We start from the raw sequence: 72089 nt of genomic DNA, 5'->3' as shown, positions 1-72089 counted from the left end.
TGAACGTAGGTTGCTCGGGCTCCTGTGCACTGAGAGCAGAAATAAATAAAGTGGTACCGCTTTTCTCTTTACCATTCTAAGTGGTGGGGGGGGGGGGGGGAGGAACCCACTTCGGTAATTAAAAAATAATAAATATTGAAAAAACCAAACACCTAAACGTATTTTTGTCCTTCCTTGGCAAACTTCTTGCTGAGTCAGCTAATTTTCTGGGGTATGATAAACATAAGCAAAAAATGTAAAATTAAAAGGAAAGTTCTAGTATCTACTTATGGATTGACATGTCTACCTTTCTACTAATTTTCTTTGTTCTATTCCGCTATCCGTATTCTCTGCCTTTCCTAAATTATTCGGTCTGCCCTGTTGTCAGTCCCCCAATTTGTGCCTTTTTCCCCCTCAGGAGGTTTATTTTTCAAAAGCCATGAGATAACAAGAGTAGAATGGCAGATAACAAGAATTCAGTAGCAAAAATAACCAGATCAGTAGAAGAAATGTATCAAAGTACAGCTTTAGAATTTTGACATCATCTGAAAAAACTGTCTTGTCTATGTTCAGCTTCCACGTAGAAAAGATTCAGTAGCTCTGTTTTCCTAGCAAAATGATAACAAGCAAAGGGTTTGCCATATAATTCTGATGTATTTTGTCACAATGAAGAATTTTTTAACATGGCCTCATGTCACATTTTGCTGATATGAGTGTTTATTGGCATAGTTGGTGCATTTTATTATGATACAAGGAAAATTTTCTAAAAAGCGAACCCAACTTTTTTTTTTTACGTTAAAAAAAAAAACAATGACTAAAAAGCTTAAAAATTAAACCAAAAATTAGAAACACATGGCTTTGGGTCTTTAGATTTGATTGGGCAAATACGTATATAAATTATACTTAGACTCGAACGTACTCATTGCCCATTTTTGCTTTATGATTACCTTAAGTCAATGTAGTGCCTTGTAAAAACGTACCGATGCTGCAGTCATTCCATAAACTCTCTGGCTCAGTGAAGTTCAGAAGATCTGGGTCTTCGCTCCTATAAATGTATCATATTGCATTTACTGCCTAATAAAGTCTCAAAGAACAAGATTGCCTTTCTTTTCACAACTTGATCCTTTACAAATTTACAAATGTAATGCTTTAACCTACTTGAACTCACCTCTGGCTCCCTGAGGGGAGATGTGAGGCAAGTAAAAGTGTCTGTTCTGGGTTAACCTGGGCCTTGGCTAGCCGCGGTGGGTATCAGGAGGGGCGGGCGCCTGCTGGTGGGGTACAGCTGGCCTCTTGGCCTCCACTAGAGGTCTGTGTAGCCCGAGTCAGTGAGGTGAAAATAAGACAAAGGGAGTAGGCACTGAGAAGACAAAAACAAGGGCCTGGTACCAGAAGGTGAAGGTCACAAGGAAGGGCAAGAGCCATTATCAAGATGGAAGCCAACTCCCGGAAAACCAAACAGAGATAAAACCAAATAGGTGACATTCTTCAGAACTGAGGTATGTGTTCCTCCCCAGCTGTCAAGTGCTTAGAGCAAAATTTCTCTGCAGAGCTTCTGTATTTGGGCCGTCTCAGCCTGAAAAGAAGTTGGGACGTTCAGGTGGCTTTGTGGAGGGTCTCGTAACAATAACGAGCTCTCCCTCGAAGCCCACCCCGAACAAGAGATTGCAGTTTATCTTTTGTTAAAAGGTTATGGTTTAACACAAGAAGCTCCAGGGGCAGTAAATATGTAAGGAAGGAACTCTAATAATGCTGCAGGCAGGAACTTGAACGTGACCTTGCATAAAAATGGACATTTCTTTATCAAACAATGAAATGTTTTGTCTAAAGGACTTAAAACGTGCTGAACTCGGAACAGTAAAGCAGTGAGTTTGTGTAAGAAGTAGAGGCAGACGGAGAAAGTAAAGACCAAGGAAGAGAGAAGAAGGAAGAGATAGCCAGACTATAGAGGAAAGCATTCCCTCTGGGGTAGTGGGGGCAGGGGGGTGCATTTCACCCGCCAGATAAGAGGAGCCACGCTCTGCTGCCACCTCAAAGCTTTGAAAATCATCCTCACGTGACCCTGGACATTTTCTCAACTCCCTGGATGTTTGACATCGAAACCACTCACTTAGGAAAATGGAAATTAAAGTTGTTCCCTAAATCATTCAAAGAATCGCTCCAGTGTCACCACAAAAATTCAACACATATATCATCCAGACAATTTCAAATCAAAGCATTTGTATCTAAAATAATTACCTAGCTTTCCATTCTCCTCTGCTAGTTGATGCACACTAGGAAAAGTACAAATGGTTTTTTAGAGTGTGAAATGCACATACTCGATTCGTTTTGAAGTTTTAACTGGGCAGATGCGCCCATCCATGGTGGTGACAAGCCATCTCTAACTACTTCTCTACCTCCTCAGAGAAAAAACAGTCCATGATCACCATCCAAATGCTGACAATAGAATCTGTCTGTTTCACTCAGCTTCAAAACAAACCACCAAAAGCACTCAATGACCACTGGCCACTCTGTGCATGTTTCCTCCATCTTTTAACAATTCAAAATCTTACGGAAAGCACATAATTTTCATCAAAATGGTTGTAGTTCTGGCTGTCTCTGGATGAATGAGGGGCCCTCAGGAAATAACTTTTTCATAAGGTCTCCAATGACTAACATTTTAATCCAGGTGAAAAATCAAGTTACACGAGTCTTTGTGGCAACCCTAAAGAATGAAACGAGGTCAGCCCGAAGGTGGTATGTGGAGGTGAGGAGGGGCAGATAAGGAAATATTAAAAGGCCGTATTTTCCAAAGAATGTTCTCAGGGAAACGCACCCCTCCCGTTTCTGTCTCCACTCCATTCCCTGTGATGTGAGAGAAGAATCTCTCTCTTTCTTTCTCCCTCATTCCCTCCCTCCCTCTCTCTTTCTCTCTTTCTCCACATAGGGAGAACTGTCTCCACCATTCCATGAGTTGGTGTCTTAGTCTCACCGGGCATTTGGCTGAAATAACCATCTTTGATTAGCATATGCAGAACAAAATCCACCCTTGGTCTTGGAGCTGACATGCCCATTGGTCTTTATTTTACACAGCTGAGAGGTCTTTATTTTACACAGTGTGTGTGTGTGTGTGTGTGTGTGTGTCTAAGATTTTGAACATAAGAGAAAAACTTTCCAGTGAAAAATCTGCTTGCAATAGGGATGTGCAAAATAACTTGTCTGCTTGATCCAGAAAGCAGTTGTTCTGGAGGGTAAGACTATAAACCCATTCTGGAAGATAAGACTGTAGAACTGCAAATAGCTTACTGATCAAGCCTGGGAACTTGTTCAACAAGATTTCTTTCAAAACCCTAGCCTTGCTTTGCACTTCTCAGAGCCATTCTGGCACAGCCTGCCCCCCCCCCCCCCCCGTGACCTCTACTCTGGCCTTGCAACACTCCCTTCAATATCACCAGCTCAGGGGCTAATCCCTTTCCCAATTTCCCCACTTTGAGGCACCCCTGGGACCGTGTCAAGGTGGTGTTTACTCTTGTAATAGATCTAATAAACTACTCTTAGTCTGATCAGCTGCTTTTTCTAGTGGTTTTTAAAGATGTAATGGCCAGCACATTTTTTAGTTTCTGCATCAGGTTTCATAATGGGCCATTCTGGAACTAAGTTCTGGCTTTTAAACTTCAATTTATAGCCCCTTCAAAATCCTTAAACTAAGCCTTACCTTACCCCAGGTGAATGGCTCAAGGGACTTGAGATGGGGAGGCAGCTTGGCTTTCACTTTTGGTGGGAATGGGGCAAGAGGAGAGGGGACATGCGGTTTGAGATGACCCTACCCTGTTTAAAGTCGTAACAGCTCTGGGAAGAGGAAGAATCTTTATGGATGAGTGGTCATTGATCAGCAGCAAAGAGAGGTTCATTGTCATTCTGCTGCTCTGGCTGGCTCCATGTGTTTCTGTGCCCGGTAATATGGTGGCCCCAGTGTGGATAGAGCACATGGGTTTCTTTGAGCGGAGTCATTGTCACACTGTCCCCTCTATCACTGATGGTCCACTGAAAGACAATCGTTTTTATCAGTCTCCTAGCTCTAAAACATTTTGGTGTATTTTCTCCCTGTCCTTCTCTCTCTTATCAACTTTGTGTTCCTTTGTAAGGAGACACAGGAACCACTGAGAGAAAGAGAATAAAATGGAAGTGTTCTGAGAATTAAACACATTTTTAAAATATGTGGCCCATAGACAGTAACTGGTAATCTTTCTTTCCTATTTTACACAATGGATTGTGTTGGTGATAATAATAATTTATAATTAAGAATTTATAATTTATGTTTATATAATTTATTATTTCTAATTAAGAATGAAATGTGAGGATACTGTATTAATTTACCAATTTTAAGAATATAAGAAAAGGTTCACAAGCATTTATACTTCAAAACCAAAAACTAACTGACTTCTGTGTCATCGAAATGCACACTAATGCAAATTTACCAACAAGTATTTTAAAATCCTAGTTCAGAGCTAGAAAGAAGAAAATTTTGATGCCAGAGTGATATTTTGTTTGGATTTTTTTGTTGTTGCCCTTTAATAAATGTTCTTCAATTCGGTTTCTTAAAAATAGATATTTCATTGTTGATGTGGTTAGTCTCTATTCAAGGTGTGAAATTAGTATGTGCCAACACAAAAGGGGGATAGTTCTCTTAATAACATTTTCCATGACATGTCTTAAACATTAGGGCTATTTGGGGGAGATCCAAAAGAGCAGAGTGAGAAATAGTCATAGCATATGAGTGTAATAAAAAATGTAATCATGAACAAACAATACATTAAATTGGTAGGACATAGTTTACATTAGATCACAGGAATGAATATCAAAAATACAGTCAATATTTTTGAAAAAACAACCAGCAGTGAAAAATTTATTTATAATACAAACCAGACACTCCAAAACAATTTGTGGTTTACTTAATTCTTACCGTTCATCCCATATTCTTTTGAATAAGCTGAAGGAAGGCACCCGAGTTACTACCTCAGCTGTTTTTAATTTTGATATTAAATTTTCAGTGAGATGAAAACTCTAGTCTATATAACAAAAAGAGAGGGCATGTCATTTTTAGAAATTGGGATTTTCCCCCCTCAATGTAGATTCCTATTAAAAAGAAATGTATTACAATAAATTACTATATTTCCAAATTGTCTCATTATTTCTAGGCAAACAATAATTGCATATAAATTCTGAATAAAGGAATATCACATTGCATCTTATGTGTTCTGCAATATGCACTCATAGAAAATCATTACAGTAACAAAACCAGCTGCAAGTAATAGAAAGCAAATGATTTACAATGTTACTATGAGAAACTACTTTATTTCATATTATCATAAAAAGAGCAGAACTGAATATTTGCATGACAAACAGAAGAATCCAGGAAATTCCAAAAGCAACTCTTTTTTTTTTTTTTTATTTTTAATAGGTATTAATGCTGGAAGGTGATTTGAAAACCTTCTACTCTAGAGAATATTAGCAATTATAATTTGCAGTCATTATTAGGCCAACAATTGAAAGAAAAAAAATGTACAAACATTAATAGAAATAGAAAGAAATACTTGGAGTAATATATGCCTCTATCATACAACATCTATGTTCCAAGAGCTTACACTTAGTGATTTTGAACACTTTATTTCATTTAAGCTAAGAAGTAGAATGTATTGGTTCCTAAATGAAGCTTGACTGAAATTTGAACCACACTGAAAGTCTTCAGTGTCTATGTTTTAGTATGTTTTGTATGTCAATAATTGTATCTGTCTCCCAACAGCCCAGTCCTGGTGACTTGGCCCCGCCCACGTCCCTGATGAAGAGGAAACCCCGTGCAGCCCGCAGGTCCCCAGCTCTCTGCTTCCACCCTCCCCACGCACAGGTGATGGAGCCTGGGCTGCTGTGATGTGGCCTGCCTCAAGAAAAGTTGCAAGCTGGAAACCTGGCCGCTGAGAATCCCAGACATTCCCCGTTCCAGCTCTGATCTCCGGGACACCAAGCCCAGAACTGGTTCCTAGGCTTCAACATCCATATCTCTATTTCCTATCTCTAATTTTCTTCCACATTTATCAATGTAGTAAAGCCACCGTAAGCAAACTAACTGGTAGGAATCTCAGGTTTGCACCGCCCAATTATATACACAGTATAAAACGAAGCATATTAAATATATATATCCCATAGATAGCTTATAAATAATATAATAATTGGTGTATAATATATTATGTGATTGCATATTTTATATTTTAATATAGTATAGTGTAATGTTTATAATATATAATATTTTTATATAGTTATAATAATATATAATATTAACTATATTAGTAATTGCATATCTATTACTATATATTACAACATAACACTGTAGGCTTATATAATAAGTGTGTGTGTGTGTATTTATATATATATATATATATATATATATATAGGCCCAAGACTCAAATATATATGCCTGAAGTCCGAGTCCCAAGTTCTTTGTCAGAGCTATCAAATTAGAGTTCTCTTTAGTGAACACGGTTTTTAGAGAATCAGTTGATTCAAGTTATTTAGCAAACTTTGTGGTCAGAGCAGTGAATGAATATAAAATGTATTTTAAGCACAACTTAAAAAATACACCAAATGAGTACAGTAAACTGGTTTATGGTTTCATTACTCACCATTATGTGTCACAGTGATGTTATGCTACAAAACACCAGATGCTACAGCAGGGGAGGCAACCATCTGAAACTTGGTGTTCTTCTAGGACGTTTTTGCTTTAGAAACTTGAACAGTAATGGTACCCAATGGATGAAAGATATAGGCGATTAACTATACCAGGTGCTGCTAATCACCCAAGGAAGATGACTGAAAATTGACCCAGGCAGAATGTAGATGTAGAATGGCCAAGACAAAAATCTGATTAGAGCATATTCAAGAGAAAATGGGAGAAAAAGAGAGCAAGTATAGACAAGTCTTTCAGGAAATTCTTCTCTGAAAAGAAACAGAAAAGTGCGGTGGTAGGTGAAGGGGATGTAGGGTCAAATGAATCATTGTTTTAATCTGAGAAGTATTTGAGATATATTTGTAGATGAGATTTGGTCCAGCAGAGAAGAAACCAATTGAGGAAGCAGAGTGAGAAGGGATAATGGCAGACACAAAATCTCAAGAACACAAGAAGGGATGAGTTCAATTCCTCGTGCTCAGGAACCGTCCTCAGATGAAAGCACAGATGGATGATCACTGTTAGAGGACAGGAGAGGGAAAGAGTGTATGGAACATCTTCATGGACAATATTTCCATTAATGCACCCCAAATTTACATTAACTTTGCAAGCAGCTCCGCCGCGCTATCAATGTCAGTGGCTGTTAGGATCAACGGTGGCCTTCCATCTTTTTCCTGTTTGCTGCTGAGAGACTGTCCAGTCCATCCGCAGGTGATATTTTTAGGCCAAGATCATTAGAGATAGCACTTCAGGATAATACATTTGTAATACATTTTATATATATTAATACATCTTAATATTTAGTTCTAATGTACAACCATAGCTGATAGTAAAGGAGATCCAACACCATCTCATAACATCATGGAGTGGCCCTCATGTCCATGGGCAATTCCCTCACTTTTCTTCCAATATATTATACCTTCTAGCAAGTGTAGGATTTCAGGCCACATACTCAGGTGATAGGCAAGATCAGTAACTCCATGTCCCTGTCACTGAACTTAATCTCTATTTGGATTCTCCCATTTCTGCTTCTGTCAAAATTCATCCAGAAAACATCCTGACTGGATATGGTCAGTCATTTCAGGTTTTACACTCAGTAAGGGATGAATTTCTGCCTCTCTAGTTTCCTCCCTGGGACAGACTAAAATTCTTTTTTTTTTTTTTTTAAGATTTTATTTATTTATTTGACAGAGAGACAGAGAGAGAGAGGAAACACAAGCAGGGGGAGTAGGAGAGGGAGAAGCAGGCTTCCCGATGAATGGGAAGAGTGATGGGGGGCTCCATCCTAGGACCCTGGGATTGTGACCTGAGCTAAAGGCAGCCACTTAACGACTGAGCCACTGAAGCACCCCAGAACTGAAATTCTTAGGGCTGAACAGAAGTGGAGGTCCCAGGGGAAAAGCCAGGGTGCATCCATAGGTGTAGGCACCTACTCCCACTAGCCTATCCTTGAGTACAGACATACATGTAGGTCCCATCCTGGTTGGTCCCTGGTCCTTGATCCTGGAGTACACTCCAGATCCAGATCCAGACTTGGAGCATCATTGAGGTCTACCAGTTGTTTCTTAGTAATTTTCACACTTTTCTGGGGAAGATAAAATTCTCAGAGTTTTTCTGGTTCTTCATTTTAAACAGGGGCTTCATAGGGTTGCCTCCAATCTTCTCTGCCTAGAGTCTCACTGCCCTGCTAACCTACTACCACTGTCACTGCTCCAAGTCAGCATGGTGCAAGGCCCTGGGGGCAGTGGGGAGGGTGTGCTCTCAGACCTTGCTCATCTTCAAAGACCCTCCTTGAAAACAAGATACAACTAACGGCTTCTGGTGTGCTCAAATTGTTCTGGAGGATCTATAAACAATTGTCCAGTTTCCATGCCAACAAGGGGAAAAGGGAAAAATCTTGGAGATATCCTAAAAAATATGCGACAAACTTGATCTTCTCTCCCAGTCTCCTTCCCCCTCCCCACACCCAACCGGTGATGCTTTTCGTCAATTTCCTTCCAAAATTCTTCATTTACTGCATGAACTTTGGTTTTTATACCTCCCCTCCTGGCTACTTTGAAATAGAAAAGTTGAGAATGGATTCTGGAGCAGCAGTGAGTTTGGCTCTGCCAAATATTGCCTGAAACTGGAAGGAAAGTCACAAGGGGACTGGGTCCTACTGGGAATGAAAAACACATCAGTTATTATCAACATATTATCAGCCTTACAGCCACATGAGCTTGTGAAAGTGTGTTTTTCCAAGAAGGCACTAGGCTTTTCATTTCACAATAAATTTGAATTTAATCTGTCAATACAATGTAATCTATCTTTTCTGCAATGGTCAGCCAGTTTTGATCTATCACATATATTTATTCACTCAGCTATCAAGTTCTTATTTATTCATTGCCTTATAAAATTGATTGGGTTTATTTAACATAGTTTGAGTGACGGCAAACTAGAATTTTCTTGCTTTTAAATCTGTTCAAGTCTTAGTCATTTTAAGCAACTGTTGATGCTAGGAGAATGTGTGACTGTTAAGAGAGATATATTTAACAGACATCTACCTAAAATTATAACAAAATCTTATAAAATTCTCAATTTATTAAAAAATCTTAACTGTATAAAATTCTTATGATAAAATCTTGTATTTATAAAATTCTTATATTTATAAAAAGTTTAATGAAATGCTTTTACATAGAGTATTATGTTTTACTCAGCAGCAAATGTCCAATAAATGTAATAGGTAGGTTGAGGTGGTGTGTGGGTTTTATACCCCTGCATGAGAACCCAGTATTTGTCCACAAGAGACTACATACTAGCATTTTGTATTTTGATTATGAAAGTGCAAGAATTTGGTAATGTAAACAGTGATTTTTTTTTCTCAATGTGTTCACTAATACATTTCAATGCCTCTGCATTTGGATGTCCAGCTGCTGCTTGACAGAAGACGATCTGAGTTGCAAGATAGATCAATTGTCTTTTGCTTGTCTGTGATTTCACTAAAGCAGCGATAGGCTCCGGGATTGTGTCAAGGATATTATGATAAGGCTTAAAGCCAACTGAAGTACGAGAGTTGTTCAAAGGATATGAAGGATTTGGTCCCCAAGTTTCCTGCCTCGTCCTGATGAGAGCAATGCCTCAAGAGGAGAGTTCACCACACAGACTCCCTTCATTCTTCGTGATGGGTTAGGAAAACACAGTGGAAATGTTTGTGTGGACTGTAGTGTTACCTCTTGGAAATGAAACAAGTCGAGATGTTAAAGAATTCAGCGTTAAGATGAGCAATCAGTGAATGTTAGCTATTGTTTTTATTAAAAGAGAGAACATGTTTAAAATAAGAGGAGTACATGAGAGTCAGAAAACACTGATTCGTTGCCAAACGTTTGTTACTAAGTGTAGCAAAGGGTGGCATACCTTTTTTAAAAAAATTCATTGTTTTTATAATTCAATGTGAAAATCTGGTATATTAAAATATTATCTGATCTATGATCTATTCAGATTCTAATTCAGGTACTTGTAGAGATGGAAGCTGTGTGATTTAGGGAGTCCTTGTTTTTCTGTAACTCAGAAATCAGATTAATTCCTATGAGGATGTTCAAATGATAGTTTAGCAAATCATTATTAAATTTCAAATGAAGGTTTGAGTAATACTAAGGTGTCATTTTATTTCTATTTTTGTTTGGAAAAAATATCTAACAACATTGGGTTTGGCTTAAGACAAAAGTAATTCAGGGTCTCCCCTCACTGCTATTGCCTGCTGGGTACCTGCTGCAACCCCAGATCCTTAATTACATGGTGAAGAACAACCCAGAACAACTGTGCTGTTCAGTCTCTGCCTTCAGAAAAGAGGAAAGCAGTTGCAAAGAGAAGTGGAGTTGTGCCACTAACCAACCCAACAACAACAAACATCTTTTGAGGCCTTCCCATGTACCAGGACCTCCCTGAGCTGTACCCAGCCCTTCATTGAATCCTCCCAACAATCCATTTTGTAGGCAAACAAACCCAAATTTAGAGTTGACATGATTTGCCCAAAGTCACACAGGTAGTTAGTGCCCAAAGGATGATACCTATCCTGGGCTAGACACTCAAGGAAAGTTGAGTGAATGTCTGTATCCAGGGAACTTTGGAGAAAACCCTTGTCTTAGAAAATGTTGCCAGCTCTTGATTCTTGAAGTGCCTAATGCACAAGACTTCATGAAGCCAGTTTGCTCTGTTCCTTTCTAATGTCCAAGTGCATATAGAAAAGGAAAACAAAACCCCTCAAAATTACAAAGATGATTTGGCAAAACTTTAACTTAGAAATTCACATGATGCACTTCATACTTGGATGGCAGTGGTCTTTTTTCTTTTTTTAAACGTCAATTTTTTAAAGATCTTGGGTTATAAGAGCATAGTTATAGGCACAAATTACACAAGGTAAACACTTTGTCCTCCTGCATAAGCTTGGTAAGCAACCACCATAAAACAGAGTGGCTCATGGATGTCAGACTATTGGGAAGATGTTCTGGGTAATCTGAGGTCCAAATCTGGCAATAAAAGAAATTTACAGCCATTGTTTTATTAAGGAAGAATTTAAGTTGCTCAAGGTCATATAAGCCATTAGCTGTTTGAGTCAAACAACTTCTCTCAGTTCAATGTTGCTTCCATTATACTACTTAACTTCCTCAAAGCAGGTGTTTCTTTAGGTCTGCATTGCCAAGCTAAGCCCTATATTTAATTTTGTATCATAAATGATGATTCTGATAATTAGAAAGTGATTATAATACAGTCTTATAACAGGTCTTCTCTATATCCTAACCTGTAAGTGTTTTGAAGGTGACCTAATTTGGGCTGGGTAAAAGATAAGCACCCAGTTCCAAGCCAAAACTATCTTTATTATCAGATATTCAGAAGAACTAAAACATTGTTCTGGCTGCTTGGTAGCCAGCAGCATTGAAAACTGCTTGGTAGAAATGATATAAAATCTTCTGAACAAGAAGAGTAGTATCTATCCCCCAAAATGCAATCCCCTACGCCACCCAGCCAGGCTTGGTGTAATACACACACACACACACACACACACACACACCATAGATAGATAGATAGATATCTTAAATACTTATAAAGCCCTTTGCTTTGTTTAGCATAGATTAAACAAGTAGAAAAAGAGGGACTACTAGATTATTAGATCCGATGTAGGGGGAAAATAAACATGACCACCAAATGTTTTGCCAACTGCCCACTAGTTAAATGTGCTCCAAATGAACACATATATTAGTTCCAGAAATATTACAATTCTAATCCCTTATTATTTGTTTAAAAATCCTTCATCCTGGATTTTAACTGAAAATGAAAAAATGCTAGCATGTTTACAAAGTATAAAGGTGATATGTTTACGTAACTGTGGTAAATATTACTTATATATTATATTACTTATATATATATTCTGAATAATGGAACATTACTCAGAATTACCCCATGTCTGTTAACCTCTACATATGTCTGCCTATACAGGTTGCAGTGTTCTAGGAGATTTCAGAAAGGCTCATCATGATGAGACAACTGAAACGTGAAATATCTAAGTCGCACAAAATTTTCTTCCATAACAATAATCTTCGCTCTTCAGTACTTTCGGATATATGTAAATTTATTTGATTTTATATATAAATATAACTATATAAATTAATACCTATGAGATATACTTAAAATATATTGTAAATTATACATATTATATGTTAATAGTGCCTACAGTATAAGAGATATAAATAGTATATATGTTGTTATGAGTTAATGGATATTATATGGCATATATAAAATGCATAATTTATAATAAATATTACATTGTATGTCATATATATTACATAATACATATTATATGTCATACATATTATATGTACATAGTACATATTTGTATATATGCAATAATATACATTATATAATAGACAAATATATATAGTAACATATAAAGGACTTTGAGAATTCTGAAGATAGAAGGGAACCCAGTGGCACAGAAAGATGATGACTTGTCAGGATTACAACTCCTCAGTTGCAGACCCAGGAATAGAGCGTAGATCTGATGCTCAGACCCGTGGGTTTTCCACTACCTATCATTCACAGATTCCTAATAATTTCACTGCCAGTTGTCAAAAAAAAACAAGGCAGAATTATGAAAAAAAATTCCCTGCGCATGGGCAGAGGAGACTCATACAGGTGTCTGTGAAGCATTCTTTATGATAGTGAAAAATTGCAAACAATTTAAACATCCTTTGGAAAGTAAAAGAGCAAATGGGGCTTATTCACCTGGTCCAATACCATGAAACAGTTAAAGTAAATTGATTCATGCTCTGTGCATTAACATAAATTTTGTTGAGGGCACAAAAATTGCACAACATAATAGTATGAGAGCATGAGGAGGAAATTAAAAGGCAGCCACACAAAATATTCTGAAGTGTAAATACCTATTCTCTTCCATAAATTTCTACCCTCCTCAGTTAGCATGTCTTCATAGCTTGAAAAAGCTACAACTAATATGAATAGCAATTAAGTTAATTACAAGTGAAAAGTTTAAGTCTTTCCAAAACCACTTATACTTATGTGTGATTTCTTCCAAATCTTGAGCTGTTAGTGTCAATTTCCTCATGCAAAGTCCCTTAATAAAAGTTATATTTACTTCCTTTCTGTGATGATCATTTTCACTTGGAAGAGAGAACTCTCAAGACATTTGGAAGATTTTTTCTCTTGAATTAGAAGATCCTTTATTAATCAGTTACATAGAAAGGGAAACTGCTTTAGTGTACTGACCAAATTCAATTAAATTAAAGTGCCATTTTCTTCTTCATGTTGTAGATGTACTACTTAGAATTTTTAAATATTATAGAATGCGTTAGTGGTTCCTATTGTAGTCTCTTATTTTACAGTGAAGAAACAAGGAAAATTACTTCCCTAAAGAGATGTAGCTAGTAATAGGCAGACTTGGGATTAAGACCCAGGTTGCTGACTGGCGTTCTTTATATTATACATCACACTGCTTCTCATGCACCACAAACGGTGTCCATACATCACATGATCCCAGAAGACAAATCAATCAATTCATTGATGAAAGCAAAATGATTATCAAACCCCCCAATTACTAGCTTATTGTGATTGTAGTTCCAAATCAACATGTCAAATACCCCCTTTTTTTATTTTTGAGTGGTTATGTGAAGATTAGTCTATCTGTGTATGTATCTTTAACATAATTCTGGAGTTTTGCCATAGGTATGTAAGTTTTGTATATATTTGGGTTGAAATGTGTGTGTGTGTGTGTGTGTGTGTGTGTATTTGAGGTCTAAAGATCATGATGATGTTTTGGGAAAGCTTCTTGTTGCTCTTATGTCTCTGAACTTCCAACTGGAAAATAACTAGTATCTGTTATGTAACGTACATGGGAGTGACCTAGTGGGTTATTTAAACACTAAAAACACTATAATTGTCCTACAATCGATTCACAAGGTGCAATTTTAGAGATGCTGATGTCCAAAGGGAGAAATCTTTCACAATGCTTGGAACAAGTCTCCTTAAGGGACTTGACTTAAAGGGCATCACTTAGTAAATATTTTCAACTGGTGAAATCTTCCACAACTGGAGAATAAGTGTTGACTATTTTTACTTTCTGGTCAAATTGTTCTTACTCATTGCAACAGACATTATAAGAGTCTAAAATTAGAAATTTCAGCATTTTACTCCTTTAAGATGTGTTACTTCCCAAGCCCTTGTATTTGGTTTCCCAATACCAAATATCTCTGTTTACGTCATTAGGCATAGGATATGGGCAGGTTAAAATAAGTGACTCTCTTTAACTCCGGTATGTTGCCTTTATGTATGCAATCCTTCTCCCCCTTTTAAACTGCTGTCCCTGTATATCTTAAAATTAGTAAGTAGGATTTTTAAAACTGTAAGACAATAAACATTTTGCAGAACCACTTTCATCCCAGATCTGATATAACTGCCATTATTTCTCTCTCTGAACCAACCACATATTTCATCCAACTGACATGTTTTTACTCTTAATAAACAATCAAAAAAGAAAAAAAAAACACGTTCTTATAGGAAATGACTTCACTTTTATAATGTAATTCTGGCTTCTATTTAGCTCATTTTTGTTGCTGTTGTTTATTTTTTTCCCTGGGGCAAAAATATGCTATTTTCTTATTCTGGCTTACAAACATTAGGTCATAACTTCTGATCTTGCCAGAGAGTAAATCTAAAGAATTTTGGCTCCAGCTAGGTTTCGGGGAAAACACAATAAATGTAGGTGCTACAGGAGATGTTATTAATTCTAGTTGTTTAGCTCTTGCCTTTAGAGTACTCCCTGAATTGTGTTGGAGGAGTATGTTATTGTGTTGCTGTGAACTGTTGCTGCCAACTTCCACCCTAGAGATAACTATATTTCAGAGATGAGTGAAATGATACTTGTAAACAAGTTTATAATCATTAATAAAGCTTACCAAACAATTTAAGCTCTTTAGAAACACACATCCACTATTATAATTAATTGTGTATTGTTTATTGAATTACAACCTTCCTAGAGACAGGAAGACTTATAAAAATGCAATTTGTGAAAATTCTAAACTGAAATTTGTTTTCACGATGTTTATTTTGTTTTTGTAAGTTTCAGTTTGTAAGTTTTATAAGTTTCCTACTCATTTCTCTCTGGAGATGCTGGTTGAAATTCCACCACTGACTACTCAGTATACTCTTTAAAAATCCCAAAGAATATTTTTCTTTAAAGTAGACAACTGCCCACTCTGGGATCCAGATGCTATATTCACCGTATGATGATGGTTTTGTTTTATTTTCCACACATGGCCTTTTCATGCACTGTGTCTCAGAGATGGAAAATTCTGCTTTTTTTTTTTTTTTCTAATTTTGATAGTATGCTTTCCCTAGAATGACCTAAAACCAGGTCTTTTCATTCTAGATGGAGTCTAGCTCAGGATTATTTATGATTTATCTGTAGTTCATTTCCCTGAAGATTCTGGTGGTAAACTAATCCAGTGTCTCTTTTTGGAGCACCTACTTCATGCAGAACTCACACCAGCCATTGTGTGCAAGCAACACTAAAAAACTGGGAGTTCCTAACATGAAAGGAAACCTATAGACACTAGTAAGTATCAGTGGGTCCCTGAAAGAATATGCTAGAATCTGGGTGTTTTTTGAGGTTTGTGTTGTTGCCATTTAGTGTTAGTAAAGTACTTTCCTTCCACAAGACTAAAATAATATAGACGGTATCCCTCCCCCCTGAGGTTCTTCAGTGACTGATCTTCTGACACAAATATATTGAGGACTTGCATACATCCACTCAAAAAATTTTTAATGAACAGACCCTTATTTAGAACCATATATATTTCCTTATATAGAAACAGAGGGGCAAAAGGAGACTCAGTGCCACACGATGCTAAGAAATGTACATTACCCCAGTTTTAAGGGCTGCAGCTAGTACCTTTCAAGCATGGGAAACTGAGGAACATGGAGAACATAATGTCTTTTTTTTTTTTTTTTTTGGTGTTAATGCTTCATCCGTTTATTTCATCAACTTCCTTAGCTTATATGCGGCAGGGTGACGGGAACATAATGTCTTTAAATGGAAAAGTTTTGAAACTTAGAGAGTAAAACAATTTGATAGATATGCATATACTTTTCCAACTAACAATGGCCATAAAAATAAAAAAGATAATAAACACCCTTTCTTATTTTTATGGCCATTGTTAGTTGGAAAAGTATATGCGTATCTATCAAATTGTTTTACTCTCCAAGTTCATCCTATAAAGGGAGAAGAGGCATTAAGTCATTCAAGAAACTGAGTACCTACTGAACGCTAGGGACTGTGAAGGGATGTTCCAAGAAACACAAGGCAGTCCAAAGGATTTAGAATTTCATTGGGAAGATAAGACATGAGCAGAAATAAATTTAAAAAAGTAGTCATATAGGGGCGCTTGGGTGGCTCAGTGCGTTAAAGCCTCTGCCTTCAGCTCAGGTCACGATCTCAGGGTCCTGGGATAGAGCCCTACATCAGGCTCTCTGCTCAGTGGGGAGCCTGCTTCCTCCTCTTTCTGCCTGCCTTTCTGCCTACTTGTGATCTCTGTCAAATAAATAAATAAAATCTTAAAAAAAAAAGTTTAAAAACATGAGGAGGCCTGTATAGGTAAAAAAAAAAAAAAAAGTAGTCATATAAATGTCTCTTGTAATTGAGAAACAGAGGGGCAAAAGGCGACTCAGTGCCACACCATGCTAAGAAATGTACATTACCCCAGAATACTCCTCCAAACCATCTTAGTCACAATAAAATAAAAAGCTATCTACAGCCCAAAAGCCATTTTATCTACAATGCATGGACAAGAGATGGAGGTTTCCAGAATCTCGATTTCTTGCCTCAGGAAGCGAAGTGCCCATCACAGGCTACATATTGAATTTCCAGCAGAGGCAGGACACCCCAGCAAGTCTCCTGACTCATCAGCTATTACCCGTACTTTCCCCACTAGATCTGGTTAGTCCAGGAACAGCTCGGGATTAACACATCTCCATTTCCTTCTCTTAAAAACCCCCCTCCTTTCCAACAGCACTGGTGTCCATCAGGTTGTGCCCTCAGGTGCAGGTAAGGCAACAGGCTGCAGCCCTTGGTGAAGGAGAATCATCTCTGGTTTTGTCTTCGGAAGCTGGATGGTCCACCAGGGGCTCAGGAGCCCAGTGGAGACACAGTCTTCTTGGCCCTGAAGAAACTGAGTGTCGGGAAGGGAAATGACGTGTCCAAGGTCACACAGACTGATGATGGCGGCAGACATGGGGTAGGAACCAGGTCTTTTGATTCTAGCCCAGCGTCTCTCCCGATCTTTTAAAATTCCTGTGTTTTTTGGGCTCTTTTTATCTGCTTGCCTTTCTTCTTCCATTGGGGGTGGGGGATGTGTTTCCAGCGAATTAGCGAACAGTGGGTAAGGAGTTGGGGAAAAGCGTGTTTTCGGTCCGGGAAGAAGGCTGACGCACCCCGCCACCATTTATCCGACGCCCGCTCCGTACCAGGCTCCAGGCATCAGGGTACAGCCAGACCGTGTGGGTTTCCAAAGACCGAACCCGGGTCTCTCCCTAGGCCCGGCAGGCCCGGGCCTTGCTTGCCTCCACTCAGGAGCACTCCGCCGCTCCCCCTGAGCCCCCCGGCTGGCCTGTGCAGGCCCCACGTCCCCGGGGGCCCAGCGCCGTGCCAGGGCCCAGCAGCGCCCGGGAAACCTAGGAGGGGCACCCAGCCGCGGGAGGGGAGCTCGCGCAGCGCGCCCCCCGGTCGTCACGGCAACCAGGGAGGCGCTGACCCCTGACCCTGCGGCCCCGCCCGGCCCCGCCCCGTCGCGTTCCCGAGATCAACATGGAGACGGCCAACCCGGAAGTGCCGCCGCCGCCGCCGCCCGCCGGGTGTTAGGAGCAACCGGCCGGCGAGGCCGAGCCCCGTGCCCGCCGCCCTGCAGCCCGCGGCCCGCCGGCGCTGGGGCGGCCGTGTCCCCTGCCCCCCGTCCCGCTCCAGGGCCAGGCGACCCACCCCGCCCCCGCCCGAGAGGAGGAGCCGAGGCGAGGGGGAGGAGGAGGGGGAGGAGGAGGAGGAGGGAGAGGGAGAGGTTTGCGAGAGGGAGCCAGGCCGCGCGAGCCCGCGGCGGTTCGTATTACCGGGGTCGGAAGGAGGAGCCGGGCCGGGCCCGCCGACAGGCGCGGGCGGGCGGGAGGCGCGGAGGAGGCGGGGCGGCCCGGCCGCGAGGAGACAGGCTTGGGGCCGGGGGGCTGCGGGTTTGGGCGGGAGAGCTCTAGGCGGCGGGGCGGGGGGCGCCCTCCCTCCCGCGCAGCCCTCCGCGGGGCTCTGGCGGCCAGGCCTCACCTGCCCGCAGGCCCAGGAGCCGCCCGCCGCCGCCCAGGGTCCGTGCCCGCGGCCGGCGGCGCGTGAAGGTGCGGACGCCAGGCGCGGGGGTCCGCGCGGAGGCCTGGGCGGCGTGGCCGGGGGATGCTGGGCCCCTGGGCTTCTGCAGCGGAGAGGGCACCCCCAGGACAGCCGTGCCCCCGGGCTGCCCCAGCGAGGCGCTTGACAGTGAACCCTGGGGAAGTTGGGCAGCTGTGAGTTTGCCTGTCGCCCTTAAGTGCCCTTAGGATGCAGTGATTAAGGAATTAGGCTCTCCCTCCGGGAGGGGCACTGCCTGTGCTTGAGAACTCCGTGCAGAGAAAAAGGACAGAATGATGCTGTCCGAGCAAGCCCAAAAGTGGTTTCCTACCCACGTGCAGGTCACAGTGCTCCAAGCCAAAGATCTTAAGCCAAAAGGCAAAAGTGGCACCAATGACACATACACTATAATTCAGCTGGGCAAGGAAAAGTACTCCACCTCTGTAGCTGAGAAAACCCTTGAGCCAGTGTGGAAGGAGGAGGCCTCTTTTGAGCTACCTGGATTGCTAATGCAGGGGAATCCAGAGAAATACATTCTTTTCCTCATAGTTATGCACAGGTCCCTGGTGGGTCTGGATAAGTTTTTAGGGCAGGTGGCAATCAATCTCAATGACATCTTTGAGGACAAACAAAGAAGGAAAACAGAGTAAGTTATGTAATTTATTTTGAATTGGGGGAGATTAACTCTATCTTATTTATGGATATTGTGTTCTTGGAAATTATTTGTATAGCTTGGACATTGGTTTTTGCATTGAAATATGACCTAGTTTTAAGCACCCTATCTGCACGAATCTGAAGTGAAAATAGCCCTTGTGAAGAAATATTTTTTAAATGAAGGCGTTAATGATCCGTTACTCTCTTATTTTTGTTTAAGGTAAACATCTTAAATAATTGAATATCTTGCACTGAATTTTAAGTAAACTGACATTGTTTCATACTTACAAGAGGACTGGATCACATTGTTGATCAACCCAAACTTAACATGTGTTCAAATTGTTGTGATCATTAAACATCACAATTTTCCCGGAAATGTAACATCAGAAAATTAAATCTACCAGTGTAAGGTCTCATATTGAACTCTGAAGCTGTCAAAAGATAAATTACCAAATTTAGAGCTCAGTATTTCATTGCAGCTCTATAAACACAAGTTGGCCTTTATTTTAGCTTAACCATCTTTCGGGGTCAGTACATCTCGATGGAGTCTAATGCTGTTAAAAGAAAAATTTTAAAATGTGTACAATCTTAACCTTGGATAACATTTTTCTGTGAATTTACAACATATTGGAGTTAGTATATTCATAATTAGTTTTGTAGATCCGGCGTGTTTAGACTATGTTCAGTGCTTTCAGATTGGAGACAGTGATTCAATTCTTGTGATGAAGTGATTTTAATGACATCTTCACTGCAAACATGACCTTTAACCTACGACTTTAAAGCTTAGGATAGATATATTCTCATTTAAAAAAGGATAATATAAATTAGCACTTAGATATTATGTCTTAAGTTGAAAAATAATATGTTTTTAGAGATTGGTTTACTCACCCTTCCTTAAACCTATAATTATTCTGATCTGAGAGAACCTTAAGATTATCGGAATTAATGAGAGAAAAATACAGGTTGAATTTATAAGAGGACAAGAAGTTTCCAAAGCAGCTTTGGTGTTTTAATCATAATTGAAGTTTATTTGGCTTTTAAAAACTTTTGATAATGGTAACTTTCTTGAAGTTCATGTTAATTTCTTATATTTTAAAACAAGTGTCACTTAATATTTTCTGTACGCCTTCCTTTGATTAGAGTTTTTAGTAGATTTTTTAAAAAATCAGGACTTCATGTAAAGTTTATACATGAAGGGTAAAAGGGTAGAGAGATAAGTACTAGGAATGCAGGAGGAAAAACGGTAAATATTTAATTAGGAGATAACAATATTTTAAGAAAAAGGAGAGAAAAGTTTCAAAAAATGTGAAGTTAAATGTATTCCAATGATTTTTGATAACTGTTTGTTACCTCCAAAATGGGATTGTTTCCTCTGAGGGGTTTTCCATCAAGTTGAAACTGAAAAGTGGATAATCACTAAATAATTTGCTTCAAGTCACCAATTTTGGATGACACTTACTCTCTAATATTTCAAGTGTTTTGAATGTAAACTTTAAGTATATTGTGACTGCAAGTTTTATCTGCGCTTTTTGATACTTTTTATGTTAATGACTTATTACAGGCCTTCTCTAAAATCTAAATTTTCTGAGTGAAAGTAGGCCCAACTGTGAATCCAGAGATTCAGAGGATGAAATGAGCTTTTAAAATTCCGTCTTGTTTTACTCCTTATCTTTGGCAGCATCCGAATAACAGTATATTTGGCCGTAAGCAATTCTCCTGTTGTGGTTTCCCTAAAGAAAATCTCTATTGGCTACTATATAAAATTGATTAGAACTTTCAGGGGGAAAATGCTTTAAAATGTTCTTAACAGGGCTTGTGATGTTATTGCATGCAAAGTGATTTTCAGATGTTACCAAATCCCATTTTCGTTGTGGATAAATGAGGACCACATATTTGATGAGATGTCTTTATTGGTAATATTTCTAGTTTTTTAATATATTTAATAGCTTTCTTTTCCAGCACAGCTGTGCATGTGGCACAGTACAAGATGAACTTGAGCCACCGGTGTATTGCAAGAAAGATATTTAATATTCTGCACAGTGCTGAGCCTTGTCGGCATATCCCCAAGTGCTTTTTAGAAAACTGGTATGAGTTATGAAGGCTACCAGCTGATTTAGAAGTCCCATGAAACTGCTGGGTGTGACACTTTATACTCTTTGACACTGAAGACAAGTATTTACAGCTTGTTTTCCAATTGTGTCATGATAGGCAAAGAAGTGTGATGGCTAAAACTATTACTTTACTTATTTTTATAATTTGAAATTAAATACCTTTCTTTCTTTCTTTTTCTTTTCTTTTTCTTTTTTTTTTTTTTTCTTTTAAGGCAAGGGGAAGGGCCTGAGCCAGAACATTTTGAATGGGGCATGGAAAGAGAACTTCTGTATCTCCCACTTTTACGAGTGTCTGGGTTGGTTCTGGCATGAGATTTAAGGAAATAATACAATGTTTAATAATAGAATGGTAAAATCGTTCATGCTGTTATGTAATATCTATTGATTTTTTTTTTTTTTTTACAACAGGAATGGGTGATGTTATGTTTTTGGGTTTTTTGTTGTTTTTTTAAATGCTCATGAAAAGTAATAACAATCAGAGTTCCTAGAGTTAGGTATGACTCCAACACATGCAGATTTTAGGACTTTTGTGTGAGTCTCTGCAGTGCACCTGTGTCCTGGCCCCTGGCACCCTTCCTGCCAATCTTGTCCCGTTCCTGACCACACAGCACCAATTGCTTGGGAATAGTTCCCACATGTGTGGTGGTTTTTGAACATGGACCTGTGCCCACTAAAAATTGAACAGAGGCCATATACAGTTTAAAAACAGCACTCCAGAGGTGAAAAAAATCAGCATTAATCCACTAAGCCCCAAATGCTGTGTCTTCATTCTATCTTTTTGAAGCCTGGGAAAGTAAGTGCTATCTCCGGAATGGTTCTTGACGGCCTCATTAAGACTTCCCCATTATATCACTTTCAAAACAAAGCAGCTAAAGTAGTTTGTCATGCCTAAATTTTAAGTTTTATATATTTGTTAAAATTCTTCGCAGGTTTCTTTGGTTTTGTTTTGTTTTTGTCTTGAAGTGGGGGGAGGGTGGAGAAGGCACTGTATTTCAAGTTTGTATTCCAACACTGACTTGCTTGATTCTTTAAAGCGTACTTGAGTTGTGTTCCCTACCGTAAAACAAAATGACACAACACACACACAGAGTTGTAGCCTGGTTGTGTTAAGAGTATAGTTTTAGCAAAAAATATTCAATAAATATTTATGGAGCGCAAGGCAGACTGCCTTCAGTGAGCTTACCCTTTGGCAGTAGAAAACCTGCATTGCCTTCCTCCTTGGTTGTCACTGCCTCCTGATTGAACACAGAGCCCTGTAACACATGGCCAGCCCTGCCTTTAACCTTATTGACATATGTGGTTCATCAACTAGTAAAGAACTTCTATTTTCATGCAGATGTTATTCATCAACTTGGAAATTTTCCTTACTGATTTTAATCTGACATTGGGATGTTACTTCGCCTTTGTGCCTCAAGTCCCTCATCTATGAAAAATGGATGTTAAAAAGTAGATGATTGATTTGGTCTTATTTCTGAAATTCAGTGAGTTTTGATTATTCCTCCTTCCATCTATTGGGTTTTTGGTTTATTTTTTTTTTCAGATTTGCTTTGATTTGTTATATACATGGAAGAGGACATGCTTGGGTTTTTTGTTTTTGGCACACTTCTTCCACAGTGTAGTCATTAGTTTGTGTAAAGCCTAGATGTTTCAGAGTATTACCCACGTACCATCCATCAGAAGCATTTCTTTCCCATTGAAAATGGCTTTATTTCCCAGAACTGGGAATTAATAACTGGGGCTATAACCTTGCTTTTCAAGTGCTAAATGTATCTTGTTCAAGGTTCTCTACTCCACAGAGTTTATTTCTGTCATTTCTCATTTCTAGTCCTGTGTCTTCAGACTTCACTGTTTGCTTCAAGGGGGGGTCTCAACTTGGGGTCTTGGGATAATGCTTCCTACAAGAAAATATTTTATTTTTAAAAAACTGCTTGTTTTGATGCACCTAGATCTTAATTGACTGAATTGCTTCAAATTAATGAGGAAAATATTTCTCTTGTGTGTTACTTGCCGAGATGGAAGTGGTATGGATGTTGTGTGCCAATTTTCCCTCCTGCCTGGAAAGATTCATGAACTAATCTTCCACCTGATGGATAGTAAACATAAGCTTCTGGATATCTTCCTGGTAACAAGGAGAGAAAGTACTAATGTAAAATTAGATCAGAGTTCCTTTGTAGCTAAGAAAATTTGTTATACTCTCTTAGAACCGTATTTAAGTAATAACCTGTCTGCAAGTTATGCTTCATTGTTAAGTAATGTGAAAACACTGTAGAAACTCTTTCCTAGGCTTGATTTTGTCTTTTTTTTTTTTTTTTTTTTTTTTTTTTTTTTTGCTGTTTCCCTGTGGATTAACCACTTGTATCACTGACCCCACCAGAGGCTTTCTCATGGATAACAATACTATGAACAAAACCAAAAATAAATTTGGCTTATATAGTAGCCCCCTTATACCCACAGGGATACGTCCCAAGACCCCCATGGGGGTAGAAGCCGTAGCTAGCACCCAATCCTAGATATAGTGAGTTTTTCCCTGTATGTACATACCTATAATAAAGTTTAATTTATAACTTAGGCACAACAAGAGATAGGTAGTACAATAGAGCAGTTACATACTGTAATAAAAATAATGCGGATGTGGTCTCTCTATCTTATTGTCCTCTACTCACCATTCGTGGGGGTGATGAGAGCTGATAAAATGCCTCTGTATTGAGACAAAGTGAGATGAATAACGTAGGCTTTGGGACATAGCATTAGGCTACTACTGACCTGAGGACACAGAAGTTCCAGGACACAGTTGACCGCTGGTAACTGAAGCCAGGGAAAGCGAAACCATGGATAAGGGGGGACTATTGTAATATCATTGACAATGGGCAGTGCGATTCAGCGAACTGAATGAAAGCACAAGATTTGGCTCCAATTAAAATTATTTTTCTTTGGTGCTGTTACAGTAGCAATAGTAAGTGAAGCAAATAGATTCTAACAGGAAGCATTTAAGCTTGCTTTTTCAAAAACTTCACAGGATTTGTGACTATTTGTCACTTCCTACATTTTACTCATTTTTCATATTTTATTCAGGAGAAGGCTTTGACCCACTTTATATGAATCTAAATTACATCTTATGTAATTTTCACAGTTAGCAAACCATAATGCAGTGGTCTTCGATGTTAACAAGATTCTTTCAATAGATTTTACAAGAAGAAAAACGGGCTAAATATTTAATTATTAAAAATGTGGTCATTATTGTATGATGTTCGGGAGTAGTGTGTTGATGAATTCTTTCCTGGCCTTTACTTCAGTGTCTTTTAACATGAACAAATGTTCTTAGGCCACTAGCAGTACTTATGTCAGATGGATACATAATAGCTCTCGTGCTTAGTTTGCCTTGATGTGGAATAGCTTAACCTAAAAAGCTCTTTGTATATACCAAGCTTATATCCTTTCTTCCTTACGTGTTACAACCCAGTTTTTTTTTCCTTCTCTTTAAGGTGGTTTAGATTAGAATCCAAACAAGGAAAAAGAGCCAAAAACAGGGGTGAGATCAAAGTCAATATTCAATTCATGAGGAACAATATGACAGCAAGTATGTTTGACTTATCAATGAAGGACAAAACAAGATCTCCTTTTGCAAAATTAAAAGATAAGATGAAAGGTAGAAAAAATGATGGAACATTTTCGGATACGTCTTCTGCAATCATTCCAAGTTCTCACATACCCGATGCCAGTACTGAATTTTCAAGTGGTGAAATACAGATGAAATCCAAACCAAAAAAGCCTTTCCTTTTGGGTCCTCAGCGACTCTCTTCAGCACATTCAATGTCTGATTTAACTGGGACACACATATCTTCTGAGAAACTCAAGTCCGGCACCATTGGTCAGACGCATCTTCTCGGACGGCAGATAGATGCCTTTGGAGCGGTTCCAGAAAGTGGTAAGTAACACTATCTAATTGTATCCTTGGTGATCCGAACTACCATTTTAAGTTTTAAAGTCAAACTTATGAAGTTAGAAAATGAAAATTGCAATTTCTTCGTAGTTTCTTAGTTGTCAGCCCTTTATTGGGCGTCGAGTACGCTCAAAATTGGTAAGTTTATTAAAGGCAGAATTTGTCTGGTGACAAATAATGGCGAATATAATTCACTGTTGTGTTTATATTATTAAATGATAACAAAAATGAGTCCCAGTTGCTTTTCATGTCCTGGCGTCTTTTTTTGACTGCTGTTTCTTTGGTCTTGAAAGCCTGAAGCATAAATAAATATTCCATTTAATCAGAAAGTTCCTATAAAAAAATATTGTATGTTCAGAAGTAGCAAAGTATGTTTAATGCTAATGATGAAAAAAGTCTTTGGGAATTTATAGCACCATTGTGCCCCTCAGAACCTCTAGTTTTGACATTATAGTTTGTGTATGTGATTGTTTTTTTCTGAGCTGAGTCAATTCCTGATTGTCTAGCAATATGCTAATTATTATTAGCCTACCTACTTGAGACTGCTATGCTTCACCATTTTAAGATTGTTTTCCTTGATTATTTTAAAGGTTAATATCTTTAAATAGCTAATTGCTCTCATTCTAAAAGCAGCAGTGTGCACACAGAATGTGTCAACTAGTGTGATGTAATGTGTCACTGATTATGTACTAACTACAAAATTGTTTTGCAGGAAGTCTCAAATCTCCACACAGAAGAACATTAAGCTTTGATACTTCTAAAATGAACCAACCTGACAGCAGTGTGGATGAAGGTGAATCGTCTTTCGGAAGACAAAATGACCCATTTACAAATGTGACTGCTTCATTACCCCAAAAATTTGCAACACTGCCAAGGAAGAAAAATCCATTTGAAGAAAGCAGTGAATCATGGGACAGCGGCATGAATTTATTTTCAAAATCAGTTGAAGTAAGAAAAGAAAATAAAAGAGAGAAAAGGGAGAAAGTTAGCCTATTTGAGAGAGTGACTGGAAAAAAAGATAGCCGAAGATCCGATAAACTTAGCAATGGGGGATCTGATAGCCCTTGTGACTTGAAATCACCTAACGCATTTAGTGAAAATCGTCAGGACTGTTTTGATTATGAGTCAACTAATCCGTTTACAACAAAATTCAGGGCTTCACATATAATGCCATCTTCAAGGTAAGCCTAACATGGGGGAAGTTGTGCTATTTTGAAAAATACTGTACTTGAAAGTATCAAATATCCCTTTTAAATACTTGAATGTTTTAAATTCCTTTTATTTGATTTTAACAAAAATCTTATTTTTATAATCAATTAAGGAACCAGGCAACATTGCATACATCTTTGGAATTGAACTTTTTATCTTACAAGGATAAAAAATTCTTAATCCCCACCCTAGTCTATCTCTACTTAAGTGAGCCAGAAAGAAACATACTGAACCTTAACGAAGAGAACGCGTAGCTTTTGGTGACCCATGGTGAGAGTGAATCACCACTGGGTGTTAATTCAGGCCAGAAATTCGGTGATATGTTACGTTTCTGGATATTGTTTTCCAGGGATTAGTTCAGGGGCTCTCTGGAGAGGATTAGTGGACCAATAGCAGCCCATGGGCTGTTCTTTAAGAAATACTAGCTTAGGTTAAGTATTAATGGTTTTCATCATAGATGTTAACTACCCTTATCAAATGTCTATTTAGAAGTAGCTTTTATTTGTGAATGTTTACTGGAATTTTGTGACCCTTGTGGGTACTATAAATTTATCAAAGAGTTTTCTACATGATGACTTGTGGTCATAGGAATAATCACTATCATGATAAAGATTCGATTTTCAAAAATCGTAGTTCGCAGCTACACGTGTAACGGTACTTTTCTTCTTCCTTAGTGCAAGTTGGAACTATATACCTTTGAATGAGATTATGGATTTTGCAGAAGTGAACGGTGGAATAGCTGATTAAAGAAAACCTAATCAAGGAATAAGATGAATTTATTGGAGTCCTAAGCAGGATAGAGTGTTTGCCGTTGAGTGTAGACGTTTTTCCTTAAGGCAGTACCGTATAGGATGCTGACCTGAGTGGGAATCCTGGCTCAGTAGCTCTGGGACCTCTGTGAACCTCGTCGTCTCCATCTTTGAAACAAGGAAAGGAATACCTGCGTGGTAGGGTTGGGTGATGATAAATTATAAATCAAGTACATGGTATAAAGCCAGTGAATGGTGGCTGTTACTATGTTTTATATACTGTCATATCATCTTTTATTCAAAAACAGTGCCTTGTTTTGTCCCACCATTCACAAAAGAATATAGTGTGAAGGAGCGTCCTGTTAGACGGTGCTCGCCCACCTGTCTTCTGATTTTCTAAAGATGGGTGAAAGTAGGCATTTAACATTTTCAAGGGAAAAGTGTATTTCTTTCATTTTCTTTTAGTAGTAAATATTTGCTAGGGCTTTAAAAAGTATTCAGTTTTCTTTATAAACTGTACACCAAAAAATGCATTTTTATCATGTGGTATTAATGTTTTAATCGAAGAGTCCATAGTTTTGTTATGCTACTCATATATTTTATGTTGGTGTTTCATATAGCGTAGTCTACATATTGTCTTAAGTCCTAAATTACAGAGGTAAATAGAAATGTACTTTTCTCCCTTTGCTAAACTTTTTTTTTTTTTGAAGAAGAAGATAATTAAAAATAACTGTCTGTGATAACTTGGAGATTGGGTAAGTTAAATAATTTTAAAGTCAAAGAAAAGCAAGAAAAATGGGAACTGGTAAGAAAATAATGTTTTTACATCATGGAGGCATGTGGAAAAATAAGTATCCTCAAATCTTTAATTGCCCTCTACTTGGGCTGTTCACGTGGATTGCTGTGGGCTTTAAATGTGAGTGTGGCATCTTGCCAGATTTAGGCTTTGTTTGGGTGACTTCAGGACAAATGCTGATTCTTTCAAAATTAGAGCTATTTCTTGATAAATGCATAAAATGCTTGCAAATGTGTAAGAAACAAGATTTTTAAATTTTAAGTCTTTCTCTTCTTCGTGTTCTTTGGGATGCCAGGTATGAGGACAATATTGTACTCTTTCCCTATGTGTTGCAAACCATGTTCACGGTAAATACGTTTGCAATTAAAGGGTCGCTCTAATTTACAGTGTAAAAAAGAAGGATTGACTCTAAGTAGATCAAGGAAGAGAGTGCAGTTCAAAGTTCTGGAAAGCAGCTTGATCTTGAGTGGAATTTGGGAGGATACAGTCAAGGGAGTTTCGTCTGTCCGTGACCGTGACCGAGTGTTCCTGTTTCTCCTGCTGACATCAGCCCTCAGTGAGAGGAGACATTTTAGATTTCCCAGGTTCACATCTCAACCACATGCACTTTGGAAGCCACAGACTGCCATCACTAGGACATGGGCTGTGGATAATTTTTTCCAGTAGTGCTGTTTTGAGTCTCCTGGACTCCTGTGACTGACGTCTGTGAGAGTGCTGACTGGAGTGAAGGCAGACCACTAGGCTGGGGAGCCAGGGGGCATTCTCTGAGTGAGCGGCTCACCTGGGATCGCAGGTGCAGGGGTAGTGTGCTGCTGCCCTGTGAGTGCACACGGTGTGATTGAACCTGGAGAATTTTCTTTATTCCAGAAAACTTGAAAGCACTGAGGAATGCTTTCTTAGAAGTCAGAGTTATTATTTCTTGGTAAAGAAAAAGTAAAATCCACCTGACGAAATCGCCTTGTAAACCGCAAAAAATACTACCTTGTGCTACCATTCTTGGAATAGGTCTGATAATAGTCTTGCATAAAACCAATAGAAGAAATGAAATCAGTTCTTTGTAAGGTTACTCCAACAAGGAATAGGAAAATGGGCTTCTTTGAAGCCCTTTGCTGCCCTGTGTTTACTAATTCACAGCTTCTTTCCTCTTACCTGCCCCTCTTCTTTGAAGCCTTGCCTGCTTTCTTTGGAAGAGGTCCTTGATCCTTGTGGGGACAGCCTTTTCTTGTGTAAGTCTGTGGGCATCCCTTTGTTCACTAATGGACCAGTCACTGGTCTCCCTTCCACCACCAGGAACAGCTTGAGGGCGAGGGCGTTTCATTCATCTTTCTGCCCTTAATCTCCAGCCTGATGCTTGGTAGGTGGTAGGGGTTAGAGCAAATCACTTTTGAATCAGTGAACACAGGATAGCAGACCCATTTCCTAAAATGTGCTTTTATTCCTTTAGGCTCCTCTTCCAGCCCAGTATGGGCTGGGAAGACCTTCTGGCACACCAAAAATAGACCCACAAAGGCAAATAGGTGCATTTTTATGTAAAACTAAGCATTATTCAGCATCTCAGTGAGTGTCAAAGGGATCTTGAAATTTAATATTCAGACCCTACGTAGCAGTTTCTGGAGTTTCTTCAGATCTCTGTGTTAAGTAGGTTATCAGCTGTCATAAACAACCCCAGATCTCAGTGGCTGATCACAGTCAAAGTGTGTCACTCACTGTCACCTCCTGATTCATGATGGCGGGGAGGAGGGAAGTGGTGTTTTGCTCCTGCGGTCATTCAACTGCACAGTGTTATTCAGGAGCCAGGCTCCTTCCTTCTTGTGGTGCCACCATTTACCACCCAGCTGGCAGGGTCGAGCTTCAGGAGCGAAGAGCCGAGGGTCCCGTGTGGCACGTCTCTGTGTCAGGCCTGGCTGCCGTGTGCATCACCTCCACAGCTGTCCCCTTGGCCAGAGTCCGTCACGTCCCAGCCCCAGGGCAGCCAGTGAGGAAAGCCGGTTCCGTTCCGGGGTGGACCCAGAAGAAAGCTGAGTTGGGTGCGGTGAGGGTGCCGCATTGTGTGTGTGGTCTGCGCGGTTCTGAGAAGTCTGGTTGCTGTCTCACACTGAGCATGCCGCGCGACCCGTACTGCACATGCGCTGCAAAGTGTAGGTGGATTTCTTGGCATTTTCAGGAAGATGGTTCATCGGTTTGTGACTGGGCCGGAGTTTGTGTTTTCAAATCACGGCTACTCTTGCTTTTTCGTTATAGTCGCAGGTAGTTTGGTGTCATCAGGACCAACTGCGGTGTCGTGTGTCTGACCCCACACAGTTTGTAAAGTAATGCTTATTTGCATCGGCAGTTTGATCATTTTCCAAGAACAAAAAAACCCGTGTGTGTTATGCCATTTTTAATCATTTGTTCACACCATGTCTAATTTAACACCAGGCTGGTCTTCCAGTGAAAAGTGGACATGGTATCTATGTTCAGCAAACAGGATGTCCTTTTTTTAGAAAAACAGAGACACACCTAGAGCCTTAGCTGGGGACAGGTGACGAAGTTCTGGCTTACAGGAGTGAGTGAGAGAGGAAATCTACCACGTCCAGGTCTGGTCCATGAAAATGTCCTGTGCGGTCATCTCGATTGCCTGTCTTTCTCAGTACCTTAGGCCAGATGTTGGCAAACCATATTTTTGTAAATAACGTTTCAGCTTCGCACAGCCCAGCCACTGGTTTGTCTACTTTTGTGCCATAGCAGTGGAGTTGAGTCCTTGTAACAGAGACTGTGTGGCCTGCAAAGTTTACTGAAATAGTTTGCTGAGCCCCAGGCTGACTGAATGGAGATCTTCATAAAAGACAGAGCCATAAGACACGGGTAGCCTGGGTCCCTGAATGTGGAAGGCCACCTCACCAAGCATAAATGATTAAACCTTATCTGAATGAGACATTCTGAGAGTATTAAGTGAACTGCAGTTTTTGCATTTTATTTATCACAACACTTAGCATTACTACTACTTAGTATTAAGGGCACGGGAGCCATGGTAACTTTAGTCTGTTGGAAAAGCCTAGTTCAAGAAAGTTTAAGAACCTCTGATTTGTAACACCAAATCCAAACTCTTCTAACTTTAAAGACTTACTGTATTTTAGGTTTTTATTGATTCGCCAACTTTTCTTTTACTGTTCCTTATCTCTCTGTTCTAGGTAAGTTAATTTCCTTACCTCTCTCCTCTGAGGCCCTTCTAAGCCTTACTGTGCCCATTTCTTGGCTCAGTCCTGGAATGTCCTCTTAACTCATCTGAGTGTGCTCAACCCGTCCTTTAGGCTAAGAACTCTTTAATTCATTCTTGGTTAATAACATAGTGTTTCCTTTTGGATTTCTGCTGATACAGAACATAACTGCTCTAGGATATATATTGTGTCTGGGTCTTAGTCTACCTTGCTAAGCTGTCTAAGCTTCTTATAGCTATGCTGAATCTTCTTTTGTGGGCACCCCATACCACCTAGATGAGTACATGTCCTCCTTTGTGCTGATCGTCAGCGGCTCCTGGGGCTTTCTCTTCAGCTACAATTTGTTGGGTCCTATCTCAGACTAAATTAGAATCTTTAGGATGAATGGGCCCTGAAATGAAAGTCAACATTTCTAAAACTTCCCACTGATTCTCAGTCAGGTTTAAAAATTACTCATCCAACTTATATCCTTTATTTCATAAGACTAAAGGAAGTTCTAACTAATGAATAGAAATCTGGAGTTGTTTTGGTGAACTCATGGTTGAATAGATGACTTAGTCACTGGGCCCTAAGTAAGGTGGAGGTCAGCCAGACTAAAACAGGGACATGGAGAGGAGTATGAGATTTGGCTGAATAGCTAAGAAACATGTAAATTATGGTAGGTATTGAAGACCAGGCAGAAATGTCTGAGTGCTTAATACTTGTGGCATCTGTGGATGAATAGTGTCTCAGAGTTCAAGTAAAACCTAGACATCAGTAGTGATGAACACCACTTAGAAAATACGCTTGTGTTTATACGCTCTCTCTCATAACTTGAAAAGAAGATCTGTGATGTATTCTTCCGAGCCTCCATGAGAAGATTCCGGATTGAAGAACTGCCCCCAGTCAAGAGAATTCACTGTGTATGTCTCATTCTGAAATGTTTAAAAAAAAAAACTCTCTCTCTCTATATATATATATATTTTTTCCCCCCAAAATATTAGTGTGCTCTGTATGAAGAGCTGATGTTTGATTTTGGAAAGGAGGCTCACTGGAAAGCAAGAACTTATGGGAGGTATTTTTACCACAGAAATTTGATTGGTGAATATTCTGTATGTGACTCATACAAAGAACATGCTTTCCTTTCATATTTTCCTGTTGTATTGTTGTGAATACAACGTAGCAAACTCCTAGTTGTTCTATGTTAACTTAATGGTATGTCTTATAATATCATTCCTGGTGTTACTGATTTTATTAGGGCATATATACATATATTTGCATTTATAGTATTTACTGTGAAAAAACCTGCTTGATGCTTAGCTGGTGAAACAGTTATTTTTTTAGGACAGTACAGAAATAGTGTCTAAGATCAAGAATTCCTGTCTATCATTAATATTTTATAATTTTGCATGACAGTATGCCTTTTACTTTTGGGATCAGGTTGACCTACTTCTCTTTTTCCCTTCGTCCTTTCTTTCTTAACTCAATTCCTGTCTAAATTGTATCGTATCTTTCTTAGAAACTACAAAAAAATCAGTTACCTGGAATGTATATTTAAATGTGTTTCTAATTTTTACAAATCACGTAGGCATATAAACATGTAGTCATTATTATGAAGTTATATAACATGTCCGTGAAAAAAAGAGACTGTTTACTGTAGGCCTGCATTTTGATTTTAAAAAGTTAGAGTAAACAAATGTTCCAAAAGAAATGATCCTATTCATAGTTTCAAAACTTTCATTTTTATAGTGGTCCTTAAGGGCCTTTTCTTTTTTTTTCCCCCTGTGTGAGTTTAAAGCTCAGTCTCTAGTATAATAAATATAATAAACCTTAACATGTATAAGGTTTATTTTAATAACAGTATTTATTTTTTGTTCCTGTTTGTCTAATAGTAAAGATAATTTTGCCTCTCATTCATGACAGGCCATAAATCTTTTACACAGCTGAAAATTTGTGGCCTCATTTACAAGACAGAAAACAAAAACTTTTGAGATGATTTTTAGAGCCATTAATCCATTAGTGTCCAGGGATTTGCAGAATGTATCCAATGAAACAGTGACTAGGAACATGAAATATGCAATATGATTAGTTCCCTTAACACTAACTAGAACTTTTATGCTAAACTCCCCAGATACTACTTGAAACTTTTTTACCCTTTGTCATCCTAATACTCATTATAATAGCTCTCATTAATTGGTACATCTCCCAATGGGTTAATTTGCAGATACCAACCATGCCATCCTTTTGCTAACTCACTAATGCAAATTGATATTTATAGACTTCAAAATTGAAAACAAAAAAAGCTCTGTAACAAAAAAAGACAAAAGTTTGCCGAGTTGTTATTATTATTATTATTTTGAGTTGAGAGATTGAGATACAGAGAGATTTTGTGAAAGAAGAAAACCAGCCCAAAAAATCTACAAAAACTACTGTAGGCTAATAAACTGATGTGAAAATTTCTCAATTTACAGCACTTGACAGGTGCTAAAAGAAAAGCATCTTTAATTTTAATGTGTTGTTAGGACCTCTTTAGAGAGACTGTACAAGTTATTAACAAGGTCCTCTGAGACAGGAGACGGGTAATTAACAAGACCTATGGAGATATAGTTTAGGTAATTAACGAGCTCTTAGGCACTGGACACAGGATAACAGGACGAGTCCAATAGTTAAAGAGAACAGGTTGTTATGATATGATCAAATACAAGATATAGTATGTAAGTCCTCCTGAGGTTTCTGATAAGAAAGTATTAAGATTATATTCTAGTGACCCCAGTGCAAATCAATATGTAGATTTTAACTTTTAAGGTAGAATTTGAGAGGATTATTTCTTTGTCAAACCAACAAGCTTGTTACATATAGATTAATAATCTTCATTAATTACCATGAATGAACATGTATATTTTGAGAATAATACATTGGAAAGATGTAAAATTATTTGATTCCAAATTATTTTAGTTATCTGTTGTTATGCTTCTTTTTCACTGGTGGCCTGTTGGCTAAAACTGTCTATTCTAAACCAGCCTTACTTTTCTTATCCCCTTTAAAGTTGTTGGGATCTAGGCCAGAGAGGAGGCTCTTCTTCACCAGCATAGTTTTTACATGATATGTACAGCTCCTATCCTGCTCTTATGGTACTCTCTAGTTGAGACTTGATATTCCCAATTTCAGACATTTGGCAGTTATTTCCTCCATAAATTTGAAATTGTTGGGTATGAATCGAGTTTTGTTTCAGAAAACTCCCAACAGTCAGTAGACCTTTATTATCATAAATATGTTATATTTTGAAGATTAAGAACAAAAAGAAAGCCCTTGCAGGTCTCCTGATTCATTCCTTTGCCTCCTCCGTGTGACTACTCCAGTCCTTCTAGATGATTTTTTTCTGGATTTCAGGTCTGATAATCAAATGGCACTTTCATTTGTGTTATTTTTGGATTATTTACTATATAAGAAAGTCAGAGGTTAGTAGAATATAAATTCCTGCTCTTAGACTTCATAGAAATGGGCATGTAAATATTAGGTCTCCATTCCAAGCTAAGGACTGGACGTTGTAGAGGCAGTGGGGAACCATGAAGATTTTTAAGTTAGGCTGTGATATGATCAGAGTAAAGTCTTAGATAGCCCTGTAGCATGGGAGAGTCTGGTGGAGACAGGAATGGGAAGGGGGAGGACTTGGGTCAGGAAAGCTAGTTAGAAAGTTAGCAGGGCTGTGAAGGTGAGAGTTGATGTAAGTTGCTTGGCGGTGAGGATGGAAAAGAAGGGAACATCTTGGAGATGTGTTTCTTTTGTATGTGGAGGTCGGGATGGTGGGGGGTCGGTAAAGGAGAAGAAACAATGAGAGCTCTGATGATGTGTCTTTAATCAGTGTGTTAAATTTGATGAAATTGCATTGTAAATGGACAGACCGTCCCCCCACTCACAATGGTTCAACTTAACAAATTTTCAGTTTTATGATGGTGATAAAGTGATATGCATTTGGTAGAAACCATACTTCAGAATTTTGAATTTTGATCTTTTCCCAGGCCTGGGATATGCCATAGGATTCTCCCTGGTAAGACTGGGCAGCCGTAGCAACCACAGCTTGTAGTCAGCCCCGTGATCGAGAGGGCAGACAACTTAAAACTATTCTCCACTCATCCAGCCATCTTCTTTTCCACTTTCAGTACAGTATTGATGAACTACATGAGATATCTACCACTGTATTATAAAATAGGCTTTGCCTTAGGTGATTTTGCCCAATTGGAGCCTAATGTAAGTGTTCTGAGCACATTTAAAATAGGCGGGGCTAGCAATGATGTTTGGTAGATTAGAGGTATTAAGTGCGTTTTCATTTTACAGTATTTTCAGTTTACAGTGGGTTAATTGAGATGTAACCCCCATTGTGAGTCAGGGAAGATCTATCTTAGCAACAATGTCAAGTCTGTTATCTTTGAATCAAAGTTGGCATTTTCATCTTGTTGGGAGAGGTTTGAGTTTTTCCTTTTTTCTTTCTTTCTTTCTTTCTTTCTTTTTTTTTATGAGGTCCTGTCTTGTTTATTTTAGAACTTTGTTTTACAGATAGAAATTATGTATTTTGAGTTGTTGAAGACAAGCAAGTTAGAATCCACACACTAAATACAGTTCTTGAGCATTTGTTTTTAAATACCAAAACACACTTGGCTTCTTTGAACATAGCAGTGCAAATTTCAGTAATTGCTTATGGATTTAATGCATTTCAAGTGTGCTCACCTTAGAATTGTAATTACTGCATGTATTTCTCTCCAGCAGTTTCGGCTTTACTAAATCTTGTCCCCGCTGGACCCCTTTTGTTAGTTTCTCACAAGAGAATAACTTCTGTTTCTTTTATATTTAGCCCTACTTCTGTGAACTCTACTTTTTCAGGCCCCGCTTCTGTGTTTAGAACCCTTCCTTTTGGGCCATTGTGACCACATCACCTGCAGTTACTTTTTGCCATAATAATAAAGCTTTAACTTTTGAAATACATGGACTGTTTCTATATTTTAATCGGCGGTAGTGGTGGTACCTGTGGAAGGGGTATTCTAAATAGCAGTGGCGATAGAAAATAAAGCAACTAATTTGATTATGAAATAATTTTCTTTTGACACATTTAGCTAGTTTCTAAGAATATCGGGATGCAGACGTTTGACAGTTGTCTCCTCGAACTTGTATTTTAAGGATAAATTATTGCCCTTTGATTCAATGTGTTAAATATATTCTAGTATTAATATATGACATAACTGTAATATAAATATTAAAATGTGATCTATAAATATGTATTATACTAAATATAATGTATCTTCTTACGTCAGGTAACAATGTTTGTTTTTTATGTATTTGTTTTAACCTTAGAAATCTTTTTGACAAAAGTGCTAATACCACTTAAATAGCAGTTACATGAATCAGCTCAGCCTAGAGTAAAGCTTAATTCAAGTTGCCAGTTTTTAAAAATTGTTTTAACAGACATGTATGTGGAGCCCTGCCAGGGCTTAGGGGTGGTGGCTTGAAGACAGATTCATAAAGGACCGAAGTCCTAGTAACTACACAGCTAGGGATAGGAACGTGTAAGCAGTGACCCATATTCCAGTCAGAAGGAATTGTGTCAGACAGAATTTACTGTAGAAAAGGTAAAGGAACACTTCACTAGAAATTCAGAAATGCTTCTTCAAGGAAGAGGCCTTTGAGCTTGTTCTTGACCATCAAAGATGATTTTTTAAGTTGGAGAATGAGTGGATAGACAGTTACTTCAGTAAATAACCAGAAAGCTTGTTTAAAAAAAAGGCAAGATGCATTTTGAAGGAATATTTTATAAATAATGACTAAGTACTCTTGTATCGTTAGCTCTTCACTCACTGTTTGGTAATTCTACCATTTCTTTCTTAGTTGGAGTCGTGGAGCTGTACTCCGTGCCTGGTAGGTTCCTGAGGAAGTGTGTTTGCTACTTTAGGCTACCAAGGAGCCAATTAGTGAGTGCCCTGCAGTGGGCCTCTGCCTCGGGTATAATGACCTCTTTGTTAGGATCCTGGTGTGGGATTGGGGGTGTTCAGGTTCATCACATATTTTGTTGACCAGAGGTCTACAGTATATTTTTGTTTCATACAGATCTTTTCATTTTCAAAAAATTAAATGCCCCAAGTAAATGAAAAACGAGAATCATGCTGAACATAATTTAATACTTGATCCAGAAAATATATTTGATTACCTTCTTCCCCTCAAAGATGTTATAATATAATGTGAAAATATAAATATAGTGATAGTAGAATGTTCTAAAGGAAGTAAAGGATAGGTATTGAGTTCAAATTTTGGACTCGGGTCTGGATTTGAGTTTGAATAGCCAGCTGTATGACCTTATTTAACCTTTCTAAGCCTCATTCTTTTTTTGTTTTTGTTTTTGTTTTGTTTTGTTTTTTTCAGCTGTAAAATGGGATAACAACCTTGGTGACCTTGGTAACCTTGATGTTCTAGGAGGGAGTAAATAGTGTCATGCCCGTGGAGCACTGAGGGTAGTTCGCCACAGGGTGAGCCCGGAGATGGTAGCTCTCACTCTGACCTTACTGTGCCGTGTCTCCAGAATATGTAATAATTGCTTTAAATAAGCTAAATTATTTCCAAGTAATAATGTATTCTCAACTTGAAGTAGAATTTAGGAGCTCCTGTTTCTCACTGACTGGTAGAGGACATATATATTTGGCAGAAAATAATAAACCTGGTACTTTTTCTAGTTGCTTTCAAGATGTATGCTCAGTAATAATCTTTGATAAACTAAACACATTCAGATTAAGTAAAATATTCCCTGTATTAAGTAGAAAATTTGTTTCATTGCTTTATAAGGGAAAGGTATTATAATCAATATTTCTATAAAATCCTGTGTGAAATTCTTGCCTAGTGCTAGTAAGGACAGTGCAGGGTAGACAGCTAAGTTTTGGCTTTTCCTTAAGTCATGATGAAATTTTTCTAAACTCACGTGGCTGAGCTTAGATTAAATTGTTTAAGAAGACAGTTCAAACTATCATCATAAGAAGGGATAAATGCTACTTATGGAAAACTCCTTGAGAACATTCCAGAGTCATCTTTGGGAAAAGGGTCTCTGCCTTAGGAAATTCACACAGGCACCAGCATATCCTTCTAACCAAGATTTGAAGGTAGGGTCTTTCTTTGTTGGGGAGAGTGCCTTCTTTTCTCTCAGGTTTTCACTAAGAATATAAGATCCTGTTGGAGGTAATTCTGAGCTCAAGGTTCTTTAATATGCCTGAAATAATAATATAATTTCATTTATAATATTGTCATTCCTGTTTTAAAAAATATTCCTCACTTAAGAGAAAATATACTTATAAGCAGAATTTAAATGTAAGATATTTTGTATTGCCATCACTTACTTTTATGGAATAATAGGGATCGGTAGGGTCTTAAAATGTCACCTTTTGTGCCTTTCACCTTTAGACTATAAGGAGGCAATATGTATTAGGGTAACATTCTAAAAAATGATATTAGTTTTAGAACTTGATAATAAGGTATGGACAATTGCTCTCCTGTCTTGTATAAGAATTGTTAACAGAAATGCATCAGGCAATGTATCTGTCTTTAGATCACAGGCAGGTAGATACAAAATATGTAAGTAATTGTCCTCATTGGAGATGCAGTTAGTAAATGCTCAGAGAGCTACAAATGACAGGAGATTAAATGGGTAAGGTCAGGCAGTCTAGGCATCACGGAAAAGGTAGAATTGGCAGAGTTTCAAAAGATGGATCTATGAAGAGAGAGAAGAAAGTGCTTTTATGAATGGAGATTAAAATGTGGTTAGGCAGTGTGTTAGAAATACATGTTTTAAGTGGCTATTAGGGACCCAGCCTACCTGAAATTAAGGTCGGAGGTAGCAGTGGAGATTGTACCTTGTTAAGGGGAATGTAGCATATCAGAATGAAGACTTTGCACCTAATTCTATGGTAAGTGTAAAGATAGTTTGGCCTATGAGTGATGTGATGGAAAACCAATTTTGGGGACACCCAGAGAATAGCGATACGGGTAATACATATATAATATGGGCCCTGAATATGGAGAGACACTCAAGAAATCAAAGAAAGATGCCAGTGAGACCTTGTTTCTAAGTGTGATTTTTAGATTCAGAATAAAAACTGTTTGCAGTGAAAAGTAATTTTATTTATATAGTTTGTAGGAACAGGACAATGGGGAAGTTATTGTGGCAGCAGAAGTTTGCAAATGTGACAAGGTACACTCAAAAAATCAGTGGGTGCCTGTGTTTAAAATGTTCTTAGTGTTGTTGTTTTTTTTTTTTTTTTTTAAATAACCATTCAGAAAAAGCTGGCTGAGGCATACAGTATAATGTGTAATTTCCAATAAAATTATTATATTCATCAACTTCTGGAGGCGTTAGAGAGTATATTTTTGTATGAAACAATATATTCTTTTCCAGGAAAATTTTATAATTTCTTAGCTCCGTGAAACCGGCTCTTGATCACCAAGAATGGTTTTTAAGGCTGGGGTTCTCATATGAGGGTGTTGAATGGCCAGGAATCTCCCAGTCACCCCAGCAGCTCTGCCTCCAAGGAGTATGCATGGGAGTCTGGGGTTCGTGTCGCCTGACGGAGGGGCCCCAGTTGGTCTGGCTGCCTCGGGAGCCCCTCATTGAAGACTCAGCAGGGGAAGCGGATGCTTTCCAGCCAGCGGCCTTGTTGCAGGCTGCTCTGGAACATCGGAGGCCTTCCTGCTGACAAGAGGACACTATGGCTTCATCTCCAGAACTTGGCTTTGTCCCAGGTTCCAGCTTGGAGTGCCCTTGGTCCACAATGTTGTGGGCTCTCCAGCCTTCTTCACCTTGGCCAAAGGGACCCAGGGCCAACTTGCCTTGCCCACCCCTCATGGAGGAGTTCCTTGTGCCCATGTTGTCCTCAGCCCTCAGCATTTTACAGGAAAGGGCTGATCAGGGTACTTGGGTTGGCCTTCATCACACAAGCCATAGGCCTTATGTTTGGAAACTTAGGAATGTATTTAAAATAATTATTTCATTTCTTCACCAGGAGAAAATGGTAACTTAAACTGGATTGAATATGATACTCTTGATGAAATATATCTTAACTTCATAGATCTCTTTAAGTCATCAAGTTTTAGGACTTCTTTAGTGACATATTCATTACTATTCATGATTGAAAAGCAGCTTGCTCTTAATTTGCTGTCCATGATCTCTTATTTCACTGACCACAATTTTTAATTGTCTCGCCTATGAGATCTCATGAAAGACATCCTGTGAGAATATTAATAAGTAAATTACAGTTAATCCCCATAGACATTTATGTATTAAGTTTTGTTTTGCTGTTCAGATATTCAGTGTGTGTGCCCAGTCCCAGGAGAGAGAATGTAATATTTTAATCTATAATATCATTAATTTGATTTGTGCTAACGTTTTTACTTTCCCTAAAAAGAAGGAAGAAGCAATATTGAGTTGTACCTTGACTCTTAAGCCCTTTTGCATGTGTAATAAAACTGAAATATGTTATGGGTTGTGTTTGTTAGTGGGATCTCTCTTTGGACACCTTATTTTTTAGGGCTTTTAGAAAGAGGATCATTAAGGAACATTTCTTTAAACTCCTTTCCCATTGAGCTTTTGTGGAATAAATGTTTTCAGGATTTACTGGAAAAATCTCAAAATTCATCTGTATTGTGGTGAAATTCCTAAACTGGTAGGCCTGGTTGGTAAAGTGCATGAACTGGCCATTTGAATTGATTTTATTGTAGGTCATCAGTTTGAAACTTACTTCAATTCATATTAGCAGTTGTAAGTATCAGAATAATTCTTCCTATCTTAAAAAGAACTGAAAAACATTCCATTAATATACTATCTGGTCTAGATATAATTAATCTTTGTTACTCAGTGAAAACAATTTCCTCTGCTCTTTGAGGACGTGATATCTTATTGTTAAAACTTTTATTGACCTACCATCGATTTGCTCAGTCAACTATTAGCCCAGTTCTTAGAGATTTTTATTAAGCACTGGCTATTGACTCATTCAATATATATTTGTTAAGCATCTGCCATACTTAGGTCAGATGCCGGGACTGAAAAGATTAATGAAATATCATTCTTTTCTTCAAGTAATTTATAGCAGAAGGGGTGGGGAACCCAGGAATGAAGATAGAGGCACAAAAGGCAAACTTTAAATAAAATTTATTTTTAGAGCCATTTTACGTCATAGCAAATTGAGTAGAAAGTACAGAGAGTTCCTATAATAAGTGTCCCACCGCCAACACGTGCATAGCCTCTGCCATTATCAACACTCCCACAAGGGTGGCACATTTGTAACAGTTGATGGACTTATAATGACACATCATAATTATACAAAGTCCATGGTTTACATTATTCTATGGGTTTGGACAAATGTATAATGATGTGTGTCCACCTGTACAGTATCATACAGAGTATTTTTACTGCCCTCAAAGTCCCATGTGCACTGCCTGTGCACATGATCATTCCCTTCCCCCAAACCCTGAAAACCACTGATCTTTTTATTGTCTCCATAGTTTCTGCCTTTTCCAGAATGTCGTATAGTTGGACTCATACAGTCTGTGTTATCGGATTGGCTTCTTTCACGTAGTAATATGTATCTGAAGTTCCTCCTTGTCTTTATAGCTCATCTCTTCAGCACTGACTGACATTCCATTGTTGGTATGTACTACAGTTTATCCGTTCACCTGCTGAAGAACATCTTGGTTGCTTCCAAGTTTTGGCAGTTATGAATAAAGCTCTGTGTAGGTTTTTGGGTGGACATAATTTTCAAAACCTTTGGGTAAATACTATGGAGTGCTATTGTCATTGTGCATGGATTGTATTCTAAGAGTTTATGTTTAGTGGGGAGCATGGGTGGCACAGTCAGTTAAGTGTCCCAACTCTTCGTTTTGGCTCAGGTCATGATCTTGAGGTCGAGATAGCCCCACATCAGGCTCCTCCTCACTCAGCACAGAGTCTGCTTAAGACTTTCTCTTTTTCCTCTCCCTTTGCACGCACTCTCTGTCTCTCTCTCTCGGACAAATAAATAAATCTTTTTTTTTTTAAAAAAAAAAAGGTAGGTTAGGTCTGTAAGAAACTGCAAACTACCTTCCAAAGTGGCCATACCATTTTGCAGTTCCACCAGCAGTGAGCGAGAGCTCCACATCTTCATCGGCATTTGGTGCTGTCAGTGTTCCGGATTTTGGCCATTTTAATGGGTGTGGTAATGGTACCTTGTTACTGTTTTAATTTGCATTTTCCTGATGACATATGATGTGGGGCATCTCTTCCCATGGTTATTGTCATCTGTGTCACTTCCTTTGTGAAGTTGTCTGTTGAGATTTGGGGCCCATTTTTCCATGGGGTTGCTTGTTTTCTTACTGTTGAGTTTTAAGAGTTGTTTGTATATTTTGGATAACAGTCCATGATCAGATGGCTTTCGTAAACACTGTCTCCTAGTCTGTGGCTTGTATTTCATTCTCTTAATGCCTTTCACAGAGCAGAAATTTTTCATGAAATTCAGCTTATCAGTTTGTCTCATGGATCATGCCTTTGGTTTTCTATCTACAAAGTTATAACCATCCCCAAGGTCATCTGGAGCTCCTCCTGTGTTATCTTCTAGGAGTTTCACACTTTATGTTTTACACTTAAGCCTATAGTCAATCTTGAGTTAATTTTTATGAAGGATAGAAGTAAGGTCTGTGTCTAGGTTTACTTACCTTACATTAGAGTAGCACTTTGTCATAAAAAAAATTTCGTATTCATTTCTTTTAACCTTCTTTCGATCCTAACTTTTTGAAATAGGTGGCATCTCTTATTTCCTCATTAAAAATTTAAATTTTGGAGCAAGTAGGTTTTGCCTGGGTACTAGGTGAATGAGCAGTAAGTTTGGAAAGATAATTTGAGTCAAAGCCAATTGGCTTTGAAAGCCAAGCTAAGAAATTGGTTATTTAGGAGGAAGTTGAAGGACAGAAGTTTTTTGACAGATGAATGCAAGGTTAGACTTGAGCTTCAGAGTGTCCTGCCCAGCTCTGTTGCTTAGGCTGGATTGGACAAGGAAGGACTGGCAGAGACTGGTAAGAAGCCGTTGGCAGTAGTCTGGGCTGCGGGTGATGTGATCTGCAGGTCTTGTGATCAGAAAGGTAGCAGTGACCCTGAGTAGCAAGGAGACATGAGAGATCCATGTCCAGAAGCTGAATGGGGAGAATCTGGCAGCTTACTGATGAGACAAAAGCTTTCAACCTGAATGAAGGCAGGTGTCCAGTACATCCCTGAAGGCTTTACCTTGGGCGACCAGGATACTTGGTTATGCCAGAAATTGGAAAATCAGATCGAACTGATATCAAAGTCAAGGTGATGGTTAGTCTGGGACATACTAACTTTGAGGTACAGGTAGGATATCCAGTCTGAGACTTTAAGCAATTTGTAAAGGTGGTATTCAAAGGTATTCCATAACTGTAGTGGAAAACAGAAGATTGAGCAGTCACTGGTCCATATCGCTTTGGCAGGGGAGGTGGAGGGAAGAATATGAAATGACCAAGGTAGAATACAAAGAGAAATACCCAGTGTCTCTCTTGCAGGGGTGAGAAGACAAAGATGACAAGGAAAAGGAGGAATTGGAAACATAGGAGAAAATCTCAGCTACCAGATATCACAGAAGAGAGTCTCAAAGAGAGACAGTCATTGGAATCAGATGGAGCTGAGAGATTAAAGAGAAGGAGGCTGTTGCCTTTGATAAAAATAGTTGGTTGGTGACCTTTATAAAAGCAGCAGTGAGTGTTGGTGGTGGGGGATGTGTTGCAGATTACAGAAGGTGCGTGAGTGACAAAGTCAGCAGGGGTTACTCAGGAGGGATTAGAAATTGGCAAAATAAAAAATGGGGCAGCGTAGGAGGGGTAACAGGTTGTCAGCGTGCTCTGGGGGGAGAAGTGTGTAAATACAGTAGATGAGGGAACAGTTGGGATGGTGGTGGGTCCACAAAAGAGGTCCCTCAGAGGGAGCGAGTGGGGGAATCAGAGACGAAATGGATCAAATGTGGTTTTGATTGAATGGACCTGACCATGATTAGCCATATTCCCCCCTTGGTTACTTTTCCTTTGGAAATGTGTTTAGAGAAATTCAGTTTGGGGAAATGTGTTATAAATTGTACAGTAGTATATAAATATGAGGTGGTATTATTCAAATTCAAGTCACTTTAAGCAATTACACCATTTCAAAACCACAAGAGCAGTCTTTAATAATGTAATTTGAAATCGAAAATAATTCTGAACATAAAGTGCTCTAGCTCTGTGAATGTGGAAAGTGTTGTTAAATGAAGGCTGGGAACTTTTTTGTGGCCAGCATGTAAATGTGAATTATCATTTACAAAGTAGAAGACAGTGTATATCCTGGGAAGAAAGAAAAGAGTGTTAAAATAAGCAGTTGGAAAGCAAAAGCCAGAAGTTGAAGGGAGAAGGGAAGTGTAGATAATTCGTAAGAATAATTGTGGGATATGGTTTTTTCTTTGGCTCTCTCTTCTTTCTTTTCAGTAGATAAATAGGACAAACCTTTGGCCTTAACTGCTTTTTATTACGAAGTTAATAGTTTATGGTATTTATTGCATATTCCTGTATCAGTTACAGAGTCCCAGCCGGAACCAGATGACATACTCAAAACGGATAAGTCCCGAATGTTTAGTAAGAGGCCATTTACGGGGGGTGCCTGGGATTGAGGGAAGGAGGATGGAAGGTGTAGCCCCAGGAGCCAGCAGTGTCTAGAAGGGACTGCCGTGTTCCGTGGGAAGGGACCTAAGCTACTGCTTAAAACTGTAGCACGGTGGGGAGGGCCTGAGGCAGCAGTGAGTGGGGGCTGGAGCGGGGGCCTTGGGGGTAACACACGCCTGCCCCCTGCCGCCCGTTGCTGTCCCCCTGTCTTTCAGGTGCCTCCCAGGGCCAGAGAGTAACTGGAAGCCACTGGGGAAGGCGGCCCAGAGGACTGCACGCTGCAGGGGTCGGCCTCCTGGGGGCTGGGCAGGGGCAGAGGGCGGAGCAGCAAGGGCACACAGGGCGGCGGGCACAGTTCTTTCCCGGCCTGTTGCTTTGCAGCCCGCGTTGTACCTCTTTTAAGATCGTCGTGGACTTTTCTTAGTCACTTCTGATTGGGAGAAACCTCGGGAAATTATCCTGCATTCCCCGAAGCGAACCCTCTCTGAGCTCAGGGCGGGACTGAGGGTTTAGAACACTTGAGGGCAAGAAGCCCAGCCCCTGGCTAAGGAGCTTGGACTGTGGAATCCGGCTGCCTTTCTTGGCATCCTGACTCTGCCCCTTGATAACTGTGTTACCTTGAGTAAGCTTCTTAACTTCTCTGTGCCTCTTTCTGCTGCCATAAATGGAAACAAAAACTGCATGTTACAAGGATTAAGTGAGTTAGCATGTGAGGTGCTCTGAAAGGAGTCTGTCAGCACAGTTACAGTCAGTAAAACACCAGTTGTCGCAAGGCTTACTGTCAGTCTTTGCCCCTGCTTCACTGTCCCTGCGTTATTTTTCCTTTTCCTCTTTTCTGATCCTTTACAAGTTTTCCTACATTAGAGTTCTCTGCTCCCAACTACATTTATCACCAGAGGAAGCCCTGGGTCTCTAGTGTCCACTCTCACAATTAAACAAGAGCAATAGAATAGTGTCCTTTGCAAATGATCTTTGAAGTTCTTCTGTGATAGTTCAAAGTTACACTTCTTTCCCCTCCACAATAAGGAATTGGATTGTGTCTGAAAATCGGCCTTCTCTGCTCCACTGCCCTTCCTTCTTCGCCCCTTCCAGCCGGCTGAGTCACCTCCGGGATTTTGCGAATAGCTTGAATTCCCTTCTCCAACACGAAATGGGCCAAGGTATACGCCAAAAAATGCATTTAGCTTTATAATTTTCAGCAGTAATGGGGCTTGGAAAGAGATATTATGGAAGATGTAATAATACTTCAGAATAATAAATGCCTTCAGAAGAGCTTCCAGTGTGGTTAAGTGACTTCTCACTGAAAGATCGAAGGTCCAAGAGCCAGGAATTTGCACAGTGTGCATTGTCTGATGCTAACAAACCGTTACTCAGCTTTGTTCTTCGGTGGGGCTTTTGGGTTTTTTTCTTGACAAGTACTTTATGTGTTTTCACTCTGAATAGTCTCTACTCTTCCTTAGGTACTCTTGTTCTCAAAGAGTATATTTGGTAGAGAAAAGGAAGGACAAAGAAGAAAATGAATGCAGCCAGCTGCCTTAGTGATTCGTGCAGTGGTTAGTTTTATCACTTTGTAAAAGTTGGTTGGCCTTTGTGGCCTCTCTGTGGAAGGCTGGCCCGTCCGCTATTTTAGGACAGTTTCAAGTTCTTACCAATTATTTCCTTACTCGGTACTTTAACTTCACAATAAACTGATAAGTGATGTTATAGAAGAGACACTAATGATTTCTTGAAATATATTTGAACAGTATTCATTTAAACTTGTAAAATAGAGTTTACTTGGGAAAATCTTTAAAATTTGGGGAATAATCAGGAGGTAAAAAAATAAACTTTGACAAAAACTTCAGAATGTTCAGGTAAAACACCTTCTTAGCTTAAAATATTTTGGAAAATGCAAATTTAAAATATTTCCATCAGCTTAAAATTTCCTTTAAACTTCTTAGTCACCCTCAAACTCCTTCCGGTTTTGACTTTGAAAATTAATTTTCTCTAATCACGAAGTTGAAATTTGTATAGACTTCTTGGGTAGGAGCATGTCTCTCTTACACCTGATTAAAAATGCCATTTCCCTTAACCTGTCAGCAACTCAGTGAGCAGTCAGACCGCATTGTGCAGTATCTTGTCTGACAGGAGGACAGCAGTCCAAAGAGAAAGATGACACAAATTGGTGCCACACTTCCATAAATAGGCACATTTTATTTTTCACCAAGCTAATTCAGTCCAGTTCAGTTAACTCTTTTTTCCCCCCCTTCAGGACAGATCAAGAAAGGCAGCCATGAATGACTGAGTGTGTCGTGTGTTTGACACGTCAGTGTGTGAAAATAAAGCCGGCCACAAGGGAGGGGCCGTGCCTTTGGATTGCAGACAATGCCCCAGGCGAGGGCCCTGTCCCTTGGCTCTGCTCTGCACACTGCTGGCAGCCGTGGTGGGGGGCAGCCGGGCTGGCTGCGCACGACACCCTTGCCCCTTCCCGGAGGCGACCTTTGTGATTTCAGCATTTTTAAGAATCGCAGACATTTTTCTGGCTGCCACTCAGTCTCACTTGGGCTCCACAGGCCAAAGCTCCTGGATATTACACACTGATAGTTTTGTGATTCGGGTAAAATCTGTGTCCTCCATGTCTGTTTTTGGAAAAAAAATCTTTATTACAATAAATATAATGCAGGCAGTTCCGTTTCTCAGTTCAGTGCTTTCTTCCTGAGACACAGGATGACATTTGTACAGTCATAATACTGCTCGTGATATTCATAAAGTCATCGTAGTTGTCAACCGTAACACTGTGGGGTATGCTACCGGAGTGAACTGCCTAAGTAGCATTTATGAAAGATTGAAATTGTCAAAAACTCGCCCGCTTCTCTAAGGGATCAGATCCGAGAACCCCATCTTTTGCATCAAGAGCCCTCAGGGCTGCTGCTTCCGCACAGCCTTGTGTTCTGGTCTCTTCCGTGTCCTTCAGTGGCCCTGCTGTCTTGCGCCCCAGGCCACACGTCTGTCTTCAGAGCACGCGCGCTTGCTCTCTCTCTCTCTCTGGCAAACCTGTGTAATCTTAAATCCAATTTTTTCCTTGACTTTGGCCTTTCTTTGACTTAGCCCTCCAAGACTAACCTGACGTTGACTGCCTTGGACTCCAAATCGGGGAGGACGGGGACCCCATGTGTTAACAGCCGCTCCCGCGGCTCTCCAGGCCTGTGTGTGCCGTATGATCATGGCTTTTGGATTTTATTTTTGTTAATTTCTTTTAAGCCACTCTTTGGTCACCCTCTTGAGGGTTTTGCTGGTCCACTGACGCTAGGCTGAAACCATCCAGAACACCATAAAGACTGTGGATGAGAAAGTGGATCAGCTGCATTAGCCTGTTGCTGCGGTGTTCATTTGTGTGTAATTAAAATATGTTTTAATCTTCTCCACCGTGTCACCCAGCTCTACTGAAGTACTCAAATTTATCCACAGGAGTTCTGCTAGAAAAGGTCAGTCATCAGTTGGGGAAGCTCATACTAGGAATCTTAGTCACACAAATGAAATGTTGGACGTGTGAGGCATTCTCTCAATCCAGAAACACAAGTGTGCCCCATGGGTTTATAGCTTGGGACATGTGCCTGTAGGAATAGAGTTTGTCCAGATGTTATAGCCAGTGTTCAGACTTTCCGTGTGTACCACCAGAAGTTGTAGGTGTGAATTTCTTCAGAGGATCCCAATTATTTGGCTGATAAAACACAGATAATGAAGAAAAAATGTCTATTTTACAGTTAAGTATTTTTGGAGGGAGGAGGGGGATAAAAAGGTTCCTAAGACAGTAGGGCTTTGTAGAGGCTCTAATGCCCAATACTCTTAAGTGCTGGGTAAAAGTTAAACTTGAATAGCAATGATGAAATATTTACTCATCAGATGGCTTTGAAGTTTAGCCTCTTTTTGGTTGCAGTCCCTTCCTAATGGACACGTTTCAAAGAAGAAAGTGATTACAGCATTCAGCTGTGATGTTCTCTTAAACTCTCCACCTGGAAGAAATCCATCTTGTTTTGGTCCATTTGGATATTGAAATTTTGAGGATCACTTACTTAGAAATCACATTAATGACAGAAATAGTTCTTACAACTCTGAACTCATTCTCATTGTTAGGATAATGTTTAAAAGTTAATATTTCTAATGCCTATATAATTTTTTTTAAAGATAGCTTTAACTCTGGCATTCTACAGTCTTTCCAACTAAAATTTATTGAATTCTCCACAGTTTATATCAGAAGAGCCTCAGGTGAGTGTGTGTGTATAAAGTGAATAGTAAGTGATAAAATCACTCAAGTTTAAAGATTTTTAGAAACTATACATTTAGAGATACAGTTCTTCAGTTCTGATAATAACTGAAGGGTTTTCCTTTAAGGTTTAAAATTGTAGGTGCTTTACAATGTTGAGTAAATATTGCTTTTCTCCTGCATCCTGGGTTAAGTTTCATTTATCCACGTCATTGAGGATGTTGCAGTGTTGGTTAGAAAGGTTCTGTTTTATGTTCCCTCAACCACGTGGACTGTGCAATACACTTTTAACATTTGTGTTTGTCTTTTGTTCCTTAGTTTTCATATGAATCCGACAAGTAATGAGGAGCTCAGGAAAATCCCGGTAAGTTATAGAGGGGTTACTGCATTACGGGAAAAGAAGCTACAAGCCTGCCTTCTGTCTGGTACACATTTTTAAAAAGACCTTCATCCCGAATCCCCCAGTTACCTTTGGATTATAGTTTAATGTGGCGATCTGGAGAGAAAGAAGAAAAGCAAAATTCCAGCTTTGTCTTTAATATATGATTAGGGTGTGACTTTATGATCTGTAGAAATTCAAGCAAATATGATTGTTCTCATTGAAGCCAATTTAATATCCACATATTTTGTTTACAGATTGTTTTAAAATGGATGTGAAAGCTGTATGTCAAGGTCAACATTATAGTTAGGAAATAAGAGCATGTGGAGAAAATGAACAAGTTTTTGTTGTTGTTGTGGCAAAATCAAAGAAAGAATAAAACTGCCTTAGTAAACAATAAGGAAAGCATCCTGGCAAGAGGTCTAGTTAACTGGGAGAGGCTTTGAAGGGACCTTTAGGACACTTACTTTCTTAGTCCAAACAAAACCAAAATATATTTATATTTTATTTTATTTATTTATTTGACAGAGAGAGATCACAAGTAGGCAGAGAGGCAGGCAGAGAGAGAGGGGGAAACAGGCTCCCTGCTGAGTGGAGAGCCCAATGCGGGGCTCGATCCCAGGACCCCGAGATCATGACCTGAGCCGAAGGCAGAGGCTTTAACCCACTGAACCACCCAGGCGCCCCCAAAACCAAAATATATTAACAGGCTTGGAAGTGACCAGCCGGATTAACTCACAGATTTTGCAAGGACCGTTCAGATATCTTAACTTCATTTTGTTATTATTTGAAGTCCAGATTTGACTCTCTGTTCCGAGTTCCACTGCATCTTCAGTCAATTAGTTCTAAATGCATCAGACCTAGAGAGTAAGTTACTTTACAAAAATATGGGCACATGTTCTTGGTAGAAAACTGAATTCTCACTGAGTAACAGAAATAGAGTCTTTATTCCAAAAGGCTGGTGGTTGCTGTTTGAACCATCTGTCCTTAATGTGTGTGATCCAGATGTATAATAAGAATTTTTTAAAGCAATAACATATCACAATTTTCTGTGATGTGATACGCCTAGAAGACAGTGTGGCTTGGTGTATAAACCATTCTAAATGTAGTCATTTGTACTTGGAATTGTAGAAAACATTGTAGAAACCGAGGACTTTGTACTGCGTTTTTGCTGTTTTATGCAAATGATTTATAAGTTTTGATGTTTCATAAATACTCAAGTCTTTAGAATATGGCAGTCTGGTGAGAAATGTCAGAATATATGAAGCCAGCCTTTGATCAGATAGTAAAATGAATTCTATCAGGCAGTTACTTAATCTCAAACAAAATGCAACATCAAAAAATCGATCGAATGTGCAGCTATTGTTTATTAAGTAACCTTAATTACAATTTCTCTGTGCTTGTAAATGTACTTTTCCCAATCTTGTAATTTATTGCTGTAAAAGCATCCTTAGAATTCTTTAAAGAAATAAAATGTGAAAATTGTTTTAGTTAAAGGATTTAAAGGTGATAAAAGAATCCTTGATGTGTGATTATTTTTCTCCAGAATACTAACTATTCTAAATGACAGTGAAAGGATTACTAGGTGTTGTTAATTTACTGCAGGATACAATTAAGAGGAGCCAGCTCATCCTTCTAGCGAGCGTTCTTGAGGGAAAGTATTTGAATGATTTTTGTGTTGAAGATTATAAGATGTTTGAAGTAATTTACATTAAGTTCTCTGATAATAGCCATCCACCAAGTTATTTTTTCCCCCTTCTGGACGTAGTATTTTGTAATTAAGTTTGTATGTCTTCCATGCTGTTGCCAACACCTGTCTGTGAAAGCGCAGTGTTTAAACAGGACCAGTAGCCAGTTGAAAGGGCAGTGCGAGCTCTTTAAGGCCTAATTAAGAACTGAAAGGGAGATGAAGGCAGTAGGACAAAAGATGTGAAAGTAGCTGAGATGATATTCCCAGAGCAAAGTTCCTCATTAGAACAATAATGAGATGATCAGAGAATGCCAAGCCTTCCTCTTATCTCTCTTTCTCTCCTCGAGCTGCCTTGGATGTCAGTTAGTGCCCCACCAATATTTGGTTACCAGGACAACCTTTCTTTAAATCTTCAGTTATTTTGAGTCCTGATAATTTGCTTTTGTTGAAATTTAAATATTGCAAAAAATATACATTTCCTAGTTTAAAAGGCGAGGCTCTCTGTGAAGTAAAAATAGATCACTAGGAATTCTCCAAAGTCTTTTGTACAAGTCTGCTATTTAAAATTCCGATCGGGAAACTTCGTGTAATAATTCTGCTATCTCTCACCCACTCCCTATTTGCTGATATCTGCATATGGAAATTTTGAACAGAGGTTGGGTGGGAATGACAAAAGGATTGGTTGTGAAAGGGGAAGAGAGAAGACAAATTTACATTAAATTGCAATATAAGAAGACATCTTAAGAACACATGTGCTATCTGTGTGGAGCCCTGGGAGTAAATATTAAGTAGTCCGGAGTCCCACTGTGGGTTACGCGAGTCTCTACCAGTTTGGAGGTTTCTCAATTTTAGAAGTTTTTCCAAGGACAGTATTAGACTATCCTTTGGAAAAACAACCAATTTTTGTATTTGCCTGAGAGTTTTCCTTTTTAAGCAAAATAATTTTTGTGACCATAAAATTATTTAATATCCTATTATATTGATTAATATTAATCCTTATTATTTTGGGGGGAACTATGTCAACACCAAAAGGAGACACAGATCTATACACATGTATTGAGTATATCAGTCAGTTTGAGAATCTTATGCCTGAAATTAGAAGGGTTAAATGCTTTTCAAATATGGGATAAAACCTGAAACTAAGCACAAAACTGTTTTTAATTATTTTATATTCTTTTCCAGAATATAGTTTATAGTACATGCATTTCTAAGATGTTTTCCTGCCTAGAAACTTGATGCAGAAATTTGGGGGAAAATTTTCATATAAAAGGATAAATGGAAAATATATTGAAAAGGTCAGAAATGTATTTCCAGGAATCTGACTGTACATAAGTATTAGATGGTCATGGTGGCAGGGGGATAAGCCAAATAAAAGAATGGCTTTTCTACTCTAGATTATGACTTTAAAGCATTGAACAGTATCTTGGGATGATGATTAATTATTTTGAGAGATTAAATTGTTAGATTGATTCATATCATGGCATTAATGTAAAACTATGTATGTCAGAATAAGAATTTTTCAACATGTCTTTCATCATTGTCTTTAGAGAAATGTTTAAAAAAACTTTTAATCACATTATCTGGTAGGCTGATGTGGTTAAATATAACAATATAAATGATTTTTCTAACTGAATATCATCACTTAATTAGTTTGGAGAAATTAGTTCATATATGTATAATTTGGTTAAGATTAGAGAGCTGCTGTTATTTTGTTAAACCAAGAAAACATAAAACAGTCAGCTAGTCAGTAATGAAACCCATTTAGTCGATTTCATTAACCCATGCAATTCGCACAAGAACACGTGTTTTTAAGTATATATTTTATTAGATAAATGAAATCACATTAGTTGGATGTTATTACTTTTCTAAAATGCAGTTCAAAAAACAAATTACTTTATAGACTAGGAAATTTTAGAGTTGAAAGGAACCGTGGAGAACATCTCATTTAAGTGAGGCCTAGGCCGGTATCACTCTCAAATCTAGGCAGAATTACTTGGGTTACAGTAAGAAAGTTAGCTTACTTTTAATACATTTAAAAAATATACTTAAACCTCAATACTGTATCTTGTGTTTTCTATAGAAATTTGCTTAATATAATAAATGTTTAGTAAGAGTGTGGTTAGGAAATTGTAAGGTTGAAATGTCTAAACTGTTCATGACCAATTAAAAAAATTAGTAAATACATGAGAGTGTGTGTGTGAGGGGGTCGTGTGTATACTCTAATTATTACAAAAGATTGAGAGAGAGAAGAAAAGTAAACCAACACTTGTCTCCAGAGTTGTGGTAAAGCAGTATTTTTAAATGGCTTTTAGGGACAAAGGTAATATAGCTACTAAAGTTTTATCTGTCCCCAGTTTCTTATGCTAAAGTCAGTCGTTTAAATACAGTCTTACAGAACCGAAGCTCACTTTCCGCTGGCATCCCCTCTGCTCTTTCTGTTCATCTAGTGGAGGCTCACTTTCTTTTCACTTTTTCACTTGTCTTGAACATTTCAGCTGCTTTACACGGAATCTCAGCCCCTCCAAATGAGCCTCCCCACTGCCGCCATTTTAATTTTCCTAGAACGTCACTTCAGTCGTATCCTGCCCCTGTTTAGAAACCTTCAGTGGCCTCCCGGTTTCCCTTGCAAGAATCCAGCATCCTTGACAGTCTGTCGGAACCTCCCATCTCAGCCTCGCCGTGCTCTGCCCCGAACCCTGGTTCCCGGCGCCGGTCCTCCCTGATCTGCTGTCCAGCCCCCTGTGCCTTCAGCCCGGTTTCCTCCTTTAAACAAGCAGAGCCCACTGCTTGCCTGTTACCATTTCTGCTTGGCCGAGTCTCTGAAGGCCTGGCATGAGCTCTCTCTTCCCTATAAAACGTGACAGATTCCATGAGGTTGGAGCAGTTTTCGATCCTGAATTTTTCCCTTTTTGCTTGAGAAGGAAGTGACTCTGGGAACAGAAGCATCCAACTGCCACCTGCTCTTCAGATGTTTCTCTGGATGGCAGAGTTGGGGTGTCTGGAGGGGGAGAGGCTAAAAGTTACACTTTCGCTTTCCTCATGAGTGCGAGACATATATCAAATTTAAGTAGATCCTGAAAATGAGTCAAGACAAATTTAATCCAATGAAATCAAAAAAGGGAGAAAAGCCTTTTCGCATTTACCTTCCAGTCACTGCTCTCCATCCTCCGCAGCATAGATCAGAAGCAGGTAGTCCTCGGAGCAAGGCCTGTTTCCTCAGTGTTAGCTTGTTTTCCTTAAAGCTGAATGGAAATGTTTTGAAAGAAAGTGATAAAAACCATTTCTAAGCTGTTGAGTTTTAAGGCTAGAACTATGAATAAAAAAGCATAAAGGTTGCTGCTTTATATTTGGGTGTTTATATGACGAGAGATCTAAATCCTAGACGCTGTAGATGATGTTCCAGTGCTGTTTTGATGAAATTTCCGACAAATATATTTCTTTTACTATTTGAGTGCCTTGTAGTAAAAATGAATTAAATCAGCGTCTTTTTCTGTTTGTTTATATTATTTTTGTATAAAAAGGAATACCGATAGAATAAGGTTAGCAAAATAAGTAAGTGAGTGAAATGCAGGGACACAGATACACTGATTCTCAGTGTTCCTTCACATGATTGTAGCTGAATTCTGAGTTTCCCAATAACCAAGGCAAAAAGGGAAATAAGTTATGTGGGGATTAGCACTAGGAGGAGGAAATAGACTGGTTCCTCAGGGGGAAAAAGCTCCGTTTGCCTCTAAATTAAAACAGAAGTTACCCCCATGGGGCTTCTTCCAAGGCTGCTCATTGATTTAATGCTGGAGGCCTTGAACAGTTCGTAGCAAAGCGGAGAAGCACACTTGATACTGCTGCTGCTTGAAGCCCTCTTCAATAAAAAGCCGAAGTCATAACATTAAACAACAGTTTGTTGGAAGCGATTCCAAGAGGATGAAGCCATTGTCCAAAGGAATAGTTTCCAGTAGCTTCTTAAGAGTTTTTCCAAGTAAACTCTTAGAGATCTTTAGTTTAAATTTATTTCAGTTATATCTGATATAGAACATTTTATCTCTTAATCCTAAATTATATGGTCAGTTCCGTATATTAGGACATTGTCCACAGTGTTTAAAAAAAAAATGATTCTAGCAGGATTTAGAATTACAGTCAATGGTTTGGTGCATCTGCCCTACTTCTTGCCTCAGGACTCAGTAGCTGCAGTATGAACGGTCGCATTGGTTCTAACCACGGACACAGAAAAAACTTGGTCAGGGTTTGAAAAATCAAAAGTTGTTCAAAATAATTCTGAATTTGTCCCCCACGTTCTGTCTCCTAAAGTGACCCATCTTTTCTGTTCCAGGACAGCAATCCTTTTGATGCCACGGCAGGGTATCGTGGTCTGACCTACGAGGAGGTCCTCCAGGAGCTAGTGAAGCACAAAGAGCTCCTTCGGAGGAAAGACACCCACATCCGGGAACTCGAGGACTACATCGACAACCTCCTCGTGAGGGTCATGGAGGAGACCCCCAGTATTCTCAGAGTGCCGTACGAACCGTCCCGGAAAGCTGGCAAATTCGCCAACAGTTAATCAGCCAGGAGTACTGCATTTGTGATTGGGGCAAAAAGGAAAGAAGAAAGAGACAAGAAAATCTTGGTACTGCAAGAAACTACATTATCAGGCTTCATTATATACTCGACTCCGTTGCGAAAAATTCCTTTACCTGTAAATATTAGCAGGGACCATCAAGAGTGACCTTTGAAGTGAGCTAAATAATTTAAACATTTAAAGTGAAAATGGGCCAGATTCTCAATGAATAAGCAGTTCCTTAGGATTTTCACTGAGGTGCCGGCGCCGGCCTCCTAACCTGCCGTAGGCCTAGGGATCACTTCAGAAGTACGCGACTTCTTATTCCTCAGGACTAGAGCTCATAAAGCAGAATCGATGCTGGGGCTGGTTTCTTAGAAGTCAGTTTGTAGACTGACTTAGCTGCAGGAATACTGCTTATTATAAACACTAAAAAAAGTTCACATTTTATATGCATATATATGTACATGAATATATGTTCATATATCTTTGTATATAAAATACATGCATATACCTCACATATACATGTGTTTTTAGAACATTTAAAAACAGCTGATTGTCTCGAAAATTAGGATACCAGCTTCTTAATTTGGAAATCCGTGTGTGCTCTATCAATGCAAAAACAAGCCATCATTGCTACTAGTACAGTTTGTTGTAGGGAAGCTGCTTCAGATCACTCTTGACTTTGCAAATCTTGGTTTCACAGTGAGGGCCGCTCCTATATATTATTCCAGCATCAGATGTTTGCTCTTTTTCTAAAAAGAATGATTCCAGGTTTTTTTGGTTTTCTTTTTTTAGGCATGACATATTTAAGGAAAATTGACTAGCATCACAATAGTACAGATTTCTTAAGTTCATCTTTTAACATTTGCGTTTCGTTCAGTAGAAGGGGAGCTAATGTAGTTTGTCCTGTTGAGATTCCGAATGTCTTGAAGGACATTATTAGGAAGTTAGATCTGAAAAGAATTCTGGGGCGGGGTGGGGTGGGGGGAGTAGGGGATCGTCTGATGCCTGATAACCCAGAGCAATGGGCAAATTCTAGGAATGAAGAATTCGGTGTGGTTTCAGGTTACGTAAATAATAGAACAGATGGTTGCATTTGGGTCTTGAACCAAAATAAGAGTCACTAAAGGAGCAGTGAGTTGTTGGAACTGCCCTTCGCTAGCATGGCACCGTACGCACTGTTCTACATGGACCCTTAAGAATTGGTTTATTGCAAAATTCTGTGTCAGCTCTTTTAAGTCTCTCCCCCAAAATATCGATTACTTCCGTGAATTATCTTCATAGATTTGTGCAAAATAAGCCTGAAATGTAAAGTGGAAAACAATGGTATGAAAATATTACTAGTCATCTGCTTATTTTTTCCCTTAAAAATCTGAAATACGTTTTCTATGAAACACTGAACCTGTGTTTCTGGTTTTAAAAGAAAAAAACTTCATCTATATGTGGAGACCTGTATTCTCCAGGCTTTTAATGAACTGCACTGTTGTCGAATATTTCTCTCCACAAAGACTTTATTGAAAATTCGGTACAAAGCAGATAGAATAGTTTTGCTCATTTTAATATTCTGAGTCAGATATCTTGGCCAAGTATATATTCGTGAGCTAAAATTGCTCATTTGTATTTTCTGAGTTTCCTTAGTTTTCCTATGGGAACATACGTTTTGAAATTCTAGGAAGTTTTCCTAAACACAAAAAAATTAAATAATTTTTTTTAAATGGAGAAATGGAGAAGGAAAAGTAGCTTCTACCAACTTTTTTTTTTCCACTTCTGAATTTCTGTACTAAACCTCAAAATCTGGTTTAGAATTCTATTTTCTTCTTGAGGTCTTAGTACTTATTATTTTTTAACACAGTGCCATTTTTAGTTAGTGTTTTATTCAATATTACGAAATTTTTAGCATTTTTTTCTGTTAGTATAACTGAACCTCTTCTTACACTTTTGTAAAATACTAAAATCCATGTGTTTTCAGTATTATGCCAGATTATCTGCAGATATTTTAATATGCTTTGGCCAAATTTATTCTTTATAAAATGAACCAAGATGCCAGTTTTGTATTGGGGATTTGTTTTATGTAAATAGAATTTGTTAAAAAGTATTGTTCAAATACTACTATTCTTTTTGTGAGGAAGTTCATTTCTAAGGAGAGGTTCTCTGCCAGGTTGGAAGTGTTTAGGATTAAATTTACCAGACATGAATAATCTGGTTATAACCGAATCAATGTTTTTATCTTTCAACCTGACACAAGAATTGTGCTGAAAATGAATCCGCACTTGTCACTGCCTGAAAATGTGCTGTCCCAATGTTTATGAACTTCCGCTCATGACCTGGAGTCAGACTTATGTGTTTTCATAATTTGGTCAATAGGAAACACTAAAAAAAGTAAAAATGAATTCCCAAGCAAACATGTCAGTGTTTCCTGTGTTTGGGCAGAAGAGCAAACAGAGTAGTTTTAGTTTCTAGTATTGTGGAGAAAAAAAGCCAAGAAGTTCACCTTCAGTTAATTTCTCCAAAATGTAACTTTTAAGTATTCTAATGGTATATTTTGTTAGTAGTTTAGACATAGAAATAAAAGATACGCACTCGTTAAATAATGCACAGCACAGTAGACTTACAGACAGATTTTGCTTTTAGGCATAAACAATGCATGCTGAAGAATATTCCCACCATAAGAGAATTTTTTTTTAAATCACAGAACCCATGTTTGTCCTAAACCTATCTTGAGCTAACGTATTTCTGTTACTGACTAAAGTATTTCTGCTGTTATTTTCAAAGCAGTATTGTTTTCCAGCCGATTCCCCTACCAGTTCTAAATTTGGCTTTGACAGTATTGAATCTCCTGTCTGACCACTTAGGCTTCAAACTGCATTTACTGAATCCCAGGGTTATAGCTTAGAATTGTACATAAAGTGACATGTCACCCATTCATGAAAAACGTTCAAGTATTGCTTTTTGCTACTACATTGTGCATAGAACCTCGTTTTGCCACCCCCCCCCCCCCGTGAACGTAGTAGTATCCAGAGATTATGCATAACTACATCTCTTGCTTTTGGCAGTAAATGAAGATTTTGTTGTAATTTTCCAGCTGTGAAAATGTTGCCTTGTATTTAAAAGGATTTCATGAATGGAAACCTAAGTAAAACTCAGCTCATTAGTGACAGACTTGCTTTCCTCCATCCTACCTTCACCTACTTCTCCATCCTCAGAACCCCCTCCGCCCCACTCCTTCCACCCCCATAAGGGTGCTTATTCTTTAGCAAGGAGAATCTTAAAAAGCTGCTGTCTTTAATGTATCTAGTAATTGTTACACTAGAGCTTTTATTTTCCCCTGTAGCTTTTTAGGAGAAGCAACCTACTTTGGATTTGTAATTCAAGCTGAAACTTTTTGATGTCCATGTACTCATATGTCTTATAGATATAGTGGGTGTCTGTGTGTGTGTGTGTGTGTGTGTGTGTAAGTGAAGTATAAAGCATGTTCATTCACTCGAGCTCTTTGAAGTAAGAGGTAAAGGACCACAGTGCCGCTGGTTCACAGAGATGTAAGGGTCTGTCAGCACCATCGAAAGCCCCCATTTTCACAGATTTATAACTTTAATAATCTAGATGCAATCATTGGAAGTATTTAATATGCAATAGGTAGCACCTTAACTAATTAATCTGCATATGAAGGGTTTTCTGATGTATTTAATAAGAAGTGTAGAAGCTTTCAAGCATTAAACTAGAGTTGACGTTTTATTTCATTTATTTTCTGTGTTGAAAATTTCCACTCTTACAATGGAATTGAGGTCTGTAAAAAACGATACATTGGACCTATTAATCTTTGAATCTTCCAGGCGGTTTGTATTTTGAGGTACAAAAAAAAAAAATGCTGCAGATCTAGAAATGTATATATTTAGCAGGTACTTGAAAGACACAAGCATTATTTATAACTGAAGAGTATTACATCCTATTAAGTAAAATGCTCTGGTAACTTGTATACATTTTTACAGGTACAAACCCAAAAGTCTGTAAGCATTGCATAATGTGACAGTTGTATAATTTATGTAATCTGATGCATGAATCAGAATTTTTATATAATATATAATTATCAATTTATTATAGTTGATTAAAGTGTTTAATCTTAATTCAGTTGTTGTACGTTCTTAATGCAGAGAAGACTGTACGACGCACACATTCGTACATGAGTCCTGCTTATCTTTGAACAATACTTAGGATGCCTCTTGGTTGGTGTATCACAGCAAACGTATTGTAAGACCTACAAACTCAATTCACTGTGAAAGTAGTTCTGAAAAGTCAGAGAATGGTTTCCAAGCACCCGAGACTGGACATTCTTCGACAGGTGTGGATGCCTGCCTTCAGAGGGCTGGAGCTCGTGGTTTGGGTAGAAAATGACATTTGAGTATTTCGATGGAGGTTAAGGCCGAACCCGAATGCTTCCTATTTATGCACTATTTCCTTTATTCCTCGCAGTCAGGACCATTTAGGGGTTCAGAGGAAATGTAAGACAACGAATGAACAATCGATTGGTGAAACTCAAGAATCAAGTTGACAAACCTACAGCATTTGTCACCACTTCTCATCGTCCATTTTACTCAGAAGTGACTCGTCAACACCCCTCCCACCCTCCCAGCTCAGCAGTGCAGGGCCGCACCTGTCCGTCCCATGTTAGCTGCGGGAGGCAGGCACGCAACGGGGCCAGGACAGCCGTGGTGTGGCTGGGCGCGGATGGCAGCGTCTCAGGCAGCAGTGTTACCGCAGACTGGGAGACACGATCCGGATGCAGTAAGTTTTTGGACACAAATACACATTTGGAGCAAGGGCTTTCTCAGCAGCCTAGAAAGTCTTCCTGTTTTTAACTGCTCTCTGTTTTGGGGGGCCCATTTAACACACCTCTGTATTTCCCCCGTTGTATCTCTAGATTGTTCCCCTTTCTGCCTCTCCCCAGGTTTGTAATTCCTTAGTCTACTGAGACAGAGATGTTTTGGGTAATTTGCGAATAGGGACATATTAAAGTGGCCATTTCCCCTGTAGGATTTGTTGTAACGCAATGCCTGTCTCAGAAATGTCACTTTTTCAAGGTAATGGCCTTGTAACCTGGATGCCTAGCATTCTGCATTTTTTCCCCCAAATAATTTTACATGGTAACGCAAATGTCATGCTTTCAAATTTTTACTTAGAAGCAACTTTTTTTTTAAGATTTTATTTATTTATTTGACAGAGAGAGATCACAAGTAGTCAGAGAAGCAGGCAGAGAGAGAAGAGGAAGCAGGCTCCCCGCTGGGCAGAAAGCCCGATGCAGGGCTCGATCCCAGGACCCTGGGATCATGACCTGAGCCAAAGGCAGAGGCTTTAACCCACTGAGCCACCCAGGTGCCCCTAGAAGCAACATTTTTAGAAACATTTGTAATTACATGAACTAGAAAGTCTTGATTCTATTCTTTTACTCTTCACACCCTAAAATTCGTTTGATGTTCAATGGTTTCATCATTTTGTAGGCATACCCAAAAGCCAGAATTGATGCTGGGAAACACAGAATCAAATTTCTCTATCAGAGGTTTTCAGGGATAATGTGTTGTGGCCAAATGGGAGCTGTGGTCCAGTTTGTTACTAACATTAGTACCAAAGTTTGCAAACGAGTTTTTTTTTTTTTCTAACGAATTAGAACAGAATCAAGATTTCACCATTAGAGCGTTACTTGCATTCTGTTAGGCTCTGGCAAGGGACAGGGGCATGCAGGAGACCAAGCCTTTATTTGTGCAACAGCCTTAGTGCAGTGATTGCAAACTCCAGAGTCAACAGAGCCAGGTAAGAACGATGGACAACCAGGCAGGCCAGGTATAGCAGAGTAGGACTTAATGGGGCGGGGCGGGGGGTGTGCAATCTGGAGAGGGGACAGCAGCTGTTCAGCTCAGGCTCATGTGGCCGCATGGAAATGAAGATAAGTCCAGGGTTGCTAAACCTGATCTTCCTAGAGAAAATGAAAATACAGATTTCTGTATGAAATACGATTTCCAAGTGTTGGCAATTAATTCACTTTTTTTAAACAAAACCAAGGGCTGCCAGTGTGCGACATCTTGAGTCACTATTTTTAATTTACCATCTAGCCATCGTCAGAGCAGTTCAGACTATGGATGTTTTAGTTCCCCCACAAATGAATCCCAGTTTAATCATAAACTGTGTTGGCCAAGGGGTGTGTGGGCTATGTGTGGGATGTAAGAGTCCCAGCTCAGGACCCTGGCAGGGGTTGAGAAGGAACCAATGGGTATGAAGTTTCCCTTCTGCTAGATGACTACATTCTAGAGCTCTGCTGTACAAACTAGTGTCTGTAGCTAACAGCACTGTTTTGTACACTTAAAAAGTTAAGAGGCTGGGTCTCATTACATTTTCTTACTACGCAAAAGAACAAAGACTTTCCCTGATTAGCCTGTCCCTGAGCCTCACCTGCCATTGCTTTTAAGAAGGAAATGGTGCAGGTAAATCCAAGTTCCAGTAGAAGGGCCTCTGCTCTTATGTTCAAAGCATTTTAGAATGCTAGCTCGGGATCTGTTACGTGCCCTTCTTGTGGCAATTATAATTTTTCAATATATATGATGGTCTTGCTTTTGGCAAAAATTGTATATATGATGATCTTGCTTTTGGCAAAAATTGTATTAGTGTCCCCCCAAAAACAGGGCTGTGGGGTGGCTCAGTCACTTAAATGTCCGACTTTGGCTCAACTCCTGATCTCAGGGTCCTGGGATCAAGCCGTCTCAGGCACCCTGCTCAGTGGGGAGTCTGCTTCTCTCTCTCCCTCTAGGAGAGAGAGAAGGATCCTAGGTCCTAGGATTGAGCCTTGTGTTAGGCTTTGCTCAGCTGGGAGCCTGCTTCTCCCTACTTCTACCTACTGTTCTCACTGTACTGTCTCTCTCTGTGTGTCAAATAAACAAAATCTTAAAAAAAAAAAACTATAAAACTATAAAAAACTATAAAACTATAAAAACTATTTAAAAAAGCAAAACTCTATGGTATTTAAAATTCTTTAAAAATCAACCAACAACCCCTAGAAAAAAACAAACAAAATCCAGAAACCAAAAAGCTCAGTGTCCCAAAGATCAGTTACGCTCCTAATATTGTGCTGTGTGAAGGTCATAAGGCATATGACAATTGCCAGTAGTACTTAATTTGTATTGAGTAGATGTGTTTTCATGTTTTTTTTAGGACCTAAAATACATATACATTTCAGTGAAAATATAATTCCATAGTTTGCTTGATTTTATACATTAGTCTTTTAAATCTCTACTATAATAAAAAAGAATAATGAAATAAAAATTCTACCATATTTGACTCTGACCAGATAAGGAAAGGTGCATAGTGTGGAACCCTGGTTCTTACAGTGTCGTCCCTAAAGCTGCAATGTCACTGTCACCTGGGAATTTGTTAGAACGCATGACCTTCAGCCCTTTTCCAGACCGGACTAAATCAGAGTCTGGCGGTAGGACCCAGACTGTTCTTTTAATAAGCCCTCCAAGTATTCCAAATGGGCTTTCAAATTTGAGAACCATTGAGCTAAAGCCCCTGCCCTTTTTTGGGTAACTTATCATAGAGAATCCTTTTTTTTTTTTTTTTTTTTTTAAGTTAACGTAACTTTACTTGCCAGTCCTGAATTTATGAATCGGGGAGAGTTTTTTTTCTTTGTTTGTTTGTTTTTATTAGTTTGGTTTTTGGTTTGTTTTTGTTTTTGTTTTTTTGTGGGTTTTTTTGGTGAAATGGACGTCTCATATTTTAACTTCAAGTACAATGAAATGTCATATAATAGAATGTCTTAAGATAAGTATAGTGCATTATGTAAAGTAGATACATAATAAATACTATGGATTTATTGATGCCATATTTTGGTTTGTGCAGTAAGATTTGGGATTCTGATTGAGACTATGGGCCTCCCTGCAAAAATGCCAGAGTGTCTTTCTTTTGTGGTGACATGGCTATTCCACATTTGGTTAAGGATTGTAACAGTCTCTTCCTCACAGAGGCCTTTATCTGAAGTCAAAGATACGAGATAGAGAAGAACTAGAGAATACAGCAGCATTATGGAATGTAGAAGGATAAAGTCTGACTCTGTATATAAAATCAGGTAATGAACCTTAATAGGACAAAAGCAGGCAGCCTATGACTGTAGGTGAGAATACAGATCTATTTAACGGGCACCAATAGTTACGAAAGCTTGTATTGTTTTCACAGTCAAAACTGGGTTGAGTTCTCATTTCCAGGAAAATCTAGAATGAAATTTAAAAGTCTTACAAAAATCCTGCATCAGTTACTAGAAATGCCAACGAGTTAGAAAACACCATTATGCCTTAGGTTTAGGTAACATCATCGAAAATAAGGGTGGTAGGACAGAGCGAATCCAGCAGGAGAGCATTTTATTGGTTTTTAATTCCTCAGTGGAAAAAGGGCTAGAACAGGAACTGCATAAAATGGATTCCGAGCCATCTGAACACTGGCAAAAGTTGTAGGTTGGAGTTGTTTGTTGTTGTTTTTGTTCGTTTTCTCCGTGGAGACATCAGTGCCAAACACCTGCTTAGCCGATTGTGGATGGGGAACCCAGAGCTCAGGGCATCAAAGTCACAGCCAGTTCAGAATCCTCAACTTGAACTTGTAGTTTGAACCTCTTTCAGCAAAACTCTGCTCAACTTTGTCCAAAGACTACCAGAATTGGCTCATGCATTTCCTTTCCTAGTTATGAGGGAGGTATTAATGAGGGGAAGATGGCAGAGGAAACCATGGAAGGTGGGTGCAGGAGGCGAGGGTCGAGACCAGGCCTGCAGGTGAGCTAGCTGCCAGCCTCAGATTAATTTAGGTTCTAATCTCAGACCGTACAAGACAACCACCTGTTCTAGGAAAAAATTCATTTGTCATAAACAGTTGACTGATCCAAGAGCAGCATTTAATGTTTTTATGTTTACATTTAAAGATTTTTTTTTCATTAATGTACTGTTATTGAACATCTTTCATGATTTATAAGCTGTAAAATATTTTAATCCTTGACTCATTTGTTTACCAAGCTATTCACTTAATGCTATATAATATGTAGCACTTGCAACCATCTGTTGGGAATATTTGAATAATACGCGTGCTGTGAAGATCTGTGCAGCTAGTAAAGCACAAAACACATGAAATATTCAGGAAGAGTTTGTGAAGACAATCCGTGTATTTTAATTAAAAAAAAAAAAAAAGTGGACAAATCTAGCAGTAAGTCTTTCCAAAAATGCAGCTCACTTCTTATTCTGGGCAAACTGCTCTGCTGAGTGGCATTAAGATGTCATTTTGACTTTAAGTGAATAGATTTTAAATGAAAACATGGGAATTCATACTAATTGGAATTGCGCTTATATGAGCTCTTCATTAGGCGTGAGGGGGGCTCGCAGAAAGACAAAGGATCCATGGTAAGCGCATTGCTTTGTGCAGAGGGGCCCGGAGCGGGACCAATGCCTGGACGAAGGGTTTGCAGGGAGCATTGGGTTTAGTTGGGTGGGCTTGGAAACACGGGGCCGGCAGGGTGGCACCCGAGGTCGTGCAGGATCCTTTAATTCCGTTGCAGGTTGAGGCTTTTTCTTTTCTCTGGATGGCGGAGGACGGAAGTGGGCGGGGTCAGGTTGGCACCATGGATGGGGGCCCCCAGAGCAAGGGACCTTCTGTGAAAACTTGAAAACAGAGGTGTCCTAAGTCACGCAGCTGCATGGAGACCCCGGCCTCTTACACCACCTAACTTTCCTTTTAGCCAGAAGGGATTCCGAAGGAGACTTGCCCATTCCTGGGAGGCTTGTCATGACTTTGGGGTCACACCACTAGAGGAGGTAGCACAGAGACACCTATCAGGAAGGCACCAGAATGTGCCTTCTAAGAATGTGCCAGAATAGTATATACATGAGACAAAATTTAGCCCCAACCAGACCTAGGGAATGTCCAGCTAACAGTAGTAAGTCTTCAACCTGGGATTCACCTACCGGCGGTGCCTTCTCTGACTGCGTTCGACTCTTGGGTTTTGTAGCCGAAACCAGACTCCCTTGGAATTAAACCTATTTTTAGTGCCTATTATTTAGTGGCCTCATAATGACAGGCGTGACCTTACTCACGGGTGCCCCTCAGACTCCCAAAGCACATCTCCTGTCAAAAGCCAGGCTAAGACCACAGCAATGGACCACACCTGAATTTCTGATTCGCTATTGCAAATAGCTCTCTGTTTTAGGATACCAGCAGAATGCTTCAACATTTTGTCTGATCCTTGCTCTCTCAGTGTTTTTACAGACTCCGCAGGTATTTATTATTAGGCACCTAAAATAGTTTGGGATTCTCTCGTCTGTTGGTTCCCACAAATGGGCCACGTTATACAGGCCTCTCCGTTGTCTCCCCACTGAGTGCTTCCTATATCTGTAGGGAATCGTCAAGTTGAACAGACTTTCCCAAAGTTACCCTTCAGATTGGCAATCACTAGTGTTCGGCATTTCCTAGTAACTACATGAATTTCAGTATGCATTTTTAAATGGTAAACTTACGCCAATCTTTATTATCTTTATATCCTTATTTCTTTGTCCCAGCTCAGTTTGTTTCATCATTTTTGAATCCTACGTATCTTTGCAAGTCCCCTCAGCTCTTCTGTGGAATGAGTTTTCATGAAGACATTTACGTCATTTGAGTACATTTCTTCCAATCCTGCTGGTTTCACTCCACACAAATTGCCACATCTGATCTCTCCTGACCTCCAGCAAACCCCCAACCTACACATTTATTTGCCCTTGTCTTTGAGTCTAATCATTATTTTTAAAAAATATTACAAAAATACACCAAGAGTTCCCGGTGAGGAGTTGAGCCTCTAGTCATTGGAGCCCCGGCATTGACAGGGAGCACGATGCCTGGTATATAGGCTGGTGCTCAATAAATATTTGTTGAACGAGTGATCAAATTACTTTTACCAAGATCCATTTGTTATTACTAATATGTATTATAAAGAGGGATTTTGTCTTAGAAGAGAGCCCTCTTTGAAATGGATGAGAATAAGGGTGTGGGATAAGCGGACGGAATTGGGTCTGGAGGAGGAATGACAGCTACTGAAACATTGCTCAGGGGAACCCGGGAGCAGGCAGAAATAAATCCATCTCAAATTATAGGCAACCTATCAAAATTTAATAAGCACGCTTAATCAACTTCTTCACTCCATATTTTAGTGAGGGCCTGCCGTGTCCTGCTGCAGGTGTTTGTTCACTAGTCTGCATGTCCTGCGCGTCATGAGCCCAACAGAACGGAAGAGCTGCTCACCTTTGCTTCGCCACCACTCACGGGCCACGCATCGCGCTCCAGGCCCTCACTGGATGCGCACTGCAGAAAGGAGGGGGGAGGGGTTCTGTAGCTCGTTCTTTGAAATACGATATAAGGTCTTACTTTTTGTATCCTTCGTGGTTTGCATGGCAGCATGCTGAGATTTTAATTATCTGCACTTTAAAATATTGCAACCATGGTTATTAGAAAGACACTCCTTGTCCTTGATGAAGGGAGGAGCTCCCATTCTAATATGGTTTCTATTTGTAATTAACGAGAAAAAAAGAAACCTTGAGTGGTCCCTAATTGAAACGGGGAGTACTTCGATCCACTTTTGCTTAGGAGTCTTATGGAAATTCTAGATATAAACACAGTTTATTTATAATTACATCATGATGCAAAAACATGCCATCTGGATGAGGACACTAAGCTAGGTGGGCATTTCTGACGGAAGTGCTTTATGTAATGCACCTATCTTTCATTGCATAGTCAGGAAAAACGAGTCGAGAATAAAACATCGGTGCAACAAGGTAAATAGATTTCCCCTCCCGTGTTAACTGATCAATAAACAGTTACTGCTATGTTGTGGACATGGGCAAAACCTCCCACCCATCTGCTGATTGCACCCTAGAGCCCCCCTGTCCTTCCTTCCACTCAACAAATTCAATACCTGCTGTGTGTGAAGTACTGTCCTAAACACGAATGATACAGAGTTGAACAGACGGAAGAACAAAAGCAGAGCCATAAGAATCAGTGATGTCTACCAAGGTCTTAGGAAGTTCATGATCTCTCTTCCTCACCCTATGTTTTAAGAGACATTCATTTTTTTTTTTTTTTGAGTCTTTTAAGGTCTACTCAAGTTGGAGTAACCAGTTAGGTGTTATCTTCTTATGAGCATAGACATTTATGTCATCTGGTGATGCTGGGACTAGCCAACAGCTAATGACAGATGAATCCAGGATGACAAAGAAGTAATGATGAGCTCACGTGCAATTCTTCCATGACTCTCTTAGTTAATTCTCAAGTTTAATTTTGATTAAACTTAGTTGAAACCTGAGAGATGTTTCCAAACAAGATTGAAGAAATAAAGGAAACACTGAAATGTCTCCAGTATAGAGACAATTCTTGAATGATTAAGGGTAATGATGTAAATGGACTATTGTGAGCCTTTTCTTTCATTTTTTTTTTTTAAATCTGTTTATTTGTTTGAGAGAGACAGAGAACAGGGGAGGCAGTGAGAGAGGCAGAGGGAGAAAGACAGTCCACAAGTAGACTCCCCATTGAGTGCAGAGCACCATGTGGGGCTCGATCCCATCACCCTGAGACCATGACCTGAGCCAAAATCAAGACCCGGATCCTTAACTGACTGAGCCACCCAGGTGTCCCAACTGATATCCTTTTCTGCACTGCGGAAAACTCATTCTCCTATGACCCTCTCATTTAGAAATAAAAGATGAAGAAAGTATATTTTATTTGAGAAAACTTCATTAATGGGTGCCTAGGTGGCTTAGTTGATTAAGCACCCAAATCTCAATTTTGGCTCACGCTATGATCTCAGGGTTGTGAGATCCAGCCCTGCATTAGGCCATAGTGGGTGAGGAACCTGCTTAAGATTCTCTCTCTGTCTCACTCTGTCCTTCCCTGTCTCCCACCACATGCTCTCTCTCTCTCTCTCTCTCTTTCTCTCTCTCTCTCTCTCTTAAAAAAAGAAATAAAGAAGAAAGGAAAAGAAAAGAAAAAAAACCTTCATCAACATTAGGACACATAATTTCTTTGGTTTGGAGAAAAATAAGAATCAAACTGCTGAATGGATTAAGAATTGTATACAAAAAGGAATTTTCTTCAGTAGCTTCTAAACTGAATGAACTAACTGAAAAATTTTCATACCCAGGATCTAATGATGTCTGATTTAGTCTTTTTATTGAGAATAACTACCTTCAAAAGATGAAAACCGAACATCAAAGCAATGGGAAAAAGATGGGCCAATCAATAAATAGATTTATGGCAACTGAATGCCATCTGGAAAAAATAGAAATTCAAATCCAAACCCTACTCTTTATACCAAAATAAATTCTATCTGTTTTAAAAATTTAAACATACAATACGAGAAGCACCAAAAAAGCATGGGAATCTCTGTTCTGTTTTTGTCTTGTTTCTTAATGTGAGAGCAGAAAAGACCTTTCAGTTTAAGTCACAAAACCTAAATTCTATGAAGGAAAACATAGATATATTTGACTATATAAGCCTTTTGAAACATTTGATCAACAAAGTACCTTAAAGTCAAAAGGCAAATGGTAAAATGGTGAAAGACTACCCCCCATGTGGCAAACATGGTCTCACTTTTGCCACCACACACCTGTAAGAGAAAGGCAAACTGGCAGGAAAATATTCAGTAGATGAACAGGCAGAAGAAACCCCAAGATCCTTATAAACACCTACAAATAGAAAAAACAAAGAAGATGCCATGTTTCATCTAGCAGACTGCTCGGCCGTATCAACACACCGGCTGATCAGGAGAAGGGGATGTGGGTGCTCAGGACATTTGCAGTGTAACTGAAGATGCTCTTTGGAAGGCAATTTCACAAGACCCATTAAGGGCAATTTCACCAGACCCATTAATATCTTCAATGCATTTCTTATTGATCCAGTGATTTTTTTTTTCTAAGAATTTATCTTACGAATGTTCTGGAACATATACAAACATGTGCTTGCCAGGATGCTGACTGTAACATTGTTGATGAAAACGAAAAACTGGAAATGGGTCACTAGCCAAACATTTTTGGTCTCTAATGGAGTACTATGCAGCAATTAAAAAGCAGGACATCTGTATATAAGCTGATACAGCAAAATATCCAAGGTACATTGTAGAGGGAGAAGGAAAAGGCAACAGAAAAATACTGAGCCCCAATAATTTTTTTGTTAAACTCTGTGTGGTACGGCTATGTGTAGTTGCAGGAACATTCCCGGAAGACTATATGAGATGGTGGTGATTTATGAAGCATAAGACTAGGTATGTGCATAGAAGACAAGACTAATTTTTCATAAGCCCTTTTTGGCCTGTTTTAATTTTTCATCATATCCATGTGCCATTTTCAGAATGAAATAAGATACATCTTTTGCTCCATTTCAGGAATATTTGACTGTTATCTGATGATAGATGTAAGCCATTCTTTATTTAATTTGGGGGCATTTGGAAAATAACACAGAGAGAACCTCAGTTATACCGCTGCCCTGCTGAGGTGAGGGGTTCACCACCTGGTCAAGAATAGGAGTCAGGCTCCACCACTGTCAGCTTTCCCACTGTCACATCTGGCATCCAGAACACGTGGGGCCCTTCTCCTTGGAGCACAGAATCCCTGGGACCCAGACCCTTCATGAGGACTGATGCTTCTCTGCTGGAGAACCACAGGGAAGGTGCTGCCTGTTATGTTTCTTAGGATAAATTTCCAGCAGAAATCAGTCCAGGAATTTCTTTTTTAAAATTTCTGTATGAGTTGTTCCATGAAGTTCTCAAATTCAGTTTCTTTACCAGAATGTTGCCTTTTTTTTTTTTTTTTCATGGAATCCTAGCCCCAAATTCAGAATTCAGTACATAACTGGATGCTTAATGACTATTTACGGATCTGGTCTAGGACCAAGACATTTACTGTAAATCTTTTATGGGGGAAACCATGCCAGCAGAGTAAACTGTAAAGAAATGATCAGGCTGAATGTCACTCTGATGAGAACCTTTTCTGTCTTCTAGGTGAGATATAATTAAGGCATGCTCTCCTTCTAGGAAGAAAACAGTTGCCTCCTATGCAGTATTCTTGCCAAAGATATTTAATTTTAATCTAATTATGAGAAATTAATCAGATAAATCCAGAAGTACTACATTCTAGTCACTCTAGTCTAAATCTTCAATGTCATGAAAAACAATAAACAAACATGAGTTGCTCCAAAGTAAAATAGTTTAATGAGACGTCACCTAATGTATTGCTCAAATAATGGATCCGGATTAGAAACCAAAAAGGAAAGAAGAAAAGAAATTTGGGGGGCAATAGAGAAAATTGAATATGAACTCTTATTAAGTAAACTTAATGTTAATTTTCTCAGATATGTTGGATGGTTATGTAACAGAATGACCTTATTAGGTAAGGGGCTTGCTAAAATGTTTAAGATGGGAGCATTTTGATGTTTGCAACTTATTTTAAAATGGCTCAGGAAAAAGTGTACAGTTAGAAAGCTAAAGCAAATATAGCAAACCGGCAACAATTTGTAAATGGAGGGGAAGGGTCGATGGGCGGAGAGCGTATATTTCTTTCAACTCTTTCAAGAAAGTTTAAAATTTTCAAGTGAAAGCATGGAGAGGAAAAAAAATATCTGATTTGAGTCATAAAATCACATTGTTAGTAAACCAAAACAGCAAAAATAATAATATTATGGTAGTTAAATTGTAATAAAATTACTATTTCAGAAGGATTAAGTGGCAGTAAATAGCAATCATAGCATTTAATTCTAGTAGTAGCAAATAGTAATGAAATAGTAAAAAAGAACGAGGAGTTTTGAGGTTAGACTCCTTTACTTTCTGTCTCCTACTTCGACAGATACCCCGATTCCTCTGAGGGCAGGACATTTTCTTGGTAAGGTCCCTCCCAGCATTGTCCGTTCTTCCTGGTCCAGTTGACGTCTTTTGACTAACAGCAGGCCAGCTCCAGGGCAGCACGTGCCCTCTATGCGGCCTCCATTCCCGCCAGCCTCGCATCTCCCGGAGGGGGTGTTTCCATCAGGGTCCCAGGTGGCTGTTTTTCTCGACCTTTGACCTGACCGCCCCCCTTCTGCCTCACTCCCAGGTGTCTCTGCCTCCAGACCTCACCCCACCCCTTAAGCCTTTGTCTAATTAAAATGAAGTGGTGTCACCTGGCGAAGTCTTCCTTCCTGGGCCTCTTCGGATGGTTTTTCTTTTTTTCCTTTTCCCCCTCTGGGGCTGTCAGGAATTTCTTGTCAGCATCACTGGCCTTTGCTGCCCTCCCTTCC

At 39.1% G+C, this 72089-nt stretch overlaps 1 protein-coding gene across 3 annotated transcripts; it reads left to right on the top strand.

The window, feature by feature from the left end:
• Positions 1 to 16397: 16397 nt before the first annotated feature.
• Positions 16398 to 59899, top strand: RAB11FIP2 (RAB11 family interacting protein 2). Of its 3 annotated transcripts, none has more exons than XM_059398685.1 (5): positions 16401 to 19233; positions 24835 to 25277; positions 26005 to 26473; positions 49479 to 49524; positions 55557 to 59899. In XM_059398685.1, the coding sequence occupies exons 1-5, from the start codon at positions 18881 to 18883 to the stop codon at positions 55782 to 55784; spliced, it is 1539 nt and encodes a 512-aa protein (XP_059254668.1). In that variant the 5' UTR covers positions 16401 to 18880; the 3' UTR covers positions 55785 to 59899. The 3 variants fall into 3 exon arrangements, with proteins under 3 accessions (XP_059254669.1, XP_059254668.1, XP_059254670.1); XM_059398687.1 differs by having other exon boundaries at positions 16402 to 17460; XM_059398686.1 differs by lacking the exons at positions 49479 to 49524; positions 55557 to 59899 and adding an exon at positions 27176 to 27263 and having other exon boundaries at positions 16398 to 19233.
• The last annotated feature ends 12190 nt before the right edge of the window (positions 59900 to 72089 follow it).

Source organism: Mustela nigripes, chromosome 4 (genome assembly GCF_022355385.1).
Source record: "Mustela nigripes isolate SB6536 chromosome 4, MUSNIG.SB6536, whole genome shotgun sequence".
Classification (NCBI taxonomy): domain Eukaryota; kingdom Metazoa; phylum Chordata; class Mammalia; order Carnivora; family Mustelidae; genus Mustela; species Mustela nigripes.
Note: the sequence above shows the minus strand (reverse complement) of the source record. Positions and strands in the feature narration are given on the sequence as shown.

Coding starts and splice junctions, on each gene's coding strand:
- RAB11FIP2 (XM_059398685.1), top strand. CDS start 18,881: ATGATGCTGTCCGAGCAAGCCCAAAAGTGGTTTCCTACCCACGTGCAG. Junction 19,234..24,834: donor AAACAAAGAAGGAAAACAGA/GTAAGTTATGTA, acceptor CTTCTCTTTAAG/GTGGTTTAGATTAGAATCCA. Junction 25,278..26,004: donor TGGAGCGGTTCCAGAAAGTG/GTAAGTAACACT, acceptor ATTGTTTTGCAG/GAAGTCTCAAATCTCCACAC.